Source organism: Hemitrygon akajei, chromosome 22 (genome assembly GCF_048418815.1).
Source record: "Hemitrygon akajei chromosome 22, sHemAka1.3, whole genome shotgun sequence".
Classification (NCBI taxonomy): Eukaryota; Metazoa; Chordata; class Chondrichthyes; order Myliobatiformes; family Dasyatidae; genus Hemitrygon; species Hemitrygon akajei.
Genome location: NC_133145.1, coordinates 54,951,540 through 55,021,998, shown reverse-complemented (window position 1 = coordinate 55,021,998; position 70,459 = coordinate 54,951,540). Strand labels below are relative to the sequence as shown.

At 44.4% G+C, this 70,459-nt stretch overlaps 2 protein-coding genes across 2 annotated transcripts; one reads left to right on the top strand and one right to left on the bottom strand.

Annotated features, from left to right (window-relative positions):
- Positions 1–12,167: 12,167 nt before the first annotated feature.
- On the bottom strand, positions 12,168–13,328 carry LOC140714861 (galactosylceramide sulfotransferase-like). The gene has a single exon (XM_073026543.1). The coding sequence runs from the start codon at positions 13,326–13,328 to the stop codon at positions 12,168–12,170; it is 1,161 nt and encodes a 386-aa protein (XP_072882644.1).
- A 7,079-nt stretch (positions 13,329–20,407) lies between these two features.
- gpr142 (G protein-coupled receptor 142) lies at positions 20,408–51,694 on the top strand. Its single transcript, XM_073026562.1, has 3 exons — positions 20,408–20,678; positions 34,317–34,475; positions 50,763–51,694. Exons 2-3 carry the CDS (start codon positions 34,346–34,348, stop codon positions 51,542–51,544), a joined length of 912 nt encoding a protein of 303 aa, XP_072882663.1. The 5' UTR covers positions 20,408–20,678; positions 34,317–34,345; the 3' UTR covers positions 51,545–51,694.
- Positions 51,695–70,459: the final 18,765 nt, after the last annotated feature.

Genomic DNA, 70,459 nt, shown 5'->3' with positions numbered 1-70,459 from the left:
AGCCAAATTGTAATGGGTGGCCACCAGGGGATCCCAGTTTTTGTGGCGGATGGAACAAAAGTACCCAACAAAGTGATTCCCTAATCTCCATCAGGTCTCACCAACGTAGAGGAGGCTGCAACAGGAGCACCAATATAGCAGATGACCCTGGCTCTGTTTTGGAGGTCAACCCCTGGTTACGGTATCTGCCTTACAGATGCCAAGTGGACCTGCGACTGCAGGCATCTCCTGCCAGGTGGGAACAGGCTGGTGGCATTGGACAGACTCAGGGTCAGTGAGGCCAGCAGGCGCGACCGCTCTTCCCACGCTTGACCGCTGTTTCTGTCACCCTCTCCTCCACACACTGTCCTTGTTTATTTCTGAACAGTTTAGGTTCGGGACATTTCTCAGGAATGGAATTCGGACATAAATGTGTATTATTTACATTAACATGACCAAAAGAATCAGCTTCAGTGCAAATAGTTTAGTATTTCCCTTTGATTATTCAAGTCAATGAAGAATGGAATTGCTCTTGCGAAGAGTTGGTGTCTTAGACAATAAGACATAGGAGCAGAATAAGGCCATTCTGCCCATCGAGTCTGCTTTGGCGTTTCATCGTGGCTGACTTATTATCCTTTCAACCCCGTTCTCCTGCTTTCTCCCTGTAACACAGACAGACAGACAGACAGACATACTTTATTGATCCCGAGGGAAACTGGGTTTCGTTACAGTCGCACCAACCAAGAATAGTGTAGAGATATAGCAATATAAAACCATAAATAATTAAATAATAATAATAATAAGTAAATTATGACAAGTGGAAGTAAGTCCAGGACCAGCCTGCCACCGCACACAACAGCAAACATGATAGCACTGGCCACCACAGACTTGTAGAACATTCTCAGCATCACAACACCCTGGCGATTCAAGAACCTATCAAACTCTGTTTTAAATATATCCAATGACTTGGCCTCCACACTGGTCTGTGACAACAAACTAATCAGATTCACCAACCTCTGGCTAAAGGAATTCTGACTCATCTCTGTTCTTAAGGGCGTTCTTGTATTCTGAGGCTGTGCCCTCTGTTCATAGACTATAGGAAGCACCCTCTCCACGTCCACTCTATCTAGGCCTTTCAATGTTGGGTATGTTTTATAAAGATCCCTCTATCAATCTTCTAAACTCCAGTGAGTACAGGCCCAGAGCCATCAAATGTGTCTCACACATCCTGACCAAGGTGTTCATGACTGGGTACTTTCTGGTTCATGGTGACTCTGATAAGAACTCCAGTCATGAGGTACTGCATGTAACTTACTCATTTTAGATGAATTCCTCAGGGAAATTCTGCCAGAAACATTGATTTGGTCTTTATACGTTCACAACAGTGCTTCAAAAAGCCTCCCATGGTGCATCAGTGCCTTACAGCTCTAGTATGATTATGAAAGGGGGAGCGACCCTTTAAGGAAGGAATACCCCTTTAAGTCGTGATAACATTAGTGTTTATTTCCAAGCAGCTGGTTGTCATTGGGAGGGAGCATCACTTGAGGGATTGGCAATTAAAATGCCTGCGGTGTTTCTAATGAGTGCTAGCTGGTATTTTACACAGCAATCAGTTCATTATAGCAAGCTTCGAAGCAACTGAAATCGAGAAATAGTTTCACACTTTTTTAAAGAAGCTGTTGTGATCCAATGCTTCAGTTTAAGGTCCCATCTGGGCCTCTGCTCTACTGCCTAATATGTGCATCCCCTCCTGCTCTGACAAATGCTCCTTTTCTAATATTGTGCTAATGTTGTGTATAAATGCTTAACTTGTGTCTACTTTTACCATCTTGAGACTGAGAAATCACAAACACAAGAGATTCTGCAGATGCTGGAAATCCAATGTAATGCACACAAAATGCTCGAGGAACTCAGCAGGACAGAATGAACATTATTTCTCTAACTTCAGGTGGTCTCCCCTTCTCCCTTTTTCCTCATTACCCATTTTTGCTCCTCTCTTACTCCTTCTCTTCTCATCAGCTCCCTATCACCTCCTTCTGGTCCCTCTTCTTCCCTTTCTCCCATGGTTTACTCTCCTCTCCTATCTTATTCCTTCTTCACCAGTCCTTTACCTTTTCCTCCTATTGTTACGAATGTGCCACAACTCTGAGGGGCCGAAGGGTACAAAGTAGCCCCCTCCTTTTTGAGAATCGCAAGATCGCTATTAATTCGGGTCTGGGACCCAGGAAATGAGAGAGAGAGACGTCCAGAATACACAAGGCTTGGAATGTGTCTTGGCCTCAGCAAGACGGAACCACTGATAACGGCCATTGTCTCTTGGAGACGGAATTGTGTATTGAGTACTGTACTATTCATTGAAGCCCTCAGGGAATGACCAGAGTGGGCTGGGTGAGGGATTGCATCATCCCAACCTGATTGACATCTGAGACCCCGTGAGTAAGGATAAAAGAGGGTCTGGGGAACAACCCCTTCAGACACACCAGGAGAAACGTATGAGTCCGGTGGAGGCTTGTGTGTATGTCCATCCTTGCCCGGATGACAAGTCCTCCACGGAATGGCCTCGCTAAAGGACGAATACGGATCAAGATCGGATAAAGGAAAGCCGGCAAGTTTCTAAAATCTCTCTCTCTCCAACCAAAAGGCTGCAGCCTGCATGAACTGAGTGACTTTTATATTTCCATCGGACAATACATTATTCCCTAGACAACGATAGAGCTTATTTCTTATTGATTATTATTATACCTGCACTTTTAGATTTAGTATTGACGACGTATGTTATCTGTATGTTTGCATTGATATTATTTTTGTGTATTTTTACCAATAAATACTGTTAAAAATAGTATCATCAGACTCCAACGGACCTCTCTATCTTTGCTGGTAAGTGACCCAGTTACGGGGTTCGTAACACTATCATTTCCCAGATTCTTATTTCATCCTAACCCCCCCCCCCCACCATCACCTGGTTTCACTTATCACCTTCCAGCGTTCCTTCCTTTCACCCTCCTCCCACCATCTTATCCTGTCTTTTTTTTTCCTTTCCAGTCCTGATGAAGTGTCACAGTCTGAAACAGTAACCGTTTAATCCTTTCCATAGATTCTGCCTGACCTACTGAGTTCCTCCTGAATTACTCTTGAGACTGAGTAAGTGATATAAAAAAACAGAAAATGCTTTCAACACTCAACAGATCAGGCAGCATGTGGGGAAAGAGAAATAATGTTTCAGTTCTCGAACAATGATCAAACAGCACCCATGTGTAATACTGCTCGACCTACTGTATTTCCAAAATAGATTGTTTGATTCAGCATCGGCAGTCTCTCGTGTCTCCAGTGTCTCAGTTCTGTTTCTCTTTCCACAGGTGCTGCCTGGTGGAAATTGTTAATACAAGGAGGCATCATTTTAAGGTGATTGGAGGATGTCAGGAGCAGATTTTTTTTCACACAGAGAGAGCACAGGACCATAAGAAACTACAGGAAGTTGTAAAGTTAGTTAGCCTCCGTGGTACCCAAAACACCTTCAAGGTGCCTCAGAAAGGCAACGTCCATTATTAAGGACCCCCACCACCCAGAACATGCCTTCTTCTCATTGTTACCATCAAAAAATTGGTACAGAAGCCTGAGGGCACACATTCAACGTTTCAGGAACAGCTACTTCCCCTCTGCCATCTGATTCCTAAATGGACATTGAACCCATGAACTCTACCTCACTTTTAAAAAAATATATATTATTTATTTTCTGATGCACTATTTTTAATCTAGTGTATATATATATATATTTACTGCGATTTATTTATTTTTCTTTCTAGATTGTCACGTATTGTGTTGTACTGCTGCTGCTAAGTTAACAAATGTCACGATACGTGCCAATGATAATAAACCTGATTCTGATTCTGGTGGGTGCGTTGAACACACTGCCGGGGGTGGTGGTAGAGGCAGATACATTAGGGATATTTAAGAGACTCTTAGATCGGTACATGGATGAATGAAAAATGGAGGGCTATGCAGGAGGGAAGAGTTAGATTGATCTTGTAGTGGGTTAAAAGGTCAACAGAATATTGAGAGTGAAGGCCCAGCACTGTGCTGTAATGCTCGATCTTCTATATCTTCTATTAACACTGTTTCTCTTTCCACAGACGCTACCTGACCTCCTGAGAGTTTCGGAAATCATCCGATTTTATTTCATACTGGCATCAGACTGCTTCGAGGCTCTGGAATGTTGAGGATGTTGAAGATTGAAGATTCAAGTCTATTTGTACATTGAAAGCTGCAGTCAAGTGCATTAACAACCAACGCACCCAAGGGTGTGCTGGAGGCAGGCCACACATTCCAGTGCCAACAAAGCATTCTCTCAGGTCCAATTAAGTCTATCTCAATGAAAGTGAATTCATCAGTGTATTCTTGTTTGAAAGGTCCTTGCATTCACATTCTTCCGTTAAGGTCCTTAACGCATCGACTTCACCGCATCGTCATCCCTGAGGCCTGACACGGTCATTCCCAGAAACTTTGAAGCCAGTTGTGATGGTAGAGCTGACAGGTCTTGGGGAAGACCAGACTGAGGAGGTATTTGAGTGTAAGAAAGCCAAATACGAGGGGCAGGTAGAGCAATGCCAGAGACAGGGGTGGAGGGCACAATGTGAGCCTAACAAGGTGGGGTGTGGAGGTTTTGCTGGCTATTCTCTCCTTGGGATTACGAAGGCTGCAAAGGAAAGAGCCATCAGAACCATCACAGTGGCTGCTGAGTGAGCCTCCAAATGATTATGGATCAGGAGGCGTGACCCCAGGACCAGTGCTGCTGGGACACAAGCCAGGGTCTGATCAACCCTTAGCGAAGGTGTCCGATGTTGAAAGACCCGAAACACCCAATGACCCCAGGCTACATCATTGATGAACATAGAACATAGAAACATAGAAAACCCACAGCACAATACAGGCCCTTCGGCCCACAAAGCTGCGCCAAACATGTCCCTACTTTAGAACTACCTAGGCTTACCCATAGCCCTCTATTTTTCTAAGCTTCATGTACCTATCCAGGAGTCTCTTAAAAGACCCTATCGTTTCCGCCACCACCGGCAGCCCATTCCACGCACTCACCACTTTCTGCATAAAAACCTTACTCCTGACATCTCCTCTGTACCTACTTTGTGTCACAATGTATCCTAGGATATACCTCAGCATCAACCTGCAAATTCCCTCAGTGTGATATTGTTTTCCATATCACCACACTCTTCCCTTTGGGGAAGATGTAGGGATTGTCAAGCTGGTTTGGCAGTTCATGAGTGTTTTATCCATCACCCTTCCTCCGGCATCTTCATACTTCCCTGGAGTATTGTGTTCAGTTTTGGTCTCCAAATCTGAGGAAGGACATTCTTGCTATTGAGGGAGTGCAGCGTAGGTTCACAAGGTTGATTCCTGGGATGGTGGGACTGTCATATGTTGAAAGATTGGAGCGACTGGGCTTGTATACACTGGAATTTAGAAGAATGAGAGAGGATCTGATTGAAACATGTAAGATTATTAAGGGATTGGACACGCTAGAGGCAGGAAACATGTTCCCGATGTTGGGGGAGTCCAGAACCAGAGGCCACAGTTTAAGAATAAAGGGTAGGCCATTTAGAACAGAGTTGAGGAAAAATATTTTCACCCAGAGAGCTGTGGATCTATGGAATGCTCTGCCTCAGAAGGCAGTGGAGGCCAATTCTCTGGATGCTTTCAAGAAAGAGTTAGATAGAGCTCTTAAAGATAGTGGAGTCAAGGGATATGGAGAGAAGGCAGGAAGGGGGTATTGATTGTGGATGATCAGCCATGATCACATTGAATGGTGGTGCTGGCTCGAAGGGCCGAATGGTCCTGCCCCATTGTCTATTGTCTATTGACGTGGGTGGGGAATGAAGATACGTCTGAGGTATAAGATGCATCTTTCCTCCACCAGCCTGGAGTTCACCCTTGGGCAAGATGTAGCACCTGCTTACCCCCTGACTTCATGGGAACAGGTGGTGGGTGGTCGTATGAGTAGCTGGTGTTCATCACAAGTCCTGGTTATGCAACCACTGACGGCAGGCAGACAGTCTCTGAAGAGTATTGATAATGGCTGGGGTCACCCGTCTTGTAAAGACTCTGCCCAGAAGAAGACAATAGCAAACCAGTTCTGTAGAAAAATTTGCCAAGAACAATCATAGTCAGGGAAAAATCATGATTGCCCACTACAACACAGTACATAACAAGCTAACAACCCTCTGACAACCCAGTGGTGGTTAGACCGAGACAGCGAAAGGATTTCATTAGGTCTCTCAGCCACTTCAATGAGTAAAAGCCATCCATTGCATCAGATGTGAAATTGCACTGAGCATAGAACCAGGTATCAACGTAGATTGAAATCTTCCATTCTGAATACGCTCAGTGGCCTCTTTATTAGGGACAGGAATAGAACCCAGTGTGGTCTTCTGCTCCTGTTGCCCATCCACTTCAAGATTCATTATCTCGTGCATTCAGAGATGCTCTTCTGCACACCACTGTTATAACCGGAGTTGCTGTCACCTTCCTGTCAGCCTGAACCAGTCTGGCCATTCTCCTCTGACCTCTCTCATTAGCAAGATGTTTCACCCCACATAACAGACTGTATTTTTTTTTGTTTGTCGCACCATTCTCTGTAAACTCCAGAGACTATTGTACATGAAACACTCAGGACAACCCCATCTGGCACCAACAATCATTCCACAGTCAAAGTCACTTAAAGTAGATCACATTTCTTCCCCGTTCCGATGTTTGGTCTGAAACAACTGAACCTCTTGACCATGTCTGCATGCTTTTATGCTTTGAGTTGCTGCCACATGATTGGCTGATTAGATATTTGCATTAACGAGCAGGTGCACCTAATAATGTGTCCACTGAGTGTGTCATTCCTAACTGTACCCAATAGCTCTAATCCCAAACCCCAAAACCATATCTAAATATGAACAGTTAACTCTCAATCCCAGATCCTGACTGCTAGCCCTAAACCCACGTGCTATGTTAAACAAATCATAACTAACTGCAAACTCCAAGCCCAGCTCTGTTCCCTAGACCACTCTTAAAGAAACCCAAACTAATAAAATTACCTTGACACTAGACTAACTTAAGGATCCTCAATGTAATCGTAGGGCTCCAGTCCTGACGGAGGGTCTCAGCCTGAAAGGTTGAGTGATTGTTCCCCTCCATAGATGCTGTCCGACCTGCTGAGTTCCCCAGGCATTTTGTGTGATAATCCTTGGGCTAGCTGTCCTTCCAAATACATATCCTCTCCATTGTGAACTGGATATTTAATTTGATTGCTTCAATATTAAACCGGTTTGAGGTGGATCGTGGCAGAACATGAAGTAATCAAGATCCTGAACGACATCAAAGTAATAATTAATCAGTGGAGTTACTAACCTCAGGAGATGACGCTGATTCTCACAAGAGGGGCAACTGCATTCACACTCCAACCCTAACCCTCCCTCCTCTGACATAAGATACTTCTTAAAACATCACTTTGACTAAGGTTTTGGTCATCTTTCTATCACTTCGAAGTCAAACTAAATCTATTATCAAAGCATGCATCACCATATACTGTCGAGATGCTTTGTTCTTGCAGTCATTTACAGGAAAATTAAGAAATATCATAGAACTTACGAAAAACTATACATAAATAAAGACTGAAAAACAACCAATGTGCAAAAGGAGGCAGATCGAGCAATTAATAAAAAAGAGTAAAGTGACTCCATAGGTTGTGGAATCAGTTCAGTGTTGAGGTGTCCTCACTGGTTCAGGAGCCTGGTGGTCGTACGGTTAATAACTGTTCCTGAACCTGGTGTGACGGGACCTAATGCTCCTGTACCTCCTGCCCGATGGTAGTAGTGAGAAAAGAGCATGGACTGGATGGTGGGGCTCCCGCTGATGGATGCTGCTTTCTTGTGGCAGCGCTCCTCGTAGATGTGCTCAGTGGTGGTGAGGGCTTTGCCTGTGATGGACTGGGACGTCCATAACGTCCTGTGGCCTTTTCCATTCTTGGGCATTGGAGTTTCCATATCAACCATAATGCAGCCAGTTAGGATCCTCTGCACTCTGCACCCAGAGGGGTTCGTCAGGATTTTGGGTGACGTGCCGCAAGGTGTGGCTTGGTTCAAATATTATTTGCTGATGCAATGTGAAGCATCTTAGAATGCTGTTTTATGTTCCAGGCAGGTAGACATCCATCTCATGTTGTAATTGAGAAGCAGAGCATAGCTAGAGGCTCACTCCATGCTCAAGGTACCAAGTTCAGTGCTCACCACCCTCATTATTGGCCCTTGATGCTAAGGTAGGGTAAGGTAACATAAATTTTATTGTCAAAGAACATATATGTCACCAGATACAACCCAGGGATTTATCTTCTTGCAGGCATGCTCAATAAGTCTACAGGATAATAACCGTAACAGAATCAATGAGAGACCACTAAACTAGGGCATTCAACCGGAGTACAGATAACAACAAACTGTGCAAATGCAAAATGAAAGAAAAAATCATAATAAATAACTAAATAAGCAATAAATATTGAGAACATGAGATGAAGGGTCCTTGAAATTGAGCCCTTTGGTTATGGCAACACTTCAGTTGCCCCATCAGGAGCCTGATGGCTGAGGAGTAATAACTGTTCCTGAACCTGGTGGTGTTATTCCTGAGGCTCCTGATGGCAGCAGTGAGGAGAGAGCATGGCCTGGGTGGTGGGGGTCCCTGGTGATGGGTGCTGCTTTCCTGCGACAACACTTTGTGTGGATGTGCTCGGTGGTGGGGAGGGCTTTACCTGTGATGGACATGGTCTGTATCCACTACTTCCTGTTCAAGTGCATTGGTATTTCCATATCAGGCTGAGATGCAGCCGGCCGATACACTCTTAACCACAAATCTATAGAAGTTTGCCAGAGTATTAGATGTCATGCCAAATCTCTGCAGACTCCTAAGGAAGTAGAGGTGCTACCGTTCTTTCTTCGTAATTACACCTACATGTTGGGCCTAGGGCAGGTCCTCTGAAATAGTAACACCATGTACAAGGACTCAAGTGCTTGTTCCATGAGAGAGCTACAGGTAGGATCCATGGATTTCGCACCAGTAGCTAAATAGGTGTGATTCACAACCATTTTCTTGACTGAGTGTTGACTCAATTTATTCTACCGGAAAGATGCACAAGATTTTAGACATTGTACTTTAGCAAAAGCAACACTAGCTTGCTCTTTCTCTGGAACATCTTATCTTGTAATATATTAGCTTTCAACATGCATTATGAGACTAGAAATCCATTTTCAGGCTGGGACCATTCGTGCTTATACTAATCCTTTAAAATTTCCATCATTTAATCTCTTATTTAGCCAGGGTTTTCTAATATGTACTTTTAATAAAAAACCTTTCAGGTTGGTTTTGTGCTAACTGAAAATGGGAATAGCATTAACTATTGCCTGGTAGAGTACTCGTAGGACATGAACAAGTTATAGAACAGTACAGGCCCTTCAGCCCAAATGTTGTACTGACCCTTTAACCGACTCTGAAGTTAATCTAACCCTTCCTTCCTCCGTAGCCCTCCATTTTTCTTTCATCCATGTGCCTATCCAAAAGTCTCATAAATGTTTCTAATATATCTGCTTCAACCACCTCCCCTGGCAAAACATTCCATGCACCCACCACTCTCTGTGTAAAGAACTTAACTCTGACATCTCCCTCTGTACTTTCCTCCAATCATCTTAAAATATACCCCTCATATTTGCCATTTCTGCTCTGGGATGAAAGTCTCTGGCTATCCACTCTATCATCTTGTATCCCCCTACCAAGTCACCTCATCCTCCTTTGCTCCAAAGAGAAAAGCCCCAGCTTTTGAGGTTTTGGGCATTTTGACGAACAGAGGTACCTCAATGTACTTATTGAAGTTGGCAACACAGGTAAATAAGAAGGTGAATGGGTTGCTGATATTAATTAGTTGAGACAATGAGTACATAAGAGCAGAATTAGGTCTTTCGGCCTATCCAGTCTGCCCTGCCATTCCATCGTGGCCGATTTATTATCTCCCTCAACCCCATTCTCCCATGGCCTTCTCTCCATAACTTTTGAACCCCACCCCCCCCCCCCCCCTCATTCAGCAAGAACCAATCAACCTCCCCTTTAAATATGCCCAGTGATCTGGCCTCGGTATCAGTGGCAATGAATTAAACCATTTTACTATCCCCTGGCTAAAGAAAGTCGTCCTCATCTCGGTTCTAGAGGGAAGTCCTTGTATTCTGAGGCTGTGCTGGGAGGTGATATTTCAACTTTATAAAACATATAGAGAAAATCTGCAGATGTTGAGTCCTGATTTAGTGTCTCAGCCCGAAACGGCGACTATTTTCCATAGAGGCTGCCTGGCTGGCTGAGTTCCTCCAGCATTTTGTGTGTGTTCCTTTATTGAACGTTGGGCAGGTCTCAGCCGGAGTACTGTGTGCATTTATAGTCACCACATTGTAGGAAGGATGTGACGGCGCTGGAGGGGGTGTAGAGAAGACTCACCAGGAAGTGGCCTGGGAGGGAGCAGTTCAGTCACATTGAACTGATGCACACAAAATAATGTAGGAACCCGGCAAGTCAAAGTCAGGTAGAGGAGCAACACCTCATATTCCATCTGTCTAGCCTCCAACCTGATGGCATGAACACTGATTTCTCTAGCTTCTGGTAATTATTCCTTGCCCCTTTTCTCTTTTTCAATTCCCTTTTCTGGTTATCCTCTCACCCATTCTCTTCTACTCACCGCCCATCACCTCCCTCTGGTGCCCCTCCTCCTTCCTTTTCCTCCATGGTGCACTCTCCTCTCCTATAAGATTCTTTCGTTGGCCCTTTACATCTTCCACCTATCCCCTCCCAGCCTCACACCTCTCCGTTCACCTGGTCTCACCCACTACCTGTCATCTTGTAAACTTCCCCCTTCCCCCCCCCCACCTTCTTATTGTGGTTTCTTCCCCCCTTCCTTTCCAGTCCGGATGAGGTATCTTGGCCCTACCCATCAACTGTATTTCTCCTCTCCAGAGCTGCTGCCTGACCTGCTGAGGTCCCCCAGCACTTTGCGTGCATCGCTCAAGATTTCCAGTGTCTCGTGTTTATGAAATCCACGAGTTACTTTTCTTAACACTTCCAACATAAAAATCCGGCAGGAATGAAAATGCAACGCATGATTCTTTAACCATTCCACACAGAATTGTTCAATTTATTAGCTTAAAGAGAAAGAAAAGTTTATCCTGTTGAAGTGAGTCATGTATTTGTTCCTAATGACATAGAGGACAACAGGCAAACCAAATAAACTGCTTGGTCACTAGAAAAAAAGATTATTTAAACTGTTTTCCTTTAGCCCAAAGGTTTTTTCTCATTAGGTTATGCTGTTCCTAAATCAATTTGCTTCTAAATGGGTTCAGTCGTTCCAATGTTAAAAACATGTGAATGTTTGTAGTTATTCATCCTATCATAGATCAAAACAATGAGTTGCTGTCTTGAGCACTTCTGAAAAGCTGATCAACTGTTTCTGAGTATCAGCTGTCGTGTCCCACTGGTGGATACACGTGGAGCAAATCCTGAGGATTCGCACTGTGAATCGAGACAAAGTCTTTGTAGTGCGGGCTAATTACTGAGGCAAAGCTATCAATTATTGCCACCCTCCCCCTCCCCAATATTCAGTGTAACAGAGAGCCTCGTGGTAGCCTAGCGGTTAGTGTGATGCTTCACAGCGCCAGCTGTAAAATCGATCGGGGTTCAATTCCCACTGCTGTCTGTAAAAAGCTTGTACGTTCTCCCCATGACCACATGGGTTTCCTCCCACATTCCAAATACGCATGAGTTAGGATTAGTAAGTTGAAGACATCAAATTTTGGCGCCAGAACTTGCCAGCACATCCTTTGACTATATTGATCGTTGACGCAAATGACACATTTCACTGTATGTTGTTATGTTTCAAGATAATCTCTGCTCAAAATAAGACAAGCTCCATTTAAGAAAAAGTAAATATGTTTAATATGCTTTGTTAGGTGGCAGTATCTCCTCCTTGGCCAGGAGGGTACCCAGCACTAGAAATAGCGATCATTGACAGCTTTACCTCTTTGAAAAAGAGACTGAAAGAGTCAATTGAATTAGACATTGGAGTACAAACTGTAACAATATGATCTTCATAAAGGGAGGAATCCCATCCATTCCTACAATCCCAGGATGCCACGCAGGGCAGACCAGGCCTTGACCCGCCACAGACTGGCACCCATCCTGGACAGGTACTGCATCTCAGGAGTAAGCATGGCAATGCAGAGGTCACGGTGAGCCTCCTCAATGTTGGGCCGGAGGTTGTAGCCCAGGATGTTGCCCCTGCCTCCCGCCGGTTGCCAAGGCTTGAGAGAGGCCTCTCTCACCAGCCCGGCCCTCACTGGCCCCCTCCCCTCCAGGCAGGCCTTGGCCATCTTGCCATTGGCCCAGCGCAGCTCCGCGACCTCCCACGCCATGCGCCTGCGACCGAACGCCTCCACCTTGCGCCAGAAGGTGCGGTTGAAGTGAGCGTAGAGGAGGGAGTCCAGCTCATTCCAGGACAGGGCCAGCTCCTCCAGGGCAGGGTCCAAGGGCGGCCTGTCATCAGGATCACGCGCATTGAGGCGGAAGTAGACGACGTCGTCCAGCTCCCAGCACAGGAGCTCCTTCAGCAGCACCATGGACTCGTCGAAGTACTCGGTCAGCATCACCAGCGGGAAGCGGTTCTCCAGAGCCCGGAAAATGCCGGGAAGGGCCGGGTGGTTGGCATCCATGTCCTTGTTGTAGCCCAGGTCGAAGAACTGGAGGTTGCGCAGGTAGTGGGCATTGTAGGCGTCGGGCCTGTAGTAGGTCCAAGGGTGGCGGAGAAAGGTGGCCATCTTGTTGGGCCCCGGGATGGCCCACGTGAGGGGGACGCTGGGACCGAAGTAACGGAAGCTGGACTCAAAGAGGCGGGCGGGGTGACGTAGGATGGTGAAGTAGGCGCGCTCGGGGGGCTGGAGGCGGCTCACCTCGCCTGGCTCGAAGCGCATGTGGCTGGCCACCAGGTTGAAGCAGGAGTCTGGGGTGAAGCCGGCCACAGCGCGGCGGGAGAAGGGGGCTGGGTAGGCGAAGTCGTGGCGACCGGCAGCCGGCAGGGCCACGCTCAGGCCCCGGCGCTCGGCGAAGCGCAGCAGGACGTTCAGGATGGTGCTGCTTCCCGTCTTGTGGGTCTTGAGGAAGAGGAGGTCCCAGCAAGGGGAGCAGGCAGCAGGGGTCCCGGAGTGGGAGGGAGGCCCGGGGCGGGCACATTGAAGTGGGGAGGGAGAACTGTGGAGGAGGGGGGCGATGCAGAAGGACATGGGTGTGGGGAGAAGAGGAAGAGAGATGAAAGAGGAGGGGAGAGAGAGAGAGAGCGGAGAGAGAGAGAGACAGAGAGAGGGGAGAGAGTGACAGAGGGGAGAGAGAGGGAGACAGAGGGGTGAGAGAGAGGGGGACAGAAGGGAGAGAGAGAGACAGAGGGGAGAGAGAGAGGGAGACAGAGGGGAGAGAGAGAGAGACAGAGGGGAGAGAGAGAGGGAGACAGAGGGGAGAGAGAGAGGGGAGAGAGAGGGGGAGAGAGAGAGGGAGAGAGAGGGGAGGGGAAGAGGCATGTACAATGGTGAGGAGTCAAGAGGAGAAGAGAAAAGTGGAAGGCAAGGAAGGGGAAAGGAAAGAGAGAAAGAGAGAGGGGCAGGAGAGGGCAGAGAGAGATAGATAGAGGGGTGGTGATAGTGTGGCAGAGAGAGGGGAGTGGGGAAGAAGGGCAGCAGGAAGACAGCAAGGGGGGGAAGGTGATAGATAGGTGAGGAGAGTGGGAGGGTGGAAAAGGAGTGGTGGGGGAACAGAGTAAGTGTGAAGATGGGGAGTTGGGAGAAACAGAAGGTCAGGGAGAGGGGTGGAAGAGAGGGGTTGCAGGGGAGAGAGGAGAAAGAGGGAGGGAAGGAGAGAGTGAAAGAGAAACCATTAGCAGTGAATCGACATCTCCATTTCTCTGCAACACAATCATCCCCTCTCTGCCTCTATAACCCCCTCGGCACCTACACCACCTCTCTGTCTCTATAACCCCTTCCAGCCCATACACCCCCTCCCTGTCTCTATAACCCCCTCGGCACCTATACCCCCCTGTCTGTATAACACCCTCCAGCCTCTAACCCCCTCACTGTCTCTGTAACACATTCCGGCTCCTACACCTGTCATTGTCTCTGTAAAGTTCCGATCACTGCAACCTTCAGTCTCTGTAACCCTCTCGGCACCCATACCCCTCTCTGTCTCTGTAACCGCCTCCGGCACCTACACCCCTCACTCTCTCTGCAACCCCTTCCAGCTCCTACACTCCTCCCTGTCTCTCAAACCCTCTCTGACCTTAAATCCCCTCTCTGTCTCTGACTCCGACAACCCTCCACGTTCCTGTAACCCACTCTGGCGCCGACACCGCTCGCTGTGTAACTCGCTCCAGTCCCTACACTCCTCCCTGTATCTGTAAACCCTCTGGCGCCTCCCTTTTATAAACCCCTCCCAGCTCCTACAGCCCTCCCCATCTCTGTAATCCCCTTCTGCCCCTACACTCCTCCCTGTCTCCGTAACGCCCTCTGACCCTTAACATCCCTCCCCTTCTCCGTAACAACCCCCCCCCCCATACACTCACTGGGTATTGTAGATTGTGTACAGGAGGATGAACAAGGACATCACAATTACAAACGTTAGTAACCCCCGATACATTTGCTTCCAGCTCCGTAGGAAATTTTCCTGGAACTTCATCCTCTCCCTAGAAAGGAAGCACACAGGTGACTTTGAAAAAACGCTTTAGGAAACCTGCCCTGGCATTTTGTGTCCCTGTCCGGATATTGGGAATTTTCAGGTTGGAGGGCGGGGGTGGGGGGGTAGATATTGAGTGAGCCGGATTGCAGGGAGGGATTTCAGGAAGAGATGTTTCAGAGGAAGGAATTTCGTGAAGAACATGGATCAGACGGAGGGAATTTGGGAAGAATCAGATTGGAGTGTGGATATTCTTGAATTAGACAGAAGGATTTTAGGAGGTGCTGGACCGCAGGGATGGATTTTGAGAGGTTTTGGAGCGGAGGGAGAAATTTCACTAGGAAAGGGATCACAGTTGGAAATTTTGGGAGGAGCTGATTGGCATTAAGGAATTCTGGGAATGTGGATCAGAGGGGGAGGAATTAGGGATGAATCCTATTGCAGAGAGAGATTTGGGGTAGAAATTGAATGGGAGGGAAGGAATTTAGCAGGAGTTACACTGGAAGGATAAATTTGGGAGACACGACAGTTCAGCAGTTTCAAGGAGAACTCAGAAAACCTGCCTGGACCTCATTCCGAGGTGCTCTGGATTTTGGGAAGCGGCAGAGCGGAGCAAGCCAACTAGGAAAGGGAAGAGATCCCACCTGGATTGTTCTGGGCCTAAATATCAGCCAGAGCAGGGAATTGTGGGTAGGGTGGGCAACTGGGGTCGGAGGTCATTGCAGAGACAGAGAGGGGTGTAGGGACTGAATGCTTTTGCAGAAACAGGGAGCTTGTTAAAGAGAGGGTGAGGGGTATAGGTGTCAGAGGTTGTTAAAGAGAAGGGGAGGGGTATAGGTTTCAGAGATTGTTAAAGAGAGGGAAGGGGTATAGGTTTCAGAGATTGTTAAACAGAAGGGGAGGGGTATAGCTTTCAGAGACAGGGAGGGTTATAGGGATCGGAGGGAGTTACAGAGACAGGGAGGGGGAGTCAGGTTGGAGGGGGTTACAGAGACAGGGTGCGGTGTACGGGCTGGAGAGGGTTACAGAGACAGGGAGGGGTATCGGGTTGGAGGGGGTTACAGAGACAGGGTGCGGTGTACGGGCTGGAGAGGGTTACAGAGACAGGGAGGGGTATCGGGTTGGAGGGGGTTACAGAGACAGGGTGCGGTGTACGGGCTGGAGAGGGTTACAGAGACACAGAGGGATGCCGGGTTGGAGGGGGTTACAGAGACAGGGAGTGGTGTTGGGTTGGAGGGGTTACAGAGACAGAGGTGTGTCAGATTGGAGGGGGTTACAGAGACAGGGAGGGGTGTCAGATTGGAGGGGGTTACAGAGACAGGGTGGGGTGTCAGATTGGAGGGGGTTACAGAGACAGGGTGGGGTGTTGGACTGGAGGGGGTTACAGAGACAGGGAGGGGTGTTGGATTGGAGGGGTTACAAATACAGGGAGGGGTGTTGGACTGGAGGGGGTTACAGATACAGGGAGGGGTGTCGGGTTGGAGGGGGTTACAGAGACAGGGTGGGGTGTTGGACTGGAGGGGTTACAAATACAGGGAGGGGTGTTGGACTGGAGGGGGTTACAGATACAGGGAGGGGTGTCGGGTTGGAGGGGGTTACAGAGACAGGGAGGGGTGTTGGACTGGAGGGGGTTACAGAGACACAGAGGGATGTCGGGTTGGAGGGGGTTACAGAGACAGGGAGGGGTATTGGGTTGGAGGGCGTTACAGAGACAGGGAGGGGTATCGGGTTGGAGGGGGTTACAGAGACACAGAGGGATGTCGGGTTGGAGGGGGTTACAGAGACAGGGAGTGGTATTGGGTTGGAGGGGTTACAGAGACACGGAGGTGAGTCAGGTTGGAGGGGGTTACAGAGACACGGAGGGGTGTTGGACTGGAGGGGTTACAGATACAGGGAGGGGTGTTGGGTTGGAGGGGTTACAGAGACAGGGAGGGGTGTTGGGTTGGAGGGGGTTACAGAGACAGGGAGTGGTGTTGGGTTGGAGGGGTTACAGAGACAGGGAGGGGTGTTGGGTTGGAGGGGTTACAGAGACAGGGAGGGGTGTTGGGTTGGAGGGGGTTACAGAGACAGGGAGTGGTGTTGGGTTGGAGGGGTTACAGAGACAGGGAGGGATGTTGGGTTGGAGGAAGCTTCAGTGATGGGTGGGTTAGGGGCAGGAGAGGTTACAGAGAAAGAAGGATGTAAGAGCAAGAGGGTTAAAGAGATGCGGAAGGGTGTACAGATTAGTGGGAGTATAGAGGTGGGGGAGGGTTTTAGGGCAGTAAGGGTTTGCCAGTGTGTTAACAAGATAATGGGGGAGTGATCCCCAGTACATTGCAGTCAGTACCGGAACTGAATCTCTGGTACTTTAAAGCAACTAAAGACCAACTAAAGGGAGTATTGGATGTGGGACCCTGCTTGTCACAGGACAAAAACCAAGTCGAGGACGAGGCAAGCATTACCTCAAAGTTTCAAAGTCACGTTGACTATCATGCACAAGATCGTGTGGAATGAAAAGCATCCCTCTCCACCGCTGAGAGCACCTTCAGGAGGTGCTGCCTCAAGAAGACAACATCTAACATCTGAGATCCCTGCCATGTTTCGAAGTTACCATCAGTCCGGAGATACAGAAGCCTGAAGTCCCTCTCCAGCAGGTTCAGGAGCAGCTGCTTCTCTTCAACCGGCAGATCCCTCACCAGTAGAGATCAGCAACACTACGACCATTTTCACAACAATGGGCTTCTGTTTTGTTCAAATTGTGCTCTTTCTTGAGCTTAATTTCTACTTTTCTGGTCAGTGCCCTCTGCCTGTGATGCTGTTGCAAGGTCATGCTTTTTATTGCACATTTATTTACACGTGCAAATGAGAATAAACTTGACTTTGACTTTGGTGTTTTCAGGTTTCATCGACTAAGTCAGCGGGAACCAACCAAACTGACCTGAACTCGGAACACGAGAAAATTCTGCAGATGCTGGAAATCCAAAGCAACACAGACAAAATGCTGGAGCAACTCAGCGAATCAGGCAGCATCTGTGGAAAAGAGCAGATGGTCGACGTTAAGGACTAAGGCCCTTCTTTGGGACTGAGAGGGAAGGAGGGGAAATGCCAAAGGGTCGTGGGAGGGGGCAAGAATAGAGAGGCTTGCTGGAAGGTGATAGGTGAAGCCAGGTGGGGGGGGAAGGTCAAAGGCTAGAGATGAAAGAATCTGATAGGAGAGGAGAGTGGGCAATAGGAGAAAGGGAAGGAGGAGGGGACCCAGAGCAAAGTAATAGGCAAGTGAGAAGAAGTAAAAGATCAGAGTGGGGAACAGAGGATTGGGGGTGAGTTTTGTTCACCGGAAGAAGAGATCGATATTCATACCATCAGGTTGGAGAGTGCCCAGATGGAATTTAAGGTGTTGCTCCTCCACCTTGAGGGTGACCTCATCTTGACACAAGATGAGGCCATGGATTGACACATCAGAATGGGAATGGGAATTAAAATGTTTGGCCACCGGAAGTCCCCCTTGAGTGGTGGTGCCCGATGGAGCCGTCCCCTAATTTCCGATGGGTCTCACCAATGTAGAGGAGGCCGCATCGGGAGCACCAGACACAATAAACGACCCCAGCAGATTCTCAGGTGAAGTGCTGCCTCACCTGGAAGGACAGTTTGGGGCCCTGAATGCGGGTGAGGGAGGAGTTGAACGGTCAGGTATAAAACTTAGGCCGCTTGTAGGGAAAAGTACCAGGAGGGAGATTAGTGGGGAGGGATGAATGGATGAGGGAATCATGGAAAGCAGATGGGGGGAGGGAGAGGTAAAGATATGTTTAGTGGTAGGATCCCTTTGGAAATGGCGGAAGCTGCGGAGGAACAAGTGTTGGATGTGGAAGCTGATGGGGTGGTAGATAAGGACAAGATGAATTCTACCTCTATTCCGATGGCAGGAAGATGGGGTGAGTGCTGAACTCAAGACATCATAAAATGTACTGAAACTTCGACATTCCATTACAGATGTTAAATGACTTTTAAAATCGTGTTTGAAGCCACTGTTAGACATTAGCAAATTCTATAACCCCGTACATTAACCTTGTATGTGAATTGCAACCCCTGACAACCCTGATTCAACCCTAACCTAATCATGGGACATTTACAACAACCAGTTAACCTACTAACCTGTACGTCTTCGGGATGTGGGAGAAAACTGGAGCACCCACAGAAAACCCAGCATTCCACAGGGAGGATGTACAGTTGAAGTCGGAATTGAACTCGGAGCACTGATGCCCTGAGCTTTAGTAGAGTCGTGTTAATCACTACACTACCGTGTGGCCTTAAATTTATGAAATTTAAATGTCTACAATTAATGTTTCTGTCTCTGTCTTGTGTCAATAAAAGATGGAGCATTTCCATTCCTATTTTGTTCTTTGTGATAAATTCTGCAGATGATCAGATATTGAGACTGATAAAGATATCATCGCTACTGGGTGCCAGTGATCCTGTGGAACTGGAACCCGATAGTTATCCTCGGAGATTGTTTCACCTTTACGGGCATCTTCCTTCGACGCCAGCAGCGAACGCTATAATATTCTGCACCATTGAAAGCAAATCCATCCAGAGTGGCATTATACGCAGAATCAGAGTGGTTTGTCACTTTCTTGGAAAACTGCAATCACACATAGACTCAGTGGCCACTTTATTAGGTACACCCATATGGCTGCTCGTTACTGCGAATATCTGATCAGATAATCATATGTCAGAAACTAAATGCATAAAAGCAGGCAGGTATGGTCAGACCAAACATCAGAATGGGGAAGAAACATGATCTAAGTGACTTTACCATGGAATGATTGGCGGTGCCAGATGGGGTGGTTTGAGTATCTCAGAAACTGCTGATCCCCTGGGAGTTTCATTCTCCAAAGTTTACAGAGAATGATGCAAAATACAAAAGAGTATCCGGTGAGGGGTAGTTAAAACATCGTTAGTAAGAGCGGTCGGAGGAGAACGGCCGGACTGCTTCAGGCTGACAGGAAGGTGACAGTAACTCAAATTACCATGAGTTACGACAGTGGTGTGCGGAAGAGCATCTCTGAATGCCCAACACATCGAACCGTGAAGGGGCAGCAGCAGAAGACCATGACTATACACCCTGTGGCCACTTTATTGGGTACAAGAGGTATCTAATAAAGTGACCTCTGAGTGTAACGTGAAACCATGATTCTAGAAGTGTGTTTGGCGTTGCGATTTAAATATCAATTACACGTTGTAGGTTATTGCCTCAATACATTTACATAATTTAAATTTCAAATGTGCAGATATAATGCTAAATGAGATTTCACTTCTCATAAATTTGACGGAGGGCTGTAGCACAAATGCAAAGTAGTATCAAGATATTATTGTTTCATAATGGGCAAAGATGACTGCCTTCTCTGATTTATGAAGTTTCAGTGTGCTTCATGTTTGCTGATTCTTGCTCAGGGGCTAAACCAACAAGTACGCACTTTGCTTGATTGACTTGTCCCTTGGCGACAGCGTGCACGCTGCAGATTGCTTTTAGCCTCGTTTATGGTATGGTGTTGGACTCTCACCTTCCTCCCCATCATTTTAACATTTAATTGCCTGCATCTTTGTACCCTCCCTCTTCTCTTTATGATCATTTACAGACCGGAGATGAAAGCAGCAGAGAGAGAGAGAGAGGCTGGCTGATTTAATTCATTGTCTCTCAGATCAGTCCTGTTTTGCACACCCTTACAGCCAGAGCTCAGGTGCTGACTGCAGCCAGGACTGGATAAAGGCTTGCACCTGCCCCAGAAGACAGAGTCCCTTCAAATTTTAATTTCCTCTCGGGGATCAGAGCTGCGATGTATCACCTGTTAAAAAATTGCTGTGGTGAAGCTGGTATGTCAAGGAAGAAAATGTGCCTTACCAACCTGACAAAGGATTTCAGCTGGCAAACGACGGGGGTAAGTGGTTTCCAAATCTTTTGAAGCTAGTCTGTCTCTAATATGGTGGCGTAGGTGGGAGACCACAAAGAACACAGGTTTCACAAAAAAAAGCTTGAAAGGTTATGTGGTAGAAAAACATTCATTTTAAATGTTAAACAAGACTTAAGTGTTTTTTTTAAACAGGAGAAACTCTGAAGATGCTGGAAATCTAAAGCAGCACACACAAGATGCTGGAGGAACTCAGCAGGTCAGGCAGCATCTATGGTAATGAATAAGCAGTCAACATTTCAGGCCAGGTCTCCTCATCAGGACTGATTAACTACATTAACACAATTAACCATTTTTGTTTTAATGTAGTTAATCAGTCCTGAAGAAGGGTCTCAGCTCGAAACATCAACTGTTTATTCATTCTCATAGATGCTGCTTGACCTGCTGAGTTCCTCCAGCATTTAAGTGCTTTTTTTTTGTTTCTCGTCTACCTTCAGTGACATGCAATGTTTCTTCGAGAATCTGGATTCTGTGCTTTCTTTAAAATTCCAAAATAGTGATTGGCTTCCAATTCTTCAAAAAGCCATTCACAGGTCAGAAAATACACCTGTCGTATGTGAGGGCAGTGCATAATATATCGGGCAGAGGGAATGGGAAACAACACAAGGCAGGAGATCTTGTCTGCATAGTGCAATATAAAGATAAAGTGTAGAGGATGAACTGAGCTAGCAATTCAAACCCATAAAGAAGGCGGAGGAGCTGTTTCCCACCACACATAGAACTTGAATATGCTCGGTGAATTGCACACTTTCTTAACCCTTTACTGACCTTCTGCAGTCCAGTGTTTCCCCCTTTCTCTTTGCTGTGTTCAAGTCAAAGTTCAACATACACTCAGTGGCCATCGACACCTGTACACCTGCTCATTCATGCAAATATCTAATCAGCCAATCATGTGGCAGCAACTCAATGCATAAAAGCATGCAGACATGGTCAGGAGGTTCCATTGTCATACAGACCAAACATCAGAACGGGGAAGAAATGTGATCTACGTGACTTTGACCATGGATTGTTTGCTGGTGCCAGATGGGGTGGTTTGAGTATCTCAGAAACTGTTGATGTCCTGGGACTTTCACAGAGTTTACAGAGAATGGTGCGAGAAACAAAGAGTGGCCACAGAGCATACAGCCAGCTTCTCGGTAAGAAGTCGAGATCACAATAAGTTTATCTTCACCCCTTTGTAATGATTTTCACTTTCACTGTTTCCTCAGTGTCTCACTAAGTTCCCAAATGTCTCAATCACACCATGTTTTCCATACCTCAGTCTTCCAGATGTTACCCTCTCACTGCACTCTCCCAGCTGTTCCACTCTCCCCATGCTGATCAGATCTTCCTCACTCACTGTGTTCCTGTCATTTCACTCTCACTGTATTAGGGACGGCATGTAACGCGGCAGTTAGCACACTCGCTTTGTGGCACCAGCGATCATTGCCGCTGCTGCCTGTAAGGAGTCTCTATGTTCTCCCCGTGACCGCGTAGGTTTCTGCTGGGTGCTGTGGTTTCTTCCCACATTCTGAAGATGTACAGGTTAGGGTTAATGAGCACTAGACATGCTGCTTTGACTGAAAGCGAGGTGACACTTGTAGGCTGCCCCCAGCACGTCCCCGAACAATGTTCATTGATACGGATGGTGCATTTCACTGTACTGTGTGTTTCAACATGTGTGAGAAAGAAAGCGGATTTTATTTAAGGTGGTCTTGCTGAGGAAAGGTGAATGTGTCTGTCAGGATAGGCTTGTGATAGGCTGCCTCCGGCACAATCTCACTGATTTGATTTGACACAAATGACGTATTTCACTGAACATTTTGATGTACACGTGACAAATAAAGCAGATCTATCTTTCTAAGATGTTTCATTTTGTATTCCCGAGTGCTTTTTCCTCACCATATTCCCCAGATGTTCCCTCTGTGTACCCCAGAAGTTTCACTCTGGTATTCCCCAGATGTTTTACCCTCACAATATTCTCCAGATGTTGCACTGTATTGTCCAGATGTTTTACCCTCATAAAATTCTCCAGATTTCACTCTGTTTTTTTCCAGATATTTTGCTCTCACAATATTCTCCAGATGTTGCACTCTGCATTCTCCAGCTGTTTCACTCTGTTTTCCCCAGATGTTTTACCCCCACACTATTCTGAGATGTTTCCTCTGTTTTTGCCAGATGTTCACTCCCACCATATTCCTCAGCTGTTTCACTTTCATTCCTTATGACATGAAACGTAAATTTGGGGGAGGATTTACCCTTGAGCCAGAATTTTAAAAATTCACCCTAATTTGTTTGACATTATTAACACGTGGATTCAGCATCCCTGGCTTGAGACAGGGAGAACAGCAGAGACTGGTGTTGAGGTTCTCCCATTGCCCGATAGCCAGGGTAACCTTGTGCCAACCTTAACTGCTGCCCAAGTTGTGGAAGCAAAAATCTGATGGGCTGAAAGGACTGTTACAGGGGTTCTGTTCACTGCGATCCCCCCACCCCGACCCCAAAGTCGGGCAGAGATTTGCAAAGCCTACGCTTGGGAATGCATTATGTCCGTAGTGCACGCACACACAAACTGCTGGAAGAACTCAGCAAGTCAGGCAGCAGCTATGGAGAGGGACAAACAGTCGACATTTTGGGCCAAGACCCTTCATCAGGACGGGTGTGTGCTGATAGTGTATTTTAGCCCCATATATACGGTACTACATTATCACAGAAATGGGATCAGATTGATGCTTGAAATAGGATTCCACTTTTGCATTTCGAGACTCCTCCCTGACAATTCCCCCCGATTTCCATTAATTACCAAAGATACTGTTGGAGAAGTATGTGCTTGCAGGGAGAGGCATAGAGGGACATGGTCCAGGTGCAGGTCAAAGGGTCTAGGCAGATTAATAGCTCGGCAAGGACTAGTTGGACCGTTTCTGTGGTGGTAGCATTCTATATCTCTGACTATTTCTCACTGGCTTTGAGAAAATGGTAATGATTGGAGCAACACACACAAAATGCTAGAAGAACTCAACAGGCCGGGTAGCATCTATGGAAAAAAGCACAGTTGAAGTTACGGGCTGAAACTCTTCAGTAGGACCAGAAAATTCAAACTTCTTCAGGGTAGGCATCGTTGGAAGAGACCTTGCAGAGTACTCAATGTGTCAGGCCAAAACCCTTCGACAGGACGAAAAGTCAACTGGACTTTTTTCCACAGATGCCACCTGGCCTGCTGAGTTCCTCCAACATTTTGAGTGTGTTGCTTGGATTTCCAGCATCTGCAGATTTTCTCTTGCTTATGATTGGAATGACTGTTGTTCTAGTAAAGATACAGCCACAATGTGCATTACATTATGTTACACAAAATGTTGGAGGAACTCAGCAGGTCAGGCAGCATCTATGGAGAGGAATAAAAAGTGGACATTTCAGGCCAAGACCTTTGTGATGTGGATTAAAAACTAAACAGTCGACATGAGTCCTGATGAAGTGACAAAATGTTGGCTCTTTATTCTTCTCCATAGATGCTGCCTGACCTACTGGCTCCCTCCAGCATTTTGTGTGTGTTACTCTGGATTTCCAGCACCTGCAGAATCTCTTGTGTTTATGGTTTGTGTGTCATCTGTGTCTCTGATTCTTTAAACTCTCCTTGTGAGCCAGAGAACAGCACTCCTCCATCACCAAAAACAAGTAGGTTTAACTCTCACCTGCCATGGACCAGTTGTCAATTATTGGCGCCACTCTGTCAGGTCTCTGATCAGTCTTAAGAACACTCCCCTCTGTGAGTGGTTGTGCTGCCTTCACTCGTCTGTAGAGCTGTGATCTCTTCCATGGGGATGGGCGCGTGTCTGGGGATTCTCTTCTCTGACCATCTCAACCCCCCACCCGTCACTCTATTTACTCTGTCCCCGCCAGGTTCAGCTTGTGAAGTAGGGTTCAAGTTGGTTAGAGACCACAATACTGTATATTGTATTTTTATCACCCCTTACCTTTTATTGTGATTGTTCACGTTAGTCAATATTAAGACCCTACAGACCAACAGATTTGGTATGTCAACAAACCCACTCAAAAACCTCTATAGATGTACCATGGACAGCAATCTGACAGGCTGCATCACTGTCTGGAATGGGGAGTGGGGGAGTACTGCACAGGACCGAAAGAAGCTGCAGAGGGTCATAAATTTAGTTGGCTTCATCTTGAGTACTAGTCTACAAAGTACCCAGGACCTCTTCAAGGAGCGGTGTCTCAGAAAGGCAGCGTCCATTATTAAGGACCTCCAGCACCCAGGGCATGCCCTTTTCTCACTGTTACCATCAGGTAGGAGGTACAGAAACCTGAAGGCACACACTCAGCGATTCAGGAACAGCTTCTTCCCCTTTGCCATCAGATCCCTATATGGACATTGAACCCATGAACACCACCTCACTTTTTTAATATAAGTTATTTTTGTTCTTGCATGATTTTTAATCTATTCAATATACATATACTAATATTGGTTTGCTTATTTATTTATTTTTACTTTTTTTCTTCTATATTATGTATTCCATTGTACTGCTGCTGCAAGGTTCACAAGTTTCATGACACATGCAGAATCAAGATAATAAACCTGATTCTGATTTTGGTTATTAAAGTAGATTTATTAAATTGATTTAATAAAATAGATTTTATTTTAAAAATAAATAATAATTTCTCATTGGAAATGGAATGTCCTCCCACCTTGATTGCGGCCTATTGGCTGCCCTACCTTCAGCAGCTGAGGCAGCAACGTGACGTGATTGGTGGAATGGCCTCGTTGCTTCAGCGAATCCGGATTCAATCCTGACCTCCAGTGCTGTCTGTCTGGAGCTGTCATGTCCTCCCTGTGACCACATGGGTTTCCTTTGGACACTCCAGTTTCTCCCACCTCCCAAAGATGTGTGTGACTGACCATTATCCATAGCCCCTGGGTGACAGACTCTGGGGGGGCAGCTGATGGGAACATTGGGATAATAACATGTGATGAGTGCAGTGCTGATATAAATCGGGTGCCTGATTACTTTTGATGGGCCAAAGAGCCTTTTCTATACTGTACCATTACATGACTCTATATAGAGGCTCTAGCCTGTGAAAATCCCTCTTCAAACTTCTCAAAATGCTCAGCAGGTTCTATGGGTGTATCTCTTTTCTCGCTGTTGTCATCGGGAGTGAGGCACATGAGCCTTAGGTCCCACACCACCAGTTTAGTATTATGTTTTCTAACTCCAAAATTAATTGATAGATAAACACAGGGAGCCCAGAGATGAACATGTGGACTTCATTATTCACACTAGTGAGGTGTCACTTGTAATGTGGTGGCATTATGATGTGTGCCATTCGCGTAATTTTACATATAACCAATAATGAATTATCTAAACAAACAGAGAATGCTTAATCAAACAATATATTTACAATATTACTCAAATATTACTGAAATATTAAAGCCACAACATTCAGGAACAGTTATTACCCCTCAACCATCAGGCTCCTGAACTAGCGCAGATAACTTCATTCACCTCAGCTCTGAACTGATTCCACAACTCATGCGTTCCCTCTCAAGAACTCTGCACCTCATGTTCTCAGTCTTACTTATTCACATTTTTTCTCTATTTGCATATTTTGTTTTCTTTTGCACATTGGTCACTCTTCAGTCTTCGTGTGTAGCTTTTCATGGATTCTTTTGTATTTGCTTGTTTCCCTGTGAATGCCTGCAACAAAATGAAACGCAGGGTAGTATATTATTTTGATAATAAATTTACTTTGAACTTTGAAATGAACAGTTGATGTCTGGAGCTGGGTCCCTTCATCAGGACTGGAAAGAAAAGGTGGGGAAGGGTGGGGTGGGGGGGGGGGGAGAAGTACGAGATGGTGGGTGAAGGGGCTCAGTCTGAAACATCGACTGTTTATTCCCCTCCATAAAAGCTGCCAACTTGCTGAGTTCCTCCAGCATTCTGTGTGTGTGTGTGTGTGTGTGTGTTACTCCAGATTTCCAGCATCTGCCATCTTTCTTGTGTCTCCTTAAACTTCTCACATCTTTCCTCCTCCTGTGAGGAGCAATTTAAAACTTATCTCTTTGACTAAGCTTAACGGATGCTCGATCAGCTAGGAGGAGGAAGGTTACATGGGTCATCAGGAACGCAGAGTCTGAGGCTACAACCTGATCAGCCTCGATCTTATGAAATGGAGGAGCAGCTTCAAAAGGGAGAGACCAGTCTCACCTCTTTTCACAGTTTCAGTTATGTGGCTTTTTACAATTTTCTTCTTATCAGAAGCAGATTAGGACATTTACCTAATTCAAAACATAATACCTATTGTTATGGCTTAGGTGAGAATATACTGAGGGGTTACTGCCTGAGGCTCTTCACTGGTCGGTGCTGGCCATGGATGTTGTGTCCCAGCTCTCTAGGTGAGATGCAAACCAGAGCAGTATGATATGGAGAGCAAACTGTTGCCAATGTTGCAAGGCTGTCCTCTCCAAGCAGCTGATGAATCCAAAGGTTCGGCAGAGATCGATATAGTTTGGCACCAGCAGCGTCGCAGGAGTTGCCAGTCAGCGTTGGACTCAACATAGGACTGCCTTAGGGACTCCAGCTCTGGATTTTTCCTCTGCGTTTACTCCCAAAGCCTTCCCCGTGAGTGGATATAGGTGCAAGGCAGCAGAGGTGGGGATTCGATTTTTTCTTCTCCTAGATAAACTCCCAACCATGGATGATGAGCCCCATCTTCTCAAAGTGACTGGTTTTAAAGTGCCAGTAACCTACATTTGCCCCTTCACCTGTCAGAAGAAATGACTCTGCTGGGCTTAGTAGCTAAGCCACGCATGAAGGCCAGGAGCTGGGCTTGGTTGCCAGAGGCTATTTGAGATGCACGCCATTGGGAGCACTACCACCCCCTGGCTACAACACCTTTAAGGGGCCACTGCACAGGATCAGAAAAAAGCTGCATAAGGTTGAAATCTCAGCCAGATCCATCATGGGCACTAGCCTCCCCACCATTGAGGACATCTTCAAAAGGAGATGTCTCAAAACGGTGGTATCCATCATTAAGGACCCGCATTACTCAGGACATGCTCTCTTCTCGTTGCTACCATCAAGGAGGCACAGGAGCCTGAAGACACACTCAGTGTTTTAGAAACAGCTGTCCTCACATTTCTGAATGGACGATGAACCAATGAACACTACTTCACTTTATATATATATATGTGTACTTCTGTTGCAAAACAACAAATTTCATGACATGTATCAGTGATAATAAACTTGATTCTGATTCTAATTCAAAGACTACACAGGAAGATCTGATTAATGTCAAGTAACAGTTCCAAGTAACAGTTCATGATAATGTGGAAGAAATAGCTATATTAAGTTGTGTTCTCAATATTAATGCCAAGTTTGATTGAGGAGAAAATACTGTGCTGTGGTTCTCAGACACAGAGCCTAACCGGACTGCTCCAGCACTGGTGAGAAATGCTAGATAACTGGCCAACAGGTCATCATGAACTAACCAAAAGTTTGGAACAAAGATCCTCCACCTCAAGGATCAAGAATCAACTTTATTCACCATATATATTTAGATCTATTGGGAACTTGTGCTGGTGTGTTGCATGACATGCAACCAAAAAAAACAAAATTCAACAATTATAGAGAATAAAGAATTGCATAAAAAAACTTGCAGGTTAAAGTTGGGATATGGAATAAAATGTGCACAAATCCCAGCATGTATTCACAATGTAATATAAAAAGTGGTTTAAAGTTTTTACAGTGCAGTGACAAGGTAATAGATGAGGGGGCAGAGGTGGCCAACTAGAATGGTTGATCAGATTAATTGTCTAAGGGAAGAAACTTTTAAGATAGAGTGATGTTTTTTGTTTTAATAGCCCTGTATTGCTTTCCACAAGGAAGCATTTTGAAAAGGGAGTTTGACCGGTGGGTAGTGTCCGCAATAATTTCGCCTGCCCGTTTCTTTGTCCTGGACTCATAAAAGTTCTGCAGTGATGATAGACTGCAGCCAGTGACCTTTCCTGCTGGCCCGATGGTTCGCTGTAGTTTTTGTACATTGTGAAAGGATGCTGCACCAGACCAGACAGTAATGGCTGACGTGAGGATGCTCTCTCTGATGGCAGCCCGAAACAACATTGCTTCGATCTCCACAGATGCTGCCTGACCTGCTGTGTTTTCCAGCAGTATCTTTATTCCAGTTTTGTTGCCTTTCTGTAACTAAAGGACAGAGCAGGAATGAGAGCTTAATCAGGGGAGTGTCCTCCTCAGTTTAATCTTTCTACATTTGCTCGTTTAGTTCAATACACAAAGTGGTTGAGGATCTAGCCCGTAAGACCACAAGACATAGGAACAGCGTGAGGCCATTCAGCCCGTCACTCCACCATTTCATCATGGCTGCTCCATTTGATAACCCTTTCACTATCCCATCACAAATTTAGAGTTATAGAGCACCAAAGATAAGTCTGCAAATTTCTCAGCGAGTCCACTGGGGAAGTCAAAGCCCGGCACTGGCCAACCCGAGTCTGAGTCCACTGAAGGCTGGAGGTCTATCCTCGGGTTAAAGGTCTTTCGGTGGGAGAGAGGAACGGGGCTTTTTTTTTGCTGTCGTTGTTTTCTGCTTGTTGTGTTCTGTGTTGCACTGCCAGGTGCTGTTGGCGTGCTACGTTGGTGCCAGAATGTGTGATGAGTCTTGCAGGCTGCCCCCCCCCCCAGTACACCATCGGATGTATTGGTTGTTAACACAAATGATGCATCTCAATGTATCTTTCGAGGTCCGTGTGATTTGGCATGACATCTACAGCTCCAACAAACTTCTACAGATATGTGGTGGAGAGTATATTGATTGGTTGCATTATGGCCTGATATGGAAACACCAATGCCCCTGAATGGAAAATCCTGCTAAAACTAGCGGATATTGCCCAGTACATCATGGGTAAAGCCCTCCCCACCATTGAGCATATCTACATAAAGCACTGACAGCATCCCTCATCAAGGGCCCCCACTACCCAGAACACGCTCACTTCTCACAGCTGCCTTCAGGAAGAAGGTACAGGAGCCTTGGGACTCTCACCAGCAGGTTCAGGAGCAGTTACTACCCCTCAATCATCAAGCTCTTGAACTAGAGGGGGATAACTTCATTCAACTTCAGCTGCTCCCTCACTGGACCATTCCCACAGCCTATGGACTCACTTTCAAGGATTCTTCATCTCATGTTCTCAATATTCATCGCTTATTATTTATTACTATTGCTATTTCTGTCTTTTGCACATTGGTTGTTTGTCTGTCCTGATGGGTTCAGTCGTTCATTGATTCTACTGTTTCTTAGATTTACTGTGCATGCCCACAAGAAAACAAATCTCTGGTTTGTACAGTATATGGTGACGTATATGTACTTTGATAATAAATTCACTTTGAACTTTAAAAATAAACTTGAATCTTGAATCTACAGCGTGGAAGCACACCGTTCGCCCAACTGGTCCTTGCTGACCAGGATACCCCATCAACACTAGTCCTATTTGATTGCAACACACACAAAATGATGGGGGAGCTCAGCAGGTCAGGCAGCTTCTGTGGAAATGAATAAACAGTCAGCGTTTCAGGCCAAGACACTTTTTCAGGACTGGAAAGGGGAAATGTCTATTTGATTATGTTTGACCCATTATCAAATAAATCTTTCCTCTCCATGTACCTGTCTAACTATCTTTTAAGAGCTGCCAGCTTATTCTGCATACATGCACACTATCTTTTCAGTAAAAGAAATTGCCTCAAATGTTTCCACAATCTTGATGGATTTCTTGCCATTCTGCATTGGCTCACAGTGAAGCCATGCCTTAGTTTTAAAAATCTCATCCTTCTTTGTTGGCCTCTGTACTCCTCCCTGATGCACCATCGGAGCCACAGGAGCAGTCAGACAGGTATATCTAGTTCACCACACTCCCATGGCACTAAAATTTCCATGTGTATTCATGACTCTGGCCTCCTAAATGTAGTTACTCCGCACTGGAGCCTCTAGGTCCCCAAGCTCTGTAATTCCTCCCTAAGCCTGTCTACTTCTCCATCCCACTCCCTTCCTTAAACATGTGTGTGGTGAACTACATATAACTGTCTGGACATGCCCCCCCCCCCCCAACGCTGACTGCTCCTGTGGCTCCTCCCACAGACCGTGGCTCCTCCCATGGACCCCAGTATAAAGGCGATTGGAGACACAGCCCCCGTCTCAGTCTCCAGGATGTAGTGTGGTGGTCATTTGCTGCTTGTTCTTTCTTCCAGCCAATAAAAGCCTATATCTCGCCTCACGTCTCCAAGAGTTATTGATGGTGCATCAATGTGTTACCTATGGACTCACTTTCAAAGAACTCTACAACTCATATTTTCTGTATTATTTATTTAATTTAGCTTGCACAGTTTGTCTTCTTTTGTGCACTGGTTGGTTGTCAGTCTTTGTGTGCAGTTTTTCATTGATTCTATTGTACCGTAGTTTTTGTTCTGTTTTGAATGCCTGCAAAAAATATCTCAGGGCTGTATATGACAATATTTACGTACTTTGAATTTAAACTTTTAAACTTTAAAATGTATTTCCTTGATCAATCTTACCTTAATATAATAACTCGGCACCAAATTTTATTTGCTAACTCAACTGTGAAGCAGCTTACATCAATGGATGCGTAAGATGAATTCCAAGGATTGTTGATTATGGAACATTGCGAGTAGGCTAAGATCTATCCTCGTAATCTATCGTCAATGACTTGCGACAATGCACTATCATAGTAATTATGTCTGGCTCATTTTTGCCAACATCTGTTGATCGGCCTATAAATTCCACTTCTGTAGGGTAGAGGAAGTTTGCTTTCAAAGCAATTGTCTTAGCTTTTATTGCAAGGTGGCTGAACTGCTTTATGATCCACACCGTAATGGGCTGTTTACCTGGTTGTTGGATTGTTGATGACTTCTATGTGGGAACAGCAGAGCTGTTTCTGTTTGAAAGCATTAAAGGTGTACAGTTGATTCTTGAACAGGACCATCCAGTAAGTTTTTAGATGTTAAAGAATCCTCTTCTGCAATTCTTTAAAATGAACAAGGTTTCAACTTTGTCACACACAGGAAAATCCTTCATTAAGACTTTCAACACTCTTTATAATTCACTGAACTCATCAAATAGAACTAAATTTCCTTACATTGCTAACTGTGCAAAATTATTAATTATAAATTGAGTCCTACTGAACTGTTTCAGCCCAAAACGCTGACTGTTTATTCATTTCCATTGATGCTGCCTGACCTGCTGAGTTCCTCCAGCATTTTGTGTGTGTTGCTCTGGAGTTCCAGCACCTGCAGAATCTCTTGTGAAAAATTATAAATCTTGGACTTCGCAACAGACTAAATCAGAGAAATTAAAAATAACTGTACCAAAAACCTTCTGGTATTCTTCAGAATTAGAATCTGGTTTATTTTCACTGACGTACAGTATGCCATGAAATTTGTTGTTTTACAGCAGCAGTACAGTGCAATGTAAAAATACTCTATAAATTATAATAAGAAATATACATATAAATCATTAAATCGTGCAAAAAGCAAAAATAATGAGGAAGTTTAATGTCCATTCATAAATCTGAATGCGGAGGGGAAGAACCTGTTCCTAAAATGTTGAGTATGTGTCTTCAGGCTCCTGTAGTAATGAGAAGAGAGCATGTTTTGGATAATAGGGGTCCTTAATGATGGGATGTCCTGGATTGAAACATTGTCTTTTAAAGATATCCTTGATAAAGGGAAGGTTCATGCCCATGATGGGGCTGGCTGAATTTACAACATTCTGCAGGTTCCTCCCATCCTGTGTAGTGGCCCCTCCATTCCAGAGCTTGTTTCATATCTCCTGTTAGAGGAGTCGATGAGAAACAATAGTGAGTCAATTATAATAGACAGAATATCAATAACTGGTTTCTTCTGTCCTTTTAGAACTATAGTCAGTTTGGGAAGGGAAATACCTTCAGCAATTATATTTGCCAAATAAATTATTTTGTACAGTAGTTAAAAGATCTCAGAGCTCACATTATCAAAAAAAATCAATTTATTTTTAATCAAGCATGAAAGAAGATTCCTGATTCTCGGGGTAATTATATTTTTCTCTGAATTTAGTAACACAAGTCTTGCTGAAAGACATTACGATGATCAGACTCTAAAAGCTGTTCTCAAATATTCACCGAAATGCACACAAAATGGTGGGGGAACTCAGCAGCATCCATGGAGGGCATTGAGCAGTCATCCTTTTGAACCAAGAGCCTGGCCTAAAGCGTTGACTTGTTTGTTCTCCTCCATAGATGCTGCCTGACCCGCTGAGTTCCACTATTTTGTGTGTGTTACTCTGGATTCCCAGTGTGTGCAGAGTCTCCTGTGTTTATCTTCTTAATTATTCACCTCCAGTTTAGTTACAGTGATGTCTTTCAACAAGATTTGTGGCTAAGTAGTTTCATCGACCTGAAGCATGACCTCTGATGCTTTCTCCATTGATGCTGTCCAACCTGCAGAGCTCTTAAGGCATTTAATCTACTCCTAATACATGCAAAATTGCCAGAACAAAAATATTTATTTGCTGATAATCATTCTCTCTTACCAAGATTTTGCTGCTTTTCATGGTTTCTATTTTCTACTCTGAAATTTTCAAGATGGAATTTGTTGAAATTGGTTTAAAAACACTTAGAAAATAGGAAGCCGCACTTACAATGGAGACAGAGGATGCTGACAAAGCTTACTGGGTCAGGAAGCAAATAAAAAACAGGGTTAATGGGTTCCAGTGGATGTCCCAGATAAACATGCGTTTGGCATGGAAGCCAAGCTATGAAAAGGATCAAAGAAAAGGCTAGTGATGAGCTGGAGAGATGATTATGTCACGTTTCATATTGCCCCAGAAAATAACTGTCTCGTACTGAGTAAACACAAGAGATTCAGCAGATGCTGGATATCCAGCAGAACACACATATGAATGCTGGAAAAACTCAGCAGTTCAGGCAGCTGTCTATTCCTACCCAAAGGTGCTACCTAACCTGTCGAATACCTCCAGCATTTTATGTGCGTTGCTCTAGTACAGAGTCGCAGGTTTAAATAAATCATTTACACGACTTCCATCTTTACTTTTTATGCCAGGTCCTTACAGACACAAATCATCCTCCCTTTCTTTAGTGTCGTCCCCCAGCAACTGGTCAATTGTTAATCCAGAAAGTACAATTATTAGAAACTGGTGACAAGTGAATCATTGAATGCTTGTCAAATCGAAGTTCGAAGTAAATTTATTTTCAATGTACATATCTGTTACCATATACAACTTTGAGATTCATTTTCAAGATGGGGGCAGCACCTATCAGAACGAGGTACTGCTGATGATCTCTAGAACTTCCTCTTTTTTTGCATCAGGGATGATAGATGCCAAGAGAGTCAATTCCAGATTCATATGAGGTAAGTTGTAGAATTATCATGCTAACTTGAACTCTTTAAAGAATGTCACTGTGGCCCTGAATAGGCAGCTATAGATACTTGTCATATTTTCATTAAATCGCATCAGGTTACAACAATCATTCAGAGGCTGATGACCATTTGTTCCTTCCCATTCCTATGTGGAATAGCTGGACATAACCTTTGTCTTTTACAGGTGAATTAAAGTGCTTCCGAACAAAGAAGATGATTGAAGTGCACAACAGCACCTCTCCTGACCTCTGGCAGGAAGGGGGTGAAGCAGAGAATTCACCGTGCGTGCTAGGAGCCCTCCCCATCATTTACTACAGCGGCTTGCTCTGCTTGGGTTTACCAGGTGAGTTCAAAGTTCATCCTTTTCAGGGCTTGGAATTCACTCTGAATTATATTAAAACATAGAGAGGCAATCAAATAATTTCGACAGCTACTGTGTCAGCGTATGTAAATAAGTAATGCACTATTTATACACAAGCTGTAGATTTACCTGTACATACGTTCAGTGGCCACTTTATTCGGTACCACCTCTACCTATGAAGTGGACATTGAATGCATATTCATGGTCTTCTGCTGCTGCAGCCCATCCCCTTCAAGGTTCTATGTGTTGTGCATTCATAGATGCTCTTCTGCACACCACTGTTGAAAAACATGGTTGTTTGAGTTACTGTTGCCTTCCTGTCAGCTTGAACCAGTCTGGCCATTCACCTCTGACCTCTCTCATTAACAAGGTGCTTTCGCCCACAGGACTGCTGCCCACTGGATTTTTATTTGCTTCTCGTAACAATTTTTCCTTTGTTTTGCTTCTCACACCTGTCTCTAGAGGCTGCTGTTTGTGGAAATCCCAGAACATCACCAATTTCTGAGATACTCAAACCACCCACTCTGGCACCAATAATCATGCTGCATTCAAAGTTACAAATCACACTTCCTCCCCATTCTGATGTTTGGACTGGACAGCAACTGAACCTCTTGACCATGTCTGCATGCTTTAATGCATTGAGTTGCTGCCACGTGATAGGCTGATTAGATATTTGCATTAACGAGCGGGTGTGCATGGGTACCTAATAAAGTGGCCACATTGATGAGCGAGATGAATTACTGTATGTTAAAGGCACATTAGGAATTACCACTGGATTAAACAAAGTTTAATCATTTCCTGTTTGACAGATATTTTACTTCTAACATATGTACCATGATTCATTAGTAGCAAGTTTTTATCTTATGTTTCTAAAATTAACTATTGCTGCATCAGGAATGCATTATTGGGCCACCCTCTTATCCAAATATGATTAGACAATCAAATATAGAAGTTCAAAAAAAACAATCAATGATGCGTAGTCAGCATTATCAAATGAAAATTTCGATCCAGGGTGTGAAAACACGGTCTTTGCATTGACACTGTAGGTGAGGTCAGTGAGTTCATAACCTTTTGCAGAATGTAAGCTCTTTTCCACAAGACATGCAGAGCTTAACCAGAGCGCTTGTGCTTATGCAAGGACTCCTCTCCGGAACTTTCTAGAAACATAGCTGCATCACAGAGAGTCTACTGAGTACATGGCACAATTCTTCCGGTGTGGTGATGGTCTTCATGTAACAATAGGTGTTCATAACTGATATTAAAAGTCATAGAAAACAGGTTTCCAATTGCAACAATGGGAAAAGAAACAAAAATGTCCTCAATCCAAAATGAACCCGTATGAGAAAAAAATTGCTTTAAAAGGATGAACTGAATCTGACGAATGAAGATGAGAGCGCAGTCTGATCTGTGGAAAGGTGGGCACAGTTGGTAAACCAAGTGTAGTGAGGGGGCAGGTTACAGAGGAGCAACAGTGTGAGTAGAAAGACAATGGCCTAAAATGTTACCTAATGGCCTGTGATGGATAAGGATCTTGAACTGCTGGTATATATTATCAAGATTAAGACTAACAGGACTAATTGATCCAGACAAACAAGAACATACACTCAGTGGCCCCTTTATTAGTTACATCTGTTCATTAATGCAAATATCTAATCAGTCAATCATGTTGCAGCAACTGAATGCATGAAAGCATGCCGACATGGTTAAGAGGTTCAGTTGGTGAGCAGACCAAACGTCAGAATGGTGAAGAAATGTGATCTAAGTGACTTTGACCGTGGAATCATCGTTGGTGCCAGACAGGGTGACCTAAGCATCTCAGAAACTGCTGACCTCCTCGGATTTTCACGTAGAACAGTCTCTAGAATTTACAGCAAGTGGTGTGAATAACAAAAAAATATCCAGTGAGTGGCAGTTCTGTGGGTGAAAATGCCTTGTTAATGAGAGAGGTCAGAGGAGAATGGCCAGACTGGTTCAAGCTGACAGGAAGGTGACAGTAACTCAATTAACTATACATTGCAACAGTGGTGTGCCGAAGAGCATCTCTGAAAGCACAACACATTGAACTTTGAAGCGGATGAGCTACAACAGCAGAAGACTACCAACATACCCTCAGTGGCCACTTTATTAGGTACAGGAGGTAGCAGTGGCCATTGAGTGTACGTACATCTACACACTCAAACATGGTTTGGCCAAATCATAAAGGGGCAGTGGAAGAGAGGAGGCGAGGACTGGGAAAGAAATTCTAACTCCAGCCATTAGTGGAGATAGTTTAAACAACACAACAGAATTTGTGCAATAATATCATCTAGTAAGCCCTACATTTAGAACAAGAATGTCAGAATGGTTTCAAGGTATTAGAACGAAGAGATAATTTGAGAAAAAACTGAAGTGTTCAGTAGATCACTTAAATCCTGCGGGTGATGTACAATACTGAAGAGTTAGATGATTTGAAGTGAGTGGGAGAAGTTGACCCATAGGGCACTCGGGCAGAAACTACAAGGTTCTACTAAATGGAGTTAAGAGATGACAGCTCTCTCAGGTCAATGAGTAGATATAATATCAAAATAACTTGTGTCAACAGTGGAGACAAAACCTGTAAATAAGTTAAACTGATGATTCCTATGAAGACATGAATTACTATTCCTTTTCAAGAATGAAAACAGCTCTGCTTATATAAATAAATGATATACATGAATGATGTATACACTAAGTGGCATGTAATTTAGTAAATTGGTTTATTATTGTCTCATATACTCAGAATGAGAATTAGATTTAATATCACCAGTACCTGTTATGAAATATGTTGTCTTTGCAGCAGCAGTACAATACAATACATAAATAATAATAAAAAAGGTGCAGTCAAGGCAATTGATCTATATGAATGGAGTGTAAAACAATCCACTCCAATGGTGTATTAAAATAGAGCAAGGTAAAGCAACAAAATAGTACAGAATAAATTCTTACGGTTACAGAGAGAGCGCAATGCAGATAGACAATCTGGTGCAAGAGCATCATGAGGTAAATTGTGAGGTCAAGGGTTCAGCCAAGCAAACCCATCCCCAAATTCCTTGAGCTGGGACACGCCTCCCTTTGCAACTGGACCCTTGACTGACTGACCAACAGGCTGCAGTCAGTAAGGATAGACAGCAACACCTCTTCCACGATTATCCTCAACATCAGTTTCCCACAAGGCTGCATCCTGAACCCTCCCACCGCCCCCCACTGTACTCCCTGAACACTCATGACCACGTGGTCAGACTCTGCTCTGTCTACATCTATACCAGGCGTTCCCAACCTTTTTTTTATACCATGGACCCGTACCATTAACCAAGGTGTCCATGGACCCCAGGGTGGGAACCCCTTATCTATATGTTTGAAGATGATATTACCACAGTGGGCTGTACCTCAAGTAGTGATGAGCTGGAGTACAGGAAGGAGATCAAGAGTCTAGTGACCTGGTGTCATCAACCTTTCCCCCAATGCCAGAAAAACAAAAGAGCTGGTCGTAGACTTCAGCAAGGGGGCGGTGCACCTACTCCTGTTTACATCAATGGTGCTGGGGTCAGAAGGTTTGAGAGCTTCAAGTTCTTCAGGGTAAACGTCACCAACAGCCTAACCTGGTCCACCCACAATGACGTCACGGCCAAGAAAGCTCGCCAACATCTCTACTTCCTCAGGAGGCTACGTAAATTTGGCACATGCCTCGAACCTTCACCAATGTTTACGGAGGCACGTTGAAAAGGTTCTCTCTGGTGTGGCTGCTGCTCTCTCTCTGTGACCACTAGAAACCGCAGAGAGTTGTGGACACAGCTTCAGCAAATCACTGAAACCAGCCTCCCCTCTATGGGCTCTGTCTATACTTTGCTGCTTCAGTAAGACAGCCAACATAATCCAAGACCTCAACCACCTCAGGCATTCTCTCTTCTGTCCCCTCCCATCGGACAGAAGATACAAAAGCCTGAAAGTATATGCCACCAGCCTCAAGAACCACTTCTATCCTGTTAAGACTATTATACAGTTCCCTGGTAGGATAAGAGGTGGAAGATGTTGTATAAATACGGGCCTTTATTTTAGGTGTGTGCCTGATTTTGATTTCATGGCATTACCAAGTTATCCACTATCTCTCAGTTTGAGGTAGTTCTATCTGCATGTTACATTAAGACAGGGGTTCCCAATCTGAAGTCCACAGAACCTTCAATTAATTGTAAGGATCTATCATTACCATCATCATCAGGTGCCATGCCAGTTAGAGCATGGCCCACACACTCCTGGTTCAGGTCAAGCGGTATTCATTTCCAGCTCTCTGGCTGCTGTCTCCATCATCATTTGTCTTTGCCTTCCTCTTGCTTTCTTCCCTTCAATCTTTCCCATAATTACCATGCATTCTAACTCCTCTTTCCTAATCAATGTCCAATGAAGTTATGTTGCCTTTTCATGATCTATACATTATTTCTCTTTTTGTGCTTGCTCTGTCCATGACATCCTCGTTAGATATTCGTTTCATCCATGAGATTCTTTGTATCCTCCTCAAAAATCACATCTCTGCTGCTTCTCATGTTACTAGATATTGTCCAACATTCTGAGCCTTATAGCGTAACTGGATAAATGTAACGTTTCAGTACTCTGAGGCAGGTTGGATCCAATAATTAAAAAATGGCTGGGAACCCCTGCCCTAAATGAAGTTGCATATTTTCAACCTATTAAAAATGGACAAAAAGAATTGCAGTATTTTTTAAAATAATTTGAACACAGGATTTGGGCAATGCAGGCTATGCCAGCATTTATTGTCTGTCCCCAGTTGCCTCTGATTTAAAGAGTCAGCCAGGTTGGTGTCCTGATGAAGGGTCTCAGCCTGAAATGTCGACTGTTTACTCTTTTCCATCGATGCTGCCTGGTCTGCTGAGTTCCTCCATCATTTTGTGTATGTTGCTCTGGATTTCCAGCATCTGCAGATTTTCTTGTCTTTGTGAACCATGTTGGTGCACCTCAAGACACAAAGATGGAAAATTGTCTCCTTGAACCAGATGGGATTTTACAGCAATCCAGTTATTGTATAGTTATGGTTCCTGTTACTTTTATATACAGTATATTTTAAAAATCTGATTAATTTAGTTAGCCAGTTTTAAATTCCCCGTTGTGAGATTCAAGCTCACGACTCTGGAACAATGATCCAAAACTCTGGCTGCTAGCCTGGTGGTTTAACCCCAACTCTACCTCCAGCTGATTAAAAATGCAAGTGGTTCTGCAGATGCTGGAAAGCCAGAACAACACACACAGAATGCTGGAGGATGCAGCAGATCAGGCTGCATGGATGGAGAGGAATGAAGGGGAGATGTTTCAGGTGGAGACCCTTCATCAACATTGGGCTGCGGAGTCCCTGGTTGTCGTGTCAGATTCTGCATCTGTAGTCCCTTGCGTCTCAACACTACATCCAATATCCATTTGATAGCTTGTGTTTGTCAAAAAGACAAGGGCATAAATTAATCATAAAGACCATTCAAGGGGAAATTAAGGAAACCGTTGTTTCACATAGACATGGTTAGATTGTGGACTTCTTGGTTACAGTGAGGGAAGATGAGCTGCACATATTAATAAAATGGTGGACTGTGTAAAAGAGAATAGTTAACACATTAATTCAGTGGCCACTTTATTAGGTACCTCCTGTAATTAATAAAGGGGCCATTGAATATACGTTCATGGTCTTCTGCTACTGTAGCCCACCCACTTCAAGGTTCAATGTGTTGTGCGTTCAGAGATGCTTTTCTTCATGCCACTGTCGTAACGCGTGGTTATTTGAGTTACTGTCACCTTCCTGTCAGCTTGAACCATTCTGGCCATTCTCCTCCAACCTCTTTCATTGACAAGGTATTTTTGCCACAGAATGGCGTTTTGTTTCTCGCGCCGTTCTCTGTAAACTCTAGAGACTAGAGCACGCAAAAATCCCAGGAGATCACCCCATCTGGCACCAGCAATCATTCTACGGTCAAAGTCACTTAGATCACACTTATTCCCCATTCTGATGTCCCCTTTGAACAGCAACTGAACCTTTTGACCACGTCTGCATAGTTTTATGCATTGAGTTGCTGCCATATGATTGGCTGATTAGATATTTGCATGAACGAGCAGGTGTGCAGGTGTACATAATAAAGTGGTCATTGAGTATATATGAACAAGGCAAAGAAGTGAGACAAAGTAGTTCCTGTTTGGTAAAACGTGAGTAGATCACAGTAGAATAAAATGATCTGATTCTAGACTCAATAACACTGTGACTTCAATCATGTGGCAAATGATATGTCCTTAGTAACAGTAATGCTAACTCCTGAGTTCCAACACTTCTCTTAAATGAATTTAGTTATTCACATCCTGCACAGAAAGGAATGGGGGTGAAGGCGGGAGAAGGAGCTTTCCGTCTAGCACCAGGTCGTTGACCATCTCCAGACGCATTAAGCATATGCTGGTGAATGCTTTGAACACTGTGATTCAGGCGGTCACCTGAAGGTGTGGGGGTACTTGGCCTTCTCTGAGTGGAAGTCCTTGTCAACACAGGGCTGAATAACAGCTCATGGATCTTGAGACCTTGACCATAAGACATAGAAGCAGAATTAGGACTTTTGGCCCGTTGCATCTGCTCCCTAACTCTGACATGGCAGATTTATTATCTCCCTCAACCTCATTCTCAGTCGGACGATGGTGTGGTGACATCAGTACCGGACTTCGGGGCAAATGTACAGTCCGAATCCAGCCGCCTCCTTGCACGCTTGGTTAAGTGTCAAGCTAGCAACTCTGCCTCGTTAAAAAAACAGTCAAATGCTACAGAAATGGCAAAAATGCTGCCCATTGGACTACAAGACTCGATAAGGAAGCAACAACCCCATTCTCCTGCCTTCTCCCCGTAACATTTGATTACTTTACTAATCAAGAACCTATCAACCTCCACTTTAAATATACTCAATGACTTGGCCTCCACAGCTGTCTGTGGCAATGAATTCCACAGAATCACCACTCTCTGGCTAAAGAAATTCCTCCTCATCTCTGTTCTAAAGGGAAAATTCTATAGTTACAATGTATCTACGATGCTTCCATTGAATTTCATATAATTTTCACACCTGCTTCTTTGCACCCACACTCCGGACACCCAAAATGAATGTTAATCAATATGCAACACACACAAAATGCTGGTGGAACACAGCAGGCCAGGCAGCATCTATAGGGAGAAGCGCTGTCGACGTTTCGGGCCGAGACCCTTCGTCAGGACTAACCGAAAGGAAAGATAGTAAGAGATTTGAAAGTAGTGGGGGGAGGGGGAAATGCGAAATGATAGGAGAAGACCGGAGGGGTTGGGATGAAGCTAAGAGCTGGAAAGGTGATTGGCGAAAGTGATACAGAGCTGGAGAAGGGAAAGGATCATGGGACGGGAGGCTTCAGGAGAAAGAAAGGAGGTGGGGGGAGCACCAGAGGGAGATGGAGAACAGGCAAACAACTAAATATGTCAGGATGGGGTAAGAAGGGGAGGAGGGGCATTAACGGAAGTTAGAGAAGTCAATGTTCATGCCATCAGGTTGGAGGCTACCCAGCCGGTATATAAGGTGTTGTTCCTTCAACCTGAGTTTTGATTCATTTTGACAATAGAGGAGGCCATGGATAGACATATCAGAATGGGAATGGGACGTGGAATTAAAATGTGTGGCCACTGGGAGATCCTGCTTTCTCTGGCGGACCGAGCGTAGGTGTTCAGCGAAACGGTCTCCCAGTTTGCGTCGGGTCTCACTAATATATAAAAGGCCACACTGGGAGCACCGGACGCAGTATACCACACCAGCCGACTCACAGGTGAAGTGTCGCCTCACCTGGAAGGACTGTCTGGGGCCCTGAATGGTGGTGAGGGAGGAAGTGTAAGGGCAGGTGTAGCAATTGTTCCATTTACAAGGATAAGTGCCAGGAGGGAGATCGGTGGGAAGAGATGGGGGGGGACGAGTGGACAAGGGAGTCGCGTAGGGAGCGATCCCTGCGAAAAGCAGAAAGAGGAGGGGGAGGGAAAAATGTGTTTGGTAGTGGGATCCCGTTGGAGGTGGCGGAAGTTACGGAGAATTATATGTTGGACCTGGAGGCTGGTGGGGTGGTAGGTAAGGATAAGGGGAACCCTATCCCGAGTGGGGTGGCTGGTGGATGGGGTGAGGGCAGATGTGCGGGAAATGGGAGAGATGCGTTTGAGTCTGGTTTTCAATTAACTGCTGTTCACAGCACCAGGAAACTATTGTGCAGGGCTGCATTTTAAATTTAATCTACAATCCACGTTCAGGTCTGAAGACTGGTTGCTGAAGTTAACATTTTGCTCTATAACTTAACTCCAGAGTAGGTCCTAACAGTTCCCAAACTTTTTTATGCCATGGACCAATATTATTAAGCAAGGTTTCTCTGGACCCCAGGTTAAGAACCCCAGATTTAAAGTCTTTCAATATTCAATAGGGTTTCAATGAGGTATCCCCTCATTCTTTGAAAGTTCTTCATTCTTCTAAAGTAGGAGGGGGGCAGGAGAAAGAGTCTTCAGTCTAACCCTGCTGACTTCCTCCTGACACATTAACCATGTGCTGGTGCAGGGTTGGAACAGCGAGATCCAGACAGTCACCTGTCTGGGTGGGAGTCCTTGTTGACTCAGGGGTGAATAACTGGATCTCGAGGCCTAGAACGCTCCTGGTGCGAGGCCATTTCATAGCAAGTGGGCTGCAGAGCATCATGTATTGATCCTGTCAATTCACACGGATGAATGTGGATGTTTCTGAGCGAGAGTGACAGGAGAGGATCATGAACAGGAGCTATGCTCATTGTTCACACTGCTTGACCCAGGGTCACTGAAACCAATGCAAGCCCTGGGCAAAACCAACTGAATGATTATCAACACTCCACCAAGATCCTCCAGGTTGGTTCCTCATGTGCTAAATCTTGTTGAGCTGTGGAAGATCTTCTAATTACATTCAGTGGCCACTTTATTAGTTACCTCCTGTATCTTGTAAAAGGCTACTGCATGTACGTTCATGGTCTTCTGCTGATATAGCCCAACCACTTCAAAGTTTGAAGTGTTGTGCATTCAGAGATGTTCTTCTGCACATCCTGTTGTATTGTGGGAGGAAACCTACGCGGTCACGGGGAAAGCGTAGAGACTCCTTACAGGCAGCGGTGGGATTGATCGCTGAAGTGCGCTAACCGCCAAGTTATCGTGCTCACCCTAATACAGTGAGAGTAGAATGTCAGAAACACAGTGAGTGAGAAAGATCTGATGAGCACAGGGAGAGTGGGGGAGTGTAGTGAGAGGGTAACATCTGGGGCACTGAGGTAATGAAACATCTGGAGACCGTGGTGAGACTGAGACACCTGGGAACTTAGTGAGACGCTGAAGAAACACAGTGAATGTGAAAATCATTATAATGGAGTGAAGATAAGCTTATTGTGATCGCGACTTCTTAGCATCATTGTAATAAACTTAGTGCCCAATTTATTAGGTACACCTAATTTGGTAGGGAACCCAGCACGATCTTCTGCTGCTGTAGCCCATCTACTTCGAGGTTCGATGTGTTGTGCTTGCAGGAATGCTCTTCTGCACACCACTGTTGTAATGCCTGGTTATTTGGGTTATTGTCACCTTCCTGTCAGCTTGAACCAGTCTGGCCGTTCTCTCATTAACAAGACACTTTCACCACAGCTCACTGGATATACTTTGCTTTTTTTCTCCATTCACTGTTGTACATAAACATCCCAGAAGATCAGCAGTTTCTGAAATACTCAAACCACCCCGTCTGGCACCAACAATCATTCCATGGTCAGCAGATTCAATGGGCCGAATGGTCTCATCCTATTCCTATGTCTTATGGTCTTATTACATAAGTCAAAACAAGGCAAAGATTTCCTGTATCTTTACTCTTAAGGATCAGGTGTTTGTTTATTCATGGTTGTTTAAACTGCATCCTTAATGGCTCACACACGTTCCAAACATCAGAAATATGTTCCAAAAGTAAATTTAATATTCCTCAATCCAGTTGTAGTGAACCGAGGACCACAGGCGCAGCAAAAGATAAATGCACCACTTGCTGGATATCAACATTGTGATATAGGTCAGGGGGGACATGAAATATTAATACAGACCAAGAGGACAATTTCTTCACACTGCTGTTCAGGGACAACAATAAATATTGGAAAACATTATTGAAAATGTTGCTTCCAAGTTGGGGCTTTGGGATGTTTTGATGCTGAGAGCTGTTTTTAATCAATAAACATTGTGTCAGAACAGCTAGTGCTGATTTCAGTGCCCATTGAATTAGATTGAAGCCTAGAGCAAGCAGCCTTTGACATGGTGAATGAGCTCAAGGGTGCCCTGTAGTGCAGAACACAGAGTAAATCCAAAGGTCATATCATGTTCCAGGACCTGACAAATACCTCGCCACTTCCTGTTTTCACTCTGTATGTGGCTGCATACTTGCAAAACAAGGCTATACTGAAGAGCTTGGCTCTGAAATTAACTAATTAGGTTCTGTGGTTTGTATCAATTTGAGGATTTTAAGTCATTTCTTTAATGATGCAATGACACAGAGTTTCTGATGCTGGACTAGTACTCATGACACTGAACATAGCGGATTCCCATTAGCAAAATTGGGAATTTAAATCAATCAAGGATTAAGAAGTTGCTATCAGTAATGATGAACAGGAAACCAATGGATAGTAAAAACCATCTGGACTCCTGTGTTTCCTTTGGTTTAGTTTAATGTTTTGAAGGTACTGAACATATCAATGGTGCCTTGGGAAGACCGGATTGAGGAGGTGTTTGAGGGTAAAAAAGCCAGGTAGCTGTGCCAGAGATAGGGGTGGAGGGCAAGTTGTGAGCCTATAGGGGTGAGGTGAGGCGTTCCTGTTGGCTGTTCACTCGCTCCTCGGCATCATGGGGGCTGCAAGGAAAGGAGCTGTGAGGACCATCACGATCAGGGAGTGTGACCGTGGACCAGTGCTGCTGGGACACAAGCTGGGGCCTGATCAACCCCGGCTGGGTCATCTGGGTGAGAGTGTCTGATGCTGAAAGACCCAAAACACCCGATGATCCCAGGTTACACCACTGATGTACCTCAGCATCACGGAATGAAAAATCACAGGGATAAACACTGAATAATGATCAGATTCATACCCTAGTGACTTACCGAATAATCTTTAAGATCAATGTTCTTCCATAAAGAAAATTTCCTCAGAAGATGAGGTGAATGGAAGAAAACGTGTGTCAGGATTTAGTTTATGTGGATAGTGCAGAGTGGATTTATTGGACTAAAGTGTCTTTTCTTTTGTTCTTTGAGGCAATAAATTGTTAAATATTTCAAGTGAATAGCAAAACCAATGTGCCAAGTGAAATTCGGATAACATAAGCGTTTTTCTCAGGAGACTGTCAAAATTAAGTATTTTAACCCTGATACGGACATCCCCTATGGTGCTTTGGATTTATTAGCAATTATGAGAATCCTTGTATTTAGCACATTAATTACAAAGACATTTATTCTGAAGATTGCAATTCACTCAGCCGTCCCTGCTTAGAGGGGTAGTATTAATCTCCCACTAGACATTGTTAATGGGACCGCGGAGACATTTATCAGAGGCCTGCTGAGAGGCATTGACTGAAATAACTGCACACCTCAGCAGCGTAGGCACAGTAGACGACTCAAACGCTGTCGGAGCAATTTGTAAATCGTGGAGGGTGCACACTGGAAAGGGCGGGAGATGTGAGCAAGCGAAGAGAAATGCCTGTTAGAGACAATAAAGTTGGATTGCGAGCTCAGTGAATGAGGGAAGCGTGAGAGGCTGCAAGCAGGAGCAATCGATGGCTGGCAGCGAGAGAGGTTCATTCTCATTAAGCACGCACACACACACAAAGAAGTCTGGGTGGATTAAGTCAGTGCAAGTTTTGGATAGGAAATTGTGTAAAGCGGAGTCTCACCATTTGCAAGTGGTGAGTACCACAGCACAGAAACAAGCCCTTTGGCTCACCTAGTCCATGCCAAGCTATTAATCTGCCAAGTCCCATCGACCTGCACCCTGACAATACCCCTCCCATCTATATCCCCATCTTAAGTGTTGAAATTCTGGCAGCACATTCCACACTCTCATCGCCCTCTGAGTGAAGAGGTTCCCCCTCGTTTTCCTCTTAAATATTTCACCTTTCACCCTTAACCCAGGACCTCTTGTTCCACCTCTGAACCTCAGTGCAAAAAGCCTGTTTGCATTAACCCTATCCTCATAATTCTGAATTTTGAATACCTCTATCAAATCTCTCCTGTTTCTCCTACGCTTCAGGGAATACAGTCCTAACCTACTCAACCTGTCCCAAAAAACCTCAGTTCCTCAAGTCCTGGCAACGTCCTTAAAAAACTTCTCTGCACTCTTGCAGTCTTTCCTGTAGGTAGATGACCTAAACTGCAAACAGTACTCCAAATTATGCTTCACCAACATCATCTACAGCTGTAACGTAACATTCCATCTCCTGTACTCAAATCTTTGATTTATGGAGGCCAATCTACCAAAAGCTCTATGGCCCTGTTTACCTTTGAATATGGAGTGTCCTTTTATCATCTTCAATTCAAGAAATGCCTGCTGTTGCATCACCTATCCTTCTTGCTGGCTTTATTGTCTATACCAGATACAGTGAAAAGCTTTTAGACCACAAGACATAGGAGCAGAATTAGGCCATCTGGCCCATCGAATCTGCTCTGCCATTCAATCATGGCTGATCAATTTTCTCTATCTCCTCCTCAACCCTTGTTCCCAGCCTTCTCCCCGTAACCTTTGATGCCATGTCCAATCAAGAACCTATCAAACTCTGCCTTAAATACACCCAATGACCTGACCTTCGCAGCTGCATCTGGCAACAAATTCCACAAATTCACCATCCTTTGGCTAAAGAAATTTCTCCACGTCTCTGTTTTGAAAGGGCGCCCCTCTCTCCTGAGGCTGTGCCCACTTGTCCTAGACTCTCCCACCATGGGAAACATCCTTTCCGCTTCTACTCTGTTTAGGCCTTTCAACATTCAAAAGGTTTCAATGAGATACCCTTCATCCTTGTGAATTCCAGCGGGTTCAGACCCAGAGCCATCAAATGTTCCTCGTATGGCAACCCTTTCATTCCTGGAATCATCCCTGTGAACCTCCTCTGGACCCTCTCCAATGTCAGCACAACTTCTTCTAAGATGAGGGGCCCAAAACTGTTCACAATACTCAAGGTGAGGCCTCACCTGTGCCTTTTGTTCTGCGTGCATCCACACTGATAAAGGATCAACGTTATTCACCATATAGCTAGGGTGCCTAAGACCTTTGCACAGTACTGTAAGTAATTTTATGTATTGCACTCTACCGCTGCCAAAAAAGAAACTAATTTTGTGACGTATGTGAGGGATGATCCTGATTCTGATATGGGTCTCTATTGCGGACTAAGAATGGGAAGGGGGCAGGGAGAGGGGAATCGTGGTTAGGAAAAGGGAAGGGAGAGGGGAGAGAGGAGGGAGCGGGAAACAGCAGAGAAACATTCCGTAATGATCAATAAACCAATTGTTTGCAATCAAATGACCTTACTTATTGTCTCAGGGCTGGGTGTATTTGTACCCACGCCAGCCCCTATCCTGGCACTTTATCTCTGCCACCTATCCCACACCTTCCTGGCCATTCCCAACATCCTTTGCTCCCACTGGATTTACAAATTTGCTCTCCGTTCCACGTTGACAAATGCATAAGCCTGAAGCATCCTAGCTCTATATACGTGCCCAAGGTTTTTGCACAGTACTGTACAGGTATTAAGAAATTACTGTGGTGCGTTGGCGTGACATGCAACAAAAGAACAACATTGAACAATTATGAAGATCGTGCCATGGATAATTACATTACGGTAGTCAACAGAAAGCTGAATGCAGACTTTCATATTGCAGTTGTAGAGAGGGTGGAGTGCAGGTAGGCAAATAGAGCACAAAGGCCACTACAAGGTAGATTGGGAGATCAAGAGTTCAATCATTCATCCTATGAGAAGTCTATTCAAGAGTCTGAAAACGGTGGGATAGAAACTGTCTTCAAGTCTGGTGGTACGTGCTCTCAAACTGCTGCTCAGTAGGACAGTGGAGAAGTGAGACTGACTGAAGTGAGAGGGCTCCTTGATAATTGGTTTATTTCTGTCACATGCACTGGGAAACTGCGAAAAGCTTATCATCCAGACAGATCGCTCTGAACATAATTACACTGAGGTAGTAAAAGAGGAAAGCTTTGCAAACTATAGAGCAACATGCAGAGAATTACTGAGCAGGTAGACAACAGAAGTGTGTGGGCCACAAAGAGGTAGATCAGGAAAACAACGAGTTTATTCTTTAGTATGTGAATGGTCTGTCCAAGAATCTGATGACATGTGGGACAGAAGTTGTCTTTTAGCCTGGTGGTTCATGCTCCTGGGCTTTTGTATCTCCTGCCCAATGGGGGAGAAGAGTGAATAATCATAAGACCATAAGATGTAGGGTTAGAATTAGGCCAATTGGCCCATCGAGTCTGCTCCACTATTTCATCATGGCCGATCCAATTCCCACTCAGCCTTCTCTCTCTATCCCTTCATGCCCTGACTAGCAAGAATCGATCAACCTCTGCCTTAAATATACCCAATGACTTGGCTTCCACAGTGGCCTGTGGCAACGAATTCCATAGATTCACCACTCTCTCCGACTAAAGAAATTCCTCCCTCATCTCTGTTCAAAGAGGATCCCCCCCCCCCCCCCCCATTCTGAGGCTGAGTCCTCAGGTCTTAGACTCTCCGACAATATGAAACACCCTCTCCATATCCACTCCATCGAGGCTTTCACCATTCGATAGGGTGCAATGAGGTCACCCTTCATTCTTCTGAACTGCAGTGAGTAGAGGCCCAGGGCCGTCAAACGTTCCTTGTATGATCAGGGTGGGAAAAGATGAAATGGTTACCAAGGTGTTTGAAGTGGCAATAATTACCGCTATAATAATATGCCATATATTATCTGCTAAATGATATTAAAACCTGGTTCTATGAGGGGTGTAGACAGGGTAAATGCAATCAGGGTTTTTCCATTGAGGTTGGGTGAGACTAGACTAGAGGTCATGGGTTAAGGGTAAAGATGAAATGTTTAATGGGAACTTGAGGGTCACCTCATTCACTCAGAGGGTGGTGAGAGTGTGGAATGAGCCACCAGTGCAAGCAGAGGATGCGGTTTGGCTTCAACATTTGGATAGGTACGTGCATGAGAAGGGTACTGGGGGAGGGGTTATGGACTGGGTATAGGTCGATGGGACTAGGCAGATAATAGATCAGCACAGACTAGATGGGCCAAATGGCCTGATTATGCACTGTAGATCGGGGTCCCATGAATAGTTAGCTGTGGTCTTGGTGAATGGCCGAGCAGGCTCGAAGGCCAAAATGGTCTCCCCTCTCCCAGGTTCCTGTGTTCTTATGTTTTAGAGGAAGATGGAAATCTATGAGGTTACATGAAGGTAGTAAATAAAAAAATCAAACAGCATGTAGAATATCACGTTACAGTTACAGTGTGCCAGTGTAGTGTAGTGTGACGCTATTACAGCCCGGGGCTTTCCGGAGTTCAGAGTTCAATCTGGCCCCGTTCGGTAAGAAGTCTGTACATCCTCCCTGTGGAATGCAGGGGTTTACCCCGAGTGCTCTAGTTTCCTCCCTCAGACCTACTGTGGGAAGAAACCAGAGAACCCTGGGTAGGTTAGTAGGACATTGCAATTGTTCTGTGATTGGGTTAGGGTTAATTGGGTTTGCTGGGGCAGCATGGCTCAAAGGGCCAGAAGGGCCTACCTCAGGCTGATTCACTAATAAATAAATAAAGTGCAGTTTTACCTGTGGTATTCAAATAAAGAGCTACTAACATGCTCAAAATGCTGGACTGTCGGAAGTTCTCAGCCCGGAAAAGTCCACTGTTTATTCTCCTCTGCTGCCTGATCTGTTAAGTAGTGTCTGTTGCTCTAGATTTCTGGTATCTGCAGAATCTCCTGCGGTTATAAAATGTCTGAGTTTAATTTTTTTTTGTAGCACCCTAACGTAAACTCTGGTAGGAATGAGAATGCACTATTCTTTACCCATTCCACACAGAATTGTTCAATATATTAGCTTAAAGGGAAAGAAATTTTTATCCTGTTGAAATGAGTCATGTTCCTAACAACATAGAGGACAACAGAATCTCCTGTGTTTATGACTGGCCAGTAACTTGCCACATTTCTTTCTTTCAGTGAATATTCTGAACGTAATTGTCCTCTCCCATCTGGCCATCAAGACACAGAAGTCCTCCTACCGCTACCTTCTCTCTCTCTCTGCTTCTGACATCCTCACTCAGTTCTTCATCATCTTTATTGGCTTCATCCTGAAGACGGCTATTCTCCAGCGAAAGATCCCCGACCCACTGGCGCACACAATCAGTGTCCTGGAGTTCGCGGCCAATCACGCTTCCATCTGGATTACAGTGGTGATGACGATCGATCGGTATTATGCCCTTTGTCACCCTCTGAGATACCGCATGGTGTCATACCCGGAACGTACCCACAGAATAATAGCAATGGTCTTTGTAATGGCTTTAATTACAGGCATCCCGTTTTACTGGTGGTCTGACCTGTGGCGAGTCAATAACCCACCCACCGTTTTGGACCAAATTCTGATATGGATCCACTGCTTTGTTATTTACTTCATTCCGTGCTCAATATTTCTCATCGTCAACTCATTGATTGTCTACAAGCTGAAGAAGAAAGCTCTGGTCAACCGTTCAGGGAAGACTACTGCGATCCTTCTTACAGTTACTACTGTTTTCGCCATCCTCTGGGCACCTAGGACGGTGGTTGTTATCTACCATCTGTACGTTTCTTCAGCTAACAGGGACTGGAAGGTTCACCTGATGCTCGATCTGGCCAACATGCTGGCCATGTTAAGCACCGCAATCAACTTCTTTCTGTACTGCTTTGTGAGCAAGCAGTTCCGCGTAATGGTGAAGGAGGTAATCCTGTCCTTCTGCAAGCACTGAGGGAGAGGCAACTGTAAACGATGAAGAACTTAAAAAGCTGCCCCATCTTGAGTTTACAAATGGCAGCGTGGCCTTCTGCTGCTGTAACGCATCCATTTCAAGGTTTGACATGTTGTGCATTCAGAGATGCTCTTCTGCTCACTACACCGGTAATGTGTGGAACTTGAGATGCTATCACCTCCCTGACAGCTGGCTACTCTTCACTGACCTCTCTCATTAACAGGGCATTTTTGCCAACTAGTTCATAATAAATTTACTTTGAACTTTGAACTTGAACTGTCTCTCACTGGATGTTTTTTGTTTCTTGCACCACTTCCAGGGTGTTGTGCGTGAAAATCCCAGGAGATCAGCAGTTTCTGAGATACTCAAACCATCCCATCTGGCACCAACAATCATTCCACGGTCAAAGTCACTTAGATCACATTTCTTCCCCACTCTGATGTTTGGTCTGCACAACAACTGAACCTCTTGACCATGTCTGCATGCTTGTATGCACTGAGTTGCTGCCACGTGATTGGCTGATTAAATTTTGCATTAATGAGCAGGTGTACAGGTGTAACTCATAAAGTGACCATTGAATGTATGACAATAACCAAAGCAACAAGCATGGCTTTAGAATAACACCGATACCCATCGTTGTAACCCATCAAGGGAATAACCTTTTGCCAGGGATACAGGTTAACCAGAGTAGAAATTGTCATATCTTAAGAGTATTCTCTTGCAACGCTCCTTGGAGAGATAGCAGCAATGAGAGTGGAATAGGGCATTAAATAGTAATCTTTATTTCAATAGGTTCAATAGATACATTTAATGTCAGAGAAATGTATACAATATACATCCTGAGATTTTTTATTTTTGCAAACATCCACGAAAGCAGAGGCCTGCCCCAAAGAATGAATGACCGTTAAATATTAGAAACCCAAACCCACCCCACAGCACCCCGTCCTACACACAAACAGCAGCAAGACAACGAAGCCACCCCACCCCACCAGCTAACTGAGGAGAACGGGATGCCTGGAAGGAAATACTCATCTGTTTTACAGCTAATCATTTGCAATCAATCCCGTGCAGCATAAATTTAAAAAAAAAGACAATTTAAATAATTCCAATTGGAAATCTAATGGAAAGCAATTTATTCAGTTGCAATTTAGATGGGTCACCAATCTAAATTCACCAATATAAAAATCGCACTCATATAGTTAAATTTCGTGAGGCAGGTGGTTTGAGAATAACTATTGTTTCATAGTTTCCAGTAACAATAAATTAATCAAGCCACAACAAGCAGATTAACAGCAAATTTTGAGAAGAGTGCAAGGTTACTCTGATAGTATGATGTGGGGGCATGGACGAGTTGGGGTGATCAGGCTGCTCCTAAGCAATAACATTGATCTAATTCTCTGTATCCAAGGTCGGCTCTCCAATGTGAATAAGGTTGATTAAAAATCAGAAGTTCTCAAGAATGAATTGCACTTTTCCTTGTGTAACTCTTTGGTTTCTTGTACAACATTCATTTGTACAAACCATAGGTCCCCTCCTCCTTCCCTTTTTCCTATGGTCCACTCTCAACTCTTATCAGATTCCTTCTTCTCCAGCCCTTGACCCTTCCCACCCATCTGGCTTCATCTATCACCTTCCAGCAAGTCTCCCCCGACCTTTTTATTCTGGCATCTTCCCCTTCCTTCTCAATCCTGAAGAAGGGTCTTGGCCTGGAACATTGACTGTTCATTCATCTCCATCAATGCTGTCTGACCTGCTGAGCTCCTCCAGCATTTCATGTGTGTCACCACCAGGGGGTGGCTTTCCTTCTAAATATATGAACATTAGGTAATTAGAACATTGTTTCCTCTGTGACCATCTCATTTGTTTCCTTCATTGCTACCTGTATCAAATGCATAAAATGTGCACTGAATTGGTCCATAAATTAGTGCTCCTTGTCCACAAAATGTAGTCTGGTGTTTGAAATGTTTTCTTATCGTAATTCCTCATGGATGAATGAGTCTGTGCTGGCTCTCAGTCGACCCCATCCTCTAGGTACTTCCCCAGGACCTGCTCTCCCTCACCAGTCCACAAAATCCTCTCTGACTTTCCCACCAACACTGGGGGGGAATGTCGTGGTGCTAATTTCGAAGTTTACCTTGGGGAAAGTTTCTCTTCTTGTACGTAACCCTAGGTCTTGACCGTGTAGAAGCAAAGTACAATACGAAACAGGTCAGGAAACATCTGCAGAGAAGCAAGAGTTAATATTTCATGCTGTTGACTTTTCATTAGTGAAGATTTACCTTCTTCAAAATTCAATTAAAGGTCCTATTTTAGCAATGTTAAATGACCATCCCCATTCTGGCTCCCTGTTTACCCCTTTCTCTTCTCATCTGCTTATCACCTCCCTCTGGTACCCCTCCTTCTTACATTTTCCCCATGGTCCAACTCTCTTCTCCACAGATTCCTTCTTCAGGCCTATACCTGTTCCACCTGTCACCTCCCAGCCTCTCACTTCAACACCTCCCCCCCCCCACCTGCTTCACCTATCACTTGCCAGCCTGAACTCCTTTTGCTCCACCATCTTTTTATTCTGGCTTCTTCCCCCACCCCTTCCCTTCTTTCCAGTCCTGATGAAGGGTCTTGACCTAAAATGTCAATTGTCTATTCTTCTCCATAGATGCTGTCTGACCTTCAGAGTTCCTCCAGCAAGTTATGTGTGGGCCTTTAGTTAACACTGGACACACCATGATGATTGGAGAGGGCCATAGTTAAGAAATGCTGCTCCAATCTTAGTCCTTGCATAGTGGTCAGAATTATTTAATTTATTCATCTACATCCATATTCAAGCATTTGCATAATCTCCTGTATTTGTAGTATTAAACAATGATCCGTAGAGTGGTCAAAGGTCCATTGTCTGTGTGTCCAAGAATGAATCTGAGTCTGCATGGAGACTGGAGGCCAAAGATGGCCTGTCTTGGGGTTAGAGGACTGTGCTTCTGTGAGGGTGGGAAGGAGGAAAGGGGGCTTGTTTCGCTGCTGTCAAATTGTTGTGTTCTGTTTCGCTCTGCTGAGCATTGTGGGTATGCTATGTTGGTGTCGGGGTTCCTTTTGATTCCTCTTACTGAGGCGCATGATCTCACTCTTCCCCATAGAACTGAATTCCATTTGCCCAACCATCCAACCATATCCGCTCCAAGGGTAGTCACAGTGAAGGGTGGTAGTGGGGACAAGCTCCCACTGCTAAACAAATGCCCTTCATGGCGAGTGTCTCAAACAGCCTCTGACAACCAAGTCCAACTCCTGGTCTGCACGTGTGGCATAGTTCTTATGCCCCGTGGAGCTGTTCTCACTGACAGGAGAAGGGGCAAAGGCGGGCCACTGGCGCCTTAAAACCAGTTGCTCCAGGCAGATGAGGCTCGTTAACCATGGATGGTAGCTCATCTAGGAGAGCGAAAACTCCGATTTCAAACCTCCGCTTGTCGCGGTTTCTCGTGCCCCACAAACGACCAGGAGACGCAGAAGATTCTTCAAGAAGGGTTAAACTTTAATTTGCAAATCAAAGCTGAGACAGTCAGTGAGCTAGTCGCTGATTGCCCACCGATCCTTGTACATAGCATTTTTTATAGCAATCTCCTGGTTTAGTTGCATTAGCATATCCAATTGGTCTATAGTTGCGTATCACAAGTATATCCGCCACTATTGTTTCTACCTGTTGACTTAATCATGTTCTAATCTACATCTCTCTCATTAACACACCATTGTCTTCTACATTCAATTGGGTACATGCATAGCAAATAGCAAACTCAGACTACATAATCTACATCTCTTAGCTACCTCTCATTAACACACCATTGTCTTCTACATTCTTAAGATTTCATTCTCTAGCAAATAGCAAGTTCAAAGCTGACTACATAGTTTTGGTTACACAGCAAACAATGCAACTTTTATACTCCAATACGCTGCCTTGCGGTTATCCCACTCATGGGAAAGGCTTTGGGAGTAAACCTGGAGGAAAAATCCGGAGTCGTAGTCCCGAAGGTAACTCACTGCATGGGTAACAGACGGATCTCCATATCAACTCTGCCCCAGCTTGCGCCCTGGAGAAGCCACTCCCGGTGACTACCAGAGGCGCAGTACCCATGGTCGACCACGACTGATGGAGGCCACGATCTCAAATCTATCCACGTCCTGTTGTAGGATCACAATATCTTTATTTCAGCATGCCTTTTCCCCATTATTTTGTCACAGTAAATGTGGGTACCTCACTCTTTGCTTCCTCTTCCAGGTCATTAATGCAAATGATAAATACTGACAGCCAAGAACTGCAAGGAACTTCCTTCTAACCAGCAAAAAAAGGCCCGTTTTCATTTTTATTGGATAAGTTTTATTTGTCACATGTATATTGAAATTTTCAGCCATTTGCATTACAGTCTGAGGATGTACTATGGGCCAAGCTTCTGGGGCAACATAGTTAACCCAGAATTTACTAACTGCACGTCTTTGTAATGTGGGAGGAAACCCACGTCCCTGGGGATAAGTTACTGACTTCCCACAGGACAGTGGCAGGAATCGAACCACGATCTTTCAGCTGGCGCTGAAAAGCATTGCCCTAACCACTACGCTACTGTGCCATTTATACCAACTCCTCTTTATTGTGTGATAACCAGTTTTCATATCTCTCCCAATACCACAGGCTCTCAGCTTTTCCGATGTATTAGAATTGGTCATATGCGTGTAATTAGGTGGTGTGGGCTTGTAGGGTTTCGCAAATAAAACGGCGTTGGCTGTTTTATGTTTAATGAAACCCACAACACATTTTACTGAACTCCAAAGCCTAAAGATGAAAGCGCGCTCAAAGATCTTTAGGTAATAATGTCATCACGTCAGACCAGCCTCAAAGCAAAACCCCAACTCAATGTCTGCCTCTCCCAATTACATCTCCCTGCAGGTTCATTGGGCTGGAAGGGCCTGTTGCCGTGCCAATAAACATTTAGTTGTAAATCACGAGTAGATCAAACAATTTCTCGCTAAATAACCCAGTGGCCCATTTCATCACTGAGATAGCAGAATGTGAATAAACAAAGCTATGATGCATGAAGATTAAAATTGATGAACTGTAGTTTCAATAAAGAGTTCCACTCCGCGCCTTGGGCAGCAACCTTGCCATTTCTTGAGTATTTGTCTTTTCTTTTTACCAGGCCGAGAGGCTAACTCGACGCTCAACCCAGTACAGCTGGAAAGCACGCAAGGAGCCGGCCGGATTCGAACCTGAGACTCCTTGTTCCGAAGTCTGGGTGCGGATACCAAGACAGGTGCGGACTTCAGATCAAGAATTGTCAGGTTCAAACCCAGCTGGCTCCTTGCACGCTTTCCATCCATACCACTATACCACCCGCACAGATTTTATTTTGAAAACAGAGCATTATATAAAACTTCTCTTCACTCCCATTTGAGGTGTAACTGGTATTAGTATAACTGAAGTATCAAATGGGAGCTGCTTCAATATCAGCATTCAACTTCCCTAATTACTGGTCAAGGGCCCAGCAATCTCAATCTCCTGCCCTCTTCAATAACCTGGGGTGAATCATATCATGAGAGGGGGAGAGGGGAAGGGAGGGGAAGGGAGAGGGAGAGGGAAAAAAACAAACAGTACTGTGTATAATTATATTCCTGCCTCTCTTCCACACAGAACCATCATCAGCATACAGTATAAAAATTTGGATGAGTGAACATTTAACAAAATCATTAATCATATTATTAAAAAAGGAGTGGGCTATGCACACTCCCTTGTGGAGTCCCAATCTCACTCATACACCTTAGAGAATATTATTCCCACTTTAATTTGTATCTTTCTATTACGTTAAAAAATCTTGAGTCCTATTGAATATTCTACCATCTATTCCCACCTTTTCCTGTGTGAGCAGCAATCCTTGTGCCCATAATATATCATAAGCTTTCTCTACATCAAAGAAAATCGCTACCAGAGGTTCTTTACCAACTTGAGCTTTAGGAATGTCATGGGTGACGAGTTGGAGATATGTCTCTATCAAAGGAGGAGTAAGGCATTCCTTCTCTCCGCTAGCCTGCAGGTCACTCTTGGGCAAGGTGTAACACCTACTTAGCTCCCTCCCCACCCAATCAGGGTCACGTGAAGCCATGGGAGCAGGTGGTGGACGATCGCATGAGCAGCTGGTGCATTTCACAAGCCCTGGTTATGCGACCACTGACGCCAGGCAGACAAACTCTGAAGAGTATTGATAATGGCTGGGGTCACCCGTCTTGTAAAGACACTGCCCAGAAGAACCAAAAGCAAACCACTTCTGTAGAAAAATTTATAAAGAACAATCAAGGTCATTAGAAAGACCAGGATCACCCACGTAAATATGACACGGCACATAATCATGATGATAATGATTACGAATATCAGATTGCAAATTTAAAACCAAGTCCATGGCCATTCCCCCTTTACAAAATCCAGATTTGTATATAGGTAATTATCTACTACTTTCCACAAAATAAGAAAGCCTTGCTATAACTATTTGATTCATTATCTTACATACCTGTGAAGTTAATGAAATAGGTTTATAATTGGAAGGATCTGATTGACCTTTACAAGGTTTCAATATAGGGATAACAACTGCTAATTTCAAGGAAGTCACTCTTCAACACATACTGTGTTAAAGAATTTCAAAACCAACATAATTTTAGAATCCAATAACCATGTAAAAATAGTATAGCAAATATCATCTTTCACAGTCGGTGTCTGACCAGCATCAATAATAGCTCTGACAATGTGAATTCTACATCCAAGCAGGAACTGGAACATTCTTTTCTCTTGGCCATCTGAGGATTGTTTGCCAAAACTTTCTCTGCATGACTTCTCATCTTTACTTAAACTGGCCAGACTATGTACACTGACGTATATTTTTGCTAATAATTCTGCTTTTCCAGAGTCTGGAACTACAACCTTCTCCCCGCCACATAAAACTAGCACTGCATCTGACTAGCACTAACACAGAAGTTTTCTGACTCCTCACCCAGTTTCCTGCATCATATCCCTAACTTCCCCTACCTGGATCAACTGAACCTTTTGGCCATGTCTACATGTTTTTAGGTGTTGAGTGGCTGCCACACGATTGGTTGATTAGATATTTACTTTAACAGCCAGGTGTATTGGTGTTCCTAATACTGTGTGTTACTCCCCTTTGGACTCAGTATTAGGAACACCAATTAGGGCCACTAAGTGTATGGCGTCATATACAGTATATACTTGATAATAAAATCAAACTTTGAACTTTGAAGGCAAACACGAGGAAATCTGCAGATGCGGGAAATTCAAGCAACCCACACTAAATGCTGGTGGAACACAGCAGGCCAGGCAGCATCTATAGTGTGGTGAACTACATATACCTGTCTGGACTGCTCCTGTGGCTCCTTCCACAGACCCCTGCTGACTGCTCCTGTGGCTCCTCCCACAGACCCCTGTATAAAGGCGATTGAGGCCTGAGCCCGGCCTCATTCTCCAGGATGTAGTGTCGTTCATTCTTCCAGTCAATAAAAGCCGATATAACCATATAACCATATAACAATCACAGCACGGAAACAGGCCATTCCGGCCCTCCTAGTCCGTGCCGAACTCTTAATCTCACCTAGTCCCACCTACCCGCACTCAGCCCATAACCCTCCACTCCTTTCCTGTCCATATACCTATCCAATTTTACCTTAAATGACACAACTGAACTGGCCTCTACTACTTCTACAGGAAGCTCATTCCACACAGCTATCACTCTCTGAGTAAAGAAATACCCCCTCGTGTTTCCCTTAAACTTTTGCCCCCTAATTCTCAAATCATGTCCTCTCGTTTGAATCTCCCCTACTCTCAATGGAAACAGCCTATTCACGTCAACTCTATCTATCCCTCTCAACATTTTAAATACCTCGATCAAATCCCCCCTCAACCTTCTACACTCCAATGAATAGAGACCTAACTTGTTCAACCTTTCTCTGTAACTTACCGTAAGTGCTGAAACCCAGGTAACATCCTAGTAAATCGTCTCTGCACTCTCTCTAATTTATTGATATCTTTCCTATAATTCGGTGACCAGAACTGTACACAATATTCCAAATTTGGCCTTACCAATGCCTTGTACAATTTTAACATTACATCCCAACTTCTGTACTCAATGCTCTGATTTATAAAGGCCAGCGTTCCAAAAGCCTTCTTCATCACCCTATCTACATGAGACTCCACCTTCAGGGAACTATGCACTGTTATTCCTAGATCTCTCTGTTCCACTGCATTCCTCAATGCCCTACCATTTACCCTGTATGTTCTATTTGGATGTTCTATTTGGATATCTCGCTTCTTATGTCTCAGAGTGAGTTATTGATGGTGCATCATATAGGGAGAAGCACAGTCGACATTTCGAGTCAATACCCTTCGTCAGAACTTTGAACTCTACCCAGCAGCTGCCCGATCTGAAATGTTCTATTTCTCCTCCGGTTCTTTCCAAAGCTCTAATCGTTAAAAAAAACTAACACCTTAATCAAACAAATTAGCTGCTGAGTAAATTTGCAAGTTCCCTGTTAATTGGTGCTTATCAAACTGTAAAATAATTAACACTGAGTCGAATGGCAGCCATTTGTGACCAATTAGTCAATCACAGTTGCACAAAATAATCTCTTTTCACACCACAATTAGCATGTGCAGATAAATGAAGCCACTTCTACTTTAATTATACCTGGTCCTGTTAGTTTTGCCCACACTGGATTTGTCTGCTGTCTCCTAATGTGTGTACACTACACAGAAAGCAGTACAATGAAGACTCGAGAGACTGTATATCCGTTTGGCTCCATCTGTCCATCATCTCTCATCTCTCTTTAGTCCAGCCATCATCTACTGGGTTCTAGCCAACTCGTCTCCTCCTCCCCTTTATACCAGTAATCATCCCCTCCACTCACAGTCCTGCAAAGTCTCAACCTGAAACATTGACAATTATGCCCCCCTTCACCCCTCCTCCTCGCCTCCTCCTTCTTTCCCGCTTTCTCCACTGAGTTTGCCCCGCAGTTTAAGTATTGTGGCTATAACAGCGCCAGTGACCTGGACAACACACACAAAATGCTGGTGGAACACAGCAGGCCAGGCAGCATCTATAAGGAGAAGCACTGTCGACGTTTCGGACCGAGACCCTTCGTCAGGACTAACGAAGTGCTAACGACCAGTGACCTGGGTTTAGTTCTGCTGCTGCCTGTAAGGAGTTTGTATGTTCTCCCTGCGACCATGTGGCTTTCCTCTGGGTGCTCTGGTTTCCTCCCACATTGCAATGACATAAGGGTTGGTAGGTGAATTGATCACGTGGGTGTAATTGGGCGGCGTGGGCTTGTTGGGCCGGAATGGCCTGTCACTGTGTTGTATCTCTAAATAAAGTAGAAATTAATCTGTAAGCAACATACAAAAGAAGGTGCTAAAATCCAAAGGGCATTGGTTTAAGGTCAGAGTTGTAAAATGGACGTCAGGGGTAGTTTCTTCATGCAAAGAATGTGCTTGGAATGAGCTGATGGAAATAGCAGTTGAGGCAGGGAACTTAGCAACACTTAAAAGCCATCTGGATGCGTGCATTGATGGGAGGGGTTGAGGAGGGCTATGAGCCAAATGTTGGCAGATGGTACTAACTCCCTGGGCAGCACAGTTGACATTGAGTTGGTCTATAGGGCCTGCTTCCATGTCGTTTGTCTATATTTAAAAGTTGTTTGGGCAGACACATTGATAGAAATGCTTGAGTGGGAAACAGGCCAAATACAGGCAATTGAGGCGAGCTTGGATGGCATGGATGAGTTGGGCCAAAAGGCCTACTTTCTTTCTGTATGCATGCTAATTGGATGCTTCCCTTAGATGGTTTTGATTGGAGTAAGGATGAAAATGGCATGTTTAAGAGAGGGCAGAGTACAGAACATTAAATTGCAAATTGGCATCGCTATCCTCAGTGAGGGTAATTCTCGGCCGGCTCTGCAGACATGCAAGCTTCCTCAGCCACAACCACATGCACAACTTCCTCAGCAATTTAGAGCTGTACATTGAAACAGATAGTGGAATGTGTCATTTGTGTTAACAATCGTGACCATAAGCCATCGGAGCAGAATTAGGCCATTCGGCCCATACAGTCTACACCGGCTGATCTCCTTTCCCTCTCAATCCCATTCCCCTGCTTTCTCCCAATAACCTTTGACACTCCTACTAAACCAGAACCGATCACAGTCTGCATTTTAGGCCAAATAGTATCAAACATTGGTGTAAAATGGACAAAATTCATGCTGTGAGAGGAGTGGAATTTTAAGATGATAGTAAGCCATTTGAGCCATTGGGTCTTCACCATTCCATGATGGCCGATTTATAATCCCATTCTCCTGTTTCGCTGCTATAACCATTGACGCCCTTACTAATCAAGAACCTACCAGCATCTGCTTTAAATATACCCAATGGCATGGCCTCCAGGGCTGTCTGTGGTAATGGATTTCACAGATTCACCACCCTCCGGCTAAAGAAATTCCTCCTCATCTCCATTCCAAGGTATGCCTTTCTGTTCTGTGGCAGTGCCCTCTGATGAGACTCCCCACTATTGGAGATATCGTCTTCTACATCCGTTCTATCTATTAAATTCAATTTTCTGTGCGAAGTAGTGCCCTGATGGCACTTTGACTAGAAGTGTGGAATGTGTGACCCAAGAGCTTTTGTCACCAGAGCTCTGTAAAGAGAGAAACTAGTACAACTGTTCTCTGCGCAGGTTTGCATGGATATCAATTTTATTTATGTCAAGTTTCCATGGCAACAGGAGAGATGCTTAAACTCAGAACATCTAATCAGAGTAGAAAATGTGTATAATCAGATTGCTTTCTGCTGTCTGCTTTCATCTAACGTTTTTTCTGGGTTTTTTTAAAAACCTCAATAGAAATTGATAATCATTCATCCCCCACACACACACAAAAAAATCCTGCAGACTTTGATGAAATAGCAAAACCAGGAATTTGTCTGGATAATAATGTGAAATGATTTCTTGTCAATAACTTGCTTCATAGAACATAATTTAGATTTAGATTCAGATTTATTAACTTATCACATGTACGTCAAAACAAATAGCGAAATGCATCGTTTGTGTTAACAATCATGACCATATGATGTAGAAGTAGATTAAGGCCATTTGGCCCATTGAGTTGGGTCCGCCATTCCATCATGGCTGATTTATTTTCCCTCTCAATCCCATTCTCCTGCCTTCTCCCTGCAACCTTTGACTCTCTTGTTAATCAACAACCTATCAACCTCTGCTTTAAATATACTGAGTGCTAGATTGAACTGAACCGAGTTGAAACTGAACATTCCTACTGATTCGTTGCCTTTGTGGTTTGATGCTTTCTAGACTGTGTTTCTCACCCTTTTTTTTGCCATTTGCGTGATTTGTTCTTTTTTACTGTGTGCTGGGGGTTTGATGTTTTTCTTTGAGTAGGTTCCATTTGTTTCGTGGCTGCGGGCATACTTTGATAATAAATGTACTTTGTATCTTTGAAATATACGTAATAACTTGGCCTCCACAACCATCTGTGGCAATGAATTCCACAGATCAGTTTACGGATGTGCTGGGGGCAGCCTGCAAGTGTTGCCACAATACCGTGCCCACCATGCTTAGCAGTAAGCAGTACATTAGAGGAAGAGACCATTTGGCCCATCATGTCCATACTGACCATGATGCCAATTTAAACCAATCATCTCCCTGCTTGATTGTCTAAATTACTCTCGAGAATTTAATAAATGGCATTAGCCATCAGAAAAGATACCCGTTGCTCACAGATAACCTTCAGATAACTGGATGATGTATACCATATATGTCAAACTCAAGGCCCGCGGTGGAATTATCTTTGGCCCGCGAGATAATATCTAATTACTATTAAAGCTGGCCCCAGTAATCGAAGTGCCTATGGCGTATGATATGGCTAATGCTGAGTTTATTCAGGTACCAGGTTTTCAGGGTTTTTAGTGTTTATTCGGCAGTCTTCTTCATAAGAAACGGAATTTGTAAAGTGAAACACTTTGTAGTTATAGCAGAGACTGAGACACATGAGAGCAGGCTGAAAAAACGGAGGCAACGAAAGCTGCGTTCGCACGCATCCGACTGATCCGGCCCGCATGAAGCTGCATTTTGCTCAATCCGGCCCGTGACCTAAAATGAGTTTGACACCCCTGAAATACTGAATGAATTGAACAGTATTTTGAAGCAAATGAAATAGTTAATGAGAAAAGAGTGTCAATGTTGCTGAGTGCAAAAGGTGGAAAAGCATACAGATTACTTAGAAGGTTAACTGCTCCAACCAAACCAGCAGAAGTGAGCTTTGCTGATATCATGAACTTAATGCAGGAGCATTTAGAACTAAAACCATTATTGATTGCAGAATACTTTAGATTTCATAATCAGTATCAAAAGGAAGGGGAGTCCATTTCAGCTTATGTGGCTGAATTGAACATTGTTCGTTCAGTGAAAGGCTTAATGATCCACTGAGAGATTGTTCAGTTCATGGAATCTTAAAAGAAAGCATTCAAAAATGGCTCCTAACGGAAGCACAGCTCACATCTAAGAGAGCAGTTGAAATTGCTGTATCAATCGGAAAAAGCAGCCAGAGATGCAATTGAGTTGCAGTCAGGAATGAAAGTGAATGTGAAAAAAATTGAAATATCTTAACAGAAACTTGCCTGGCCAAACTAATTGTGTTACCATTGTGGCAGGGGCTCACATACGCCAGACCAACTTGCAGGAAACGAAACGAAGCAGGACACATCCAAAGACATGTTGGACAGACAAAAATAAATGGACTGCACAGGGAAGAGAAACTGATAAAAAGTCAAGTTGGGGTTCCCAAAAGAGCACTAATCTGGCACGGGACTGAGTAGCTTTGAGAATCACAATGTGAAAACTAACGGGAGAAAGGCAACATGGCTTACACCAGAAGCGAATGCAAATTAATTAAAATAGAATTGGACACTGGCTCATCTGTTTCAGTTATTCCACAAAATAAGTTTGAATGCCATTTCAAAGATATTGAACTGGAGCCTGCAGATATGCAACTAGAACATATACTGGAGAAAAGATAACCCCTGTGGGAATGACTTTCGCAACAGTGAAATGCAACAACCTACAAGCAACATTATGTGGTAAAACCAGGAGGGTCAGCATTGTGGGGCCATGATTGGCCGAGACAACTACAACTTGATTGGAGATTCCTTCACTATTTACATGCCACATCCCCTGTAATAGGGTCAACTAAAAGCAAGTTAAGAAAGGTGCATCGCTGAATTGAATAAATTGTCTGATCCTTGCTTTGTCCATTGCTATTTCTTCCCAATCCATAGTAATGAGTTCAAGGTGTGGAGCATATTAGCCAGGTTTGACAGGGACCTGTTATATTGTGGTCACACCATTGACGCACAAGATTTACACAAGTGTGCTGAAAAAATTCAGACAGTGGTGAATGCCCCAATGCCAAAGTACATGACAAATTTGTGGACCTTTTAAGGATTTTTCAATTACTATGACAGGTTCCTGCCAAAACTAGCTACTGTGCTCCACGCCTTTAACTCATTGCAACAGATGAGGAAGAAATGGTGATGGACAAAGCAGTCTGAGGTGACCATAAGACCATAGCTATAGGAGGAGAATTAGGCCATTTGGCCCATTGAATCTGCTTCACCATTTCATCATGGCTGATCCAATTTTCCTCTCAGCCCCAGTCTCCCGCCTTCTCCTTGTATCCCTTCATGCCCTGAGCAATCAAGAACCTATCAACCTCTACCTTAAATGTACATAAAGGCTTGGCTTCCACAGCTGCCTGTGGCAACAAATTCCACAGATTCACCACTTTCTGGATAAAGAAATTCCTCCTCATCTCTGTTCTAAAAGGATGCCCTTCTATTCTGAAACTTTGTCCTCTGGTCTTAGACTCTCCAACCATAGGAAACTTCCTCTCCATATCCACTTTATCAAGGCCTTTCACCATTCAATAGGTTTCAATGAGGTCACCCCTCATTCTTCTGAATTCTAGCGAAGACAAACCTAGAGCCATCAAATGCTCTTCATATTACAAGACATTCAATCCTGGAATCATTTTCGTGAATCTCCTTTGACTCCTCTCCAGTTTCAGCACATTCTTTCAAAAATAAGGGGCCCAAAACTGCTCACAAAACTTCAAGTTAGGCCTCACCAGTGCTTTATAAAGCCTCAACATTACATCCTTGCTTTTATATTCTAGTCCTCTTGAAATGAATGCTAGCATTGCAAATTAACCTTTAGGAAATCATGCACAAGGATGCCCAAATCCGTTTGCACCTCAGTTGTTTCTGTATTTTCTCTCCATTTAGAAAATACTCACCCCTTTCTACCAAAGTGCATGACCGTACACTTCCCGACACTGTATTCCAAATGCCATTTCTATGTTCATTCTCCTAATCTTTCCAAGTCCTTCTGTAGCCTCTCTACTTTCTCAAAGCTACCTGCCCTCCTTCTATCTTCATATCCTTTACAAGCTTTGCAACAAAGTCATCAATTCCATCATCCAAATCATTGACACATAGAGCGAAGAGAATTGGTCCCAACACCCACCCCTGTGGAACACCGAGCAACACACACAAAATTCTGGAGGAACTCAGCAGGCCAGGCAGCATCCATGGAAAAGAGTACAGTCAATGTTTCTGTCTGAGACCCCTGAGTAGAAGCACCTCTAGTCACTGGCAGCCAACCAGAAAAGGTTCCCTTTATTCCCACTCTTTGCCTCTTGCCAATTAGCTGCAGATTTATCCATGCTAGAGTCTTTCTTATAATACTATGGGCTAGAAGGTTTTTAAGCAGCCTCATGTGTAGCAGTCTCACGTGTAGAGATCGTTGTTGACTTCAGGAGGGCACGGAGCAACCACTCCCTGTTGAACATCAACGGCTCCTCGGTAGAGATCGTAAAGAGCACCAAATTTCTTGGTGTTCACCTGACGGAGAATCTCACCTGGTCCCTCAACACCAGCTCCATAGCAAAGAAAGCCCAGCAGCGTCTCTACTTTTTGTGAAGGCTGAGGAAAGTCCATCTCCCACCCCCCATCCGCATCACATTCTACAGGGGTTGTATTGAGAGCATCCGCATCACTGCCTGGTTTGGAAATTGCACCATCTCGGATCGCAAGACCCTGCAGCAGATAGTGAGGTCAGCTGAGAAGATCATCGAGATCTCTCTTCCCACCATCACGGACATTTACACTACACGCTGCATCCGCAAAGGAACCAGCATTATGAAGGACCCCATGCACCCCTCATACAATCTCTTCTCCCTCCTGTCATCTGGGAAAAGGCACCGAAGTATTCGGGCTCTCACGACCAGACTATGTAACAGTTTCTTCCCCCAATCTATCAGACTCCTCAATACCCGAAGCCTGGACTGACACCTTGCCCTATTGTCCTGTTTATTATTTATTGTAATGCCTGCACTGTTTTTGTGCACATTATGCCTTCTGTTCTTGAAGAGTGCAGTGATATCTGCAATTTTCCATTCTTCCAGAACCATTCCAGAATCTAGTGATTCTTGAAAGATCATTACTAATGCCTTAACAGTCTCTTCAGCCCCCTCTTTCAGAACCCTGGGGTGTACACCATCTGGTCCAGGTGACTTATCTACGTTCAGACCGTTCAGTTTCCCAAGAACCTTCTCCCTAGTAACGGTAACTTCACACACTTCATGACCCCTGACACCTGGAACTTCCACCATACTGCTAGTGTCTTCCACAGTGAATAATGGAAAATATTTGTTCAGTTCGTCCTCCATTTTGTTATCCCCCATCACTACCTCTCCAGTATCATTTTCCAGCAGTCCGATACCCACTCTCACGTCTCTTTTACAATTATGTTTCTAAAGAGACTTCTAGGCAAAGGAAGTAATGATGTACTCACATGATCCACATTGTCCAGTGCAGCTTGCCTGTAATACCTTGCCTTATAGTATAACTGTAGTATACTATATACAAAGGTTTGAGGGATGAAGAACATGACGAACATAACTGCATTGACCTTGTATTCAGTCTGTAGAAAGTCATGCAGGAAATTCAAGGGGAACCTTGAGCTATAGTATAACTGTAGTCATGTCACATGCTTTGAGTGATGGATATGAACTTCCCATTGCCTTTGCACTGCGTTCCCATCCCGCTGCAGAGAAAAATTAGGCACAGGTTACAGAGAAGCCTTGAATCCAGTTTGGGGTGTAAGATGTTTCAACTCGTACTTGTATAGGAGAGACAAGCAGTCCTGGCGAGGGACTTCAGAGGTGATCAAAACTGGGTTCTCAGAAAGATTAAGGACAGACAGACCACTCTCCTACGCAGTGGAGATTGCATCTGGAGACGACACATCAAGAGCAGAGTCGATTGTTGGAGAAGAAAGGTGACTATCGCTGTCAGATCAACTTCCTGTAGTCCCAGAGTCAACTCCTACAGTCACCACAGAGGAGACGAAGAACCTCAGATTGTTTTCACAGCTGCAAGTTTCACCTGCCAAGATGCTTTCCCACAAGTGTATGAAATCCTCCACAGCAATTAAACTTCTAGGCCTGAATGGGACAATTTAGAAGTTACTTTGTTGTGGATGTCTATTTAGTAGATGTATTTTATTTATTTATATATATATATACACACATACACACACACACACACACACATACACATATAAATATATATATACTGTATGTATATGTGTATGTGTGTATATATATAGATGATTAGAGAGCAATATGTTACATATTTGAGTTGAGGTGCATTCTACATTGAGTTGGAGCTTATAGCTAAACAGAGAGGAGTGCAGTGCATTTAATATTTCAGTAATATTTTTATATTGTAATTACATTGTTTACTTAAGCATTTTTGTTGTTACATAGTTCATTACGTGTCATATGTAAGAAGTACACGAATGGCACATATCACCACGCCTCCGTGTCACACGTGAGCACCTTGCTAAGAGGAAAGTAAGTCGAGCCATATCCCCAGCTCCTGTGTTTTCTCTTTTGATTAGCTTTTGGAGTTACATAACATAACGGACGGGAAGCGTGGGTCAGAAAAGGAAAGAGAGTTAACGTTTTCAGATCATAATTTCTTCAAAGTGGCGTCACGGGTAGAAATAAAATAAAATTGAGAGAGTGCAAAGAATATTTACAAGGATGTGCTGGAACTTGAGGCAAATGAGGGGTGGTTTGACAAGAGGTTTACAAAATTGCGGGGTTTAGAAAAGGTAAATACAAACAGGCTTTTTTCATTGAGATTGGATAAGACTCAAGGTCATGGGTTAAGGGTGAAAGGTGAAATATTTAAGGGGAACCTGAGGGAGAACTTCTTCACTTATAAGGTGGAACCAGCTGCCAGTGGAAGTGGCGTATTACAACATTTAAGCGAAGATTGGGTAAGTATGTACATGGATGGGAGGAGAGGGATATTTTCAGGTGTGGGTCAATGGGACAAGGTGAAGTATCAGTTTGAAGTGGACTCGATGAGCTGAAGGGCTGTTTCTGTGCAGTAGGCTCTATAACTCGAAGTCAAGATCCACTAGCAGAGAAAGAAAAACAGATTAATTGTGCAGATGGATGACCTTGATCAGCACTGACTAGTTCGGAAACAAACCGAAAAGGCGACTTAGTTGGCATCGTTGAGTTTGATATTGAGTCTGCAAGGCTACAACAGCCCCACTACATTGTACACAAGTACGTGTACAGTATATACACAGGAGGAATGAGAAACGTACCTACACAGACACACAGCATCAGAGACACACATTCACAAGAGAAACATAAATTGAACGTAAATTATCGTCAGATGATGAAGTGCTGTAACAAGCTCAACACAGCCTTAAAGTCAGAATCAGGTTTAATATCACCAGCATATGTCATGAAATTTATTGCCTTTGCAGCAGCAATAGATAACAACAGGGAAAACAACTGTGTGTTACAGTAAGTATATATAGAGCATAAAATAGCTAAATTAAGTAAGTAGTGCAGAAGCACTTAGTTGAAATGGGATGTCTGAAATAGGTGTTATCTCCATTTTTCTCACACAATAGCAACCTGGATGGTAATGGAGGAGGTAAAATTAGGAAGTCTGCAGCCAGTACAAATATTGGTGCTGTTGTTAACAGTGAAGAGAATTTTCTTTGGCTGCAGACCAATACTGATAGACAGAGGAATGGCAGATGGACTTTGGTTTGGAAGATGAGATTTTTGCACAGCACTGTCCTACCCTGAAATTTATTTTCTTGCAGGCATTCACAGTCGAACAAAGAAATATAAAATAATCAATGGAAAACTACACACAGGACTGAGAAGCAACAAGGTACAAAAGAAGACAAACTGTGCGCATATAAAAATAAATAAATCAATAGCTAGATGAATGAATGACTTAATGAATAAATGAATACTATGAACAAGAAATAAACAGCATGAGTTGTAGAGTCATTGAAAGTTAATCCATAGCCTGTATTCAGTCAACACACATCAAATACTGGAGGAACTCAGCAGGCCTGGCAGCATCTATGGAAAAGAGCACAGTCGACATTTCAGGCCGAGTCCGTTCAGCAGAAAAAAAATGAGTGGAGGGAAAGGGTGGAGGAAGGGGTGGGAGAACCACAAGGTGATAGGTGGAACTGGGAGCGGGAGGGGTGAAGTAAAGAGCTGGGAAGTTGATTGGTGAAAGAGATACAGGGCTGGAGAAGGAGGTATCCGATCGGAGAGGACAGAAGGCCATGGAAGAAAGGAAGGGGAGGGAGAAACACCAGAGGGAGGTGATGGGCAGGTTCACACCATTCACTGTGAATTCTAGAGACTGTTGTGCATGAAGACCATAGGAGGTCATAGATACTCAAACCACCCCATCTGGCACCAACA

Bases quoted from the DNA above. Each gene is read 5' to 3' on its own strand.
- gpr142 (XM_073026562.1), top strand. From the start codon at position 34,346: ATGATTGAAGTGCACAACAGCACCTCTCCTGACCTCTGGCAGGAAGGG. The intron at 34,476-50,762 runs GTGAGTTCAAAG...TCTTTCTTTCAG, and splicing joins GCTCTGCTTGGGTTTACCAG to TGAATATTCTGAACGTAATT.
- LOC140714861 (XM_073026543.1), bottom strand. From the start codon at position 13,328: ATGTCCTTCTGCATCGCCCCCCTCCTCCACAGTTCTCCCTCCCCACTT.